General features: G+C 48.6%; 3 protein-coding genes across 4 annotated transcripts; 2 read left to right on the forward strand and 1 right to left on the reverse strand.

Moving 5' to 3' along the window:
* Nucleotides 1-3,811: 3,811 nt before the first annotated feature.
* On the forward strand, nt 3,812-11,239 carry OVOL2 (ovo like zinc finger 2). The gene is made up of 4 exons (XM_054630490.2): nt 3,812-3,911; nt 4,622-4,815; nt 6,922-7,111; nt 10,821-11,239. Exons 1-4 carry the CDS (start codon nt 3,812-3,814, stop codon nt 11,129-11,131), a joined length of 795 nt encoding a protein of 264 aa, XP_054486465.2. The 3' UTR covers nt 11,132-11,239.
* An 800-nt stretch (nt 11,240-12,039) lies between these two features.
* On the reverse strand, nt 12,040-21,430 carry MGME1 (mitochondrial genome maintenance exonuclease 1). The gene is made up of 5 exons (XM_054629914.2): nt 21,109-21,430; nt 17,851-18,455; nt 16,534-16,756; nt 16,010-16,142; nt 12,040-14,740 (listed from the first exon to the last, which is right to left on the reverse strand). The coding sequence occupies exons 2-5, from the start codon at nt 18,371-18,373 to the stop codon at nt 14,606-14,608; spliced, it is 1,014 nt and encodes a 337-aa protein (XP_054485889.2). The 5' UTR covers nt 18,374-18,455; nt 21,109-21,430; the 3' UTR covers nt 12,040-14,605.
* Nucleotides 21,431-21,457: 27 nt separating this feature from the next.
* On the forward strand, nt 21,458-36,380 carry SNX5 (sorting nexin 5). 2 transcript variants are annotated; one of them, XM_054630679.2, is made up of 13 exons: nt 21,458-21,574; nt 28,392-28,496; nt 28,979-29,089; nt 29,622-29,743; nt 30,054-30,177; nt 30,779-30,874; nt 31,741-31,846; nt 31,926-32,001; nt 32,843-32,882; nt 32,990-33,076; nt 34,152-34,311; nt 35,014-35,099; nt 35,821-36,380. In XM_054630679.2, the coding sequence occupies exons 1-13, from the start codon at nt 21,542-21,544 to the stop codon at nt 35,866-35,868; spliced, it is 1,194 nt and encodes a 397-aa protein (XP_054486654.1). In that variant the 5' UTR covers nt 21,458-21,541; the 3' UTR covers nt 35,869-36,380. The 2 variants fall into 2 exon arrangements, 1 of the variants encoding a protein (XP_054486654.1); XR_008534043.2 differs by lacking the exons at nt 35,014-35,099; nt 35,821-36,380 and adding an exon at nt 33,158-33,316 and having other exon boundaries at nt 34,152-34,287.
* Nucleotides 36,381-64,241: the final 27,861 nt, after the last annotated feature.

The raw sequence follows: 64,241 nt of genomic DNA on the forward strand, positions 1-64,241 counted from the left end.
CACCCCTGGGTGCTGCTCCGGGCTTTGTGCTCCCCGTCCCCCCTCGGGGCGTTTCAGGGAACTGATGTCACACCAGGGTGTGTCCCACAGAGGTCTGGGCAGTGCTTTGACACTCAGACTCTTCCCCATCTCACCCAAAATGCATCTTGAGAGCAGCGTGAGGGCTCACCAGCCAAGGGGGTGTCAGCTGGGTTTTTGGGTGACTTGCAGCAGTCCAGGTGTGTCAAGAACACTACAGACCCTGAAGATGAAGGTTTGTTTTCCCAAGGGTATGAAGCTGTGGCCTCTCCTGCATGGTCAGTAAACTTGTATAAACCTCCTCACCCGAACTCTGCTGGGAGCCAGAAACCAAAGGTTGCCTGGCCAAGCTGCTGCACCAGCCAGATTCTCACCTCTGTCTGGCCTGGTGGGGCTCAGAATAATGAGAAATGGCCAGAAAAGTGGGTCCTGCAGGGCAGAGCACCCCCAGGTGGACCTGCTGGGCTCCGTCCATTCCCATGCCAGAGGAGTGATGGCTGGGGACAGGATGCCACTGGGGGCTGAGCAGGAAGGTCCCTTTGCTGGATCCCATGCTGAAGGCATTGCCCTGGCACTGCTGAGGGACTGTGCCTTTCAGCAACACTGAGCTCTGATGGGCTGGGCAATCAAACCCTCATCCCTGCCCAGGCCGTGTCCCTTTGCAGCCTCATGTGCTGATCGTGGTGAAAAGTGGCCCAGGCAAGAAGAAAACAGGCAGGGCTCCCTGGGATCACAGCTGAAACATTCCCTGTTCACAGACCAAACTGAGCTGTTGTCCCCTGAGCAGGGCCTTCCTCTCCTGGGCTCCTCCTCTCATGCCCAGCTCCTTCCCTGGCTCCCTACAGCCAGCTCCTTGCCCCCAGGCACGCTGTCCCCACTCCCTCCTGGGTGCCACATCAGCAGGGTGATGCTGGCAGTGACATGGGGGCCTCCAGTCCCCCTGCCCCTTGCACGTGGCCACCAATCCAACCCCACACAGGGTTCGTTTGGGAAGTGACTGAGACAGCAGCAGGGCTGGTTCTTTCTTTGATTCCATCTCTCCCTCCTCACTCCCAAGTGATCTGAGTGAAATGAAACACATTTTAGCATTTAGTAGTCAAATCCATGAGGGTGGGTCCCACTGTGCTTTGACCCTACGGGGCATTTTGTACATTTAATTTGATTTACACCCGAAATATTAATTTAACGTGCTAGATTTTCTCCCACACCCAAGTAATGCTGAAAATTACACAAGATCCTACAGAAATGTTTGTGCCATTACCTCGTTAGCATCATTATTTATCGAGTTTAATTACAGTGCTGAAGCTGTAGATGCAGCATTGCTCCAGTGGGAGCATGGAGAAGGACGTGGCCATACAGGGATATGTCTGTGGGCTGCCTTGCTCACGACCAGGATCCCCAAAGGTCCCCAAAAATCCCATTTCATGGTGCTGCAGTGCCTCCCTGCAGTGCTGTTGGTGGGGTCATGCTGTGAGCACTCCCCTCAGGCTCCTCCAGGTTAGCAAATACCAAGGGATGGCATTTGTAGGAAAGGCAGGATGGATTTCCCATGGGCTCTGGCCAAGCAGCACCAACCATCCACAGTCTGCATTTCCAGCTGGTGGCTCAGCACATAGGCAGCCCACTATCTCTGGAATGCTCTCCTTCATGGAGCTGGTGCCTCTGCACCCAGCTCCTCTTGCCTTGCCAGAGGCTGCAGGACTTTCTCTCCACTCTGTGTCTCCTGTGGTGCTGGGCACACCTCAGCCCTGACCACTCGTGTCAAGGCTCCAGAGCTGATGATGATATTATTATTATTATTATTGTTGTTGTTGTTGTTATTGTTACTGTTATTATTCCTGATTCAGCCATGCTTGTAACTGCACGTCTGACTTAGAGCACCCAGTGGAAGTGAAGTGTGTGCTCCAGGACCTCATTAAGTGAGAACCTCAAAGCAGGATTTGAGAAAGCCCAGATGACAGTGAAGTCGTCTCAGCAAGCTCTTGGCTTGGGAGCGCTCTGATTAATGTCATTTGCTACCTCTTTTGGCTTAAAAAACAAGGAGTCCTTAAAATAAAAGAAACCTCAAGTTGAAAGCACTGCAAAAAAAAAAAAAAAATCAATTAAGCCCCACATAGCTGTATTTTGTCCTGGAGCAAAATCTCAGACATAACAGAAAAATTACATAGCCTGAAAGAGAAAAAGAGAAAGGGAAGGTTTTATGTGCGGTCTGGCTGAGGTATTGCCCGAAGCCATGCTGAGGTGGCTTCCCACCTGGTACCTGGGGAAAATGTAAACTCCCCACAGGAGCAGGGGGAGCAAGTAGGTGCTGGGATACCCTGGTGGAGGTACAGACTGCTGGAGGAGCTCTCTGACAGTGCATCACCTGATGTGGGGCTGGAGCGTCGCCCCTGGGGCTCCAGAACACTAACGGGGACATGGGCATCCAGCAGAGCTCTTTCATCTGGCCCTGATCTTTGAAGGCTGCTCCTTCCAGAGGCTCCATGTCCAGCCCCTGAAGTTAAATCTTGGTCTCAGTGAAACGGACAATGGAACTCCCATCAATTCCCGTGGTCTGTGCTCTGCCCTGTGGGAGGAAAGCGCTCCCCCAGAAGGAGTGATTGCAAGGCCTCTTCCTCCTTGGCGTGGGGACACCGGGACGCAGCTCCTGGTGCTCATTCCCGCCGCTGCCCCAGCCCGCTGCCGCCTCTGCCGCAGGGATGAGCCTGGGCACCGAGGCACCGAGTGCGTTTCCACGGCTTTCCGTAGAAAAGCAGATTGAGCAGGAGACGGGAGAAGGGATCCCTGAGTGCTGTTAAACACCCAAGGCCACGGCAGGCCCGGGCTCTGCTCTGCTCGCAGACTTCTTGTGGGTTTTCTTCTGTTTCTTTTGCTTCCTTCCCCAATACCCTAACCTCTTGTGTCTTTGTTTCATTTCCACTTTGGGAAGAGGGGGAAGACGACAAGAGGCAAATAAAAGAAAAAAGAAAAAAAAAAGGAGGGGGGGGGAGAGAAAAGGCTGTGACACGCTTTGAATTTTAAATCAATGACTGAAAAAGAATAAATTTATTTTGTCTTTTTTTTTTCTTTCTGAACAGAAGAAAGGCTAGTCATTAAGAAAAGTAATAAGAACTTTCTCTTCCTGCTGCTGCCCCCAGGACAGCTCGGCCTCTTCCCGGCGCCTCGGCAAATCTTCCCCTCGACAGGAATCCCGGGGGGCGAACGGGGAGCAGCCCCGGCCCCCATTCCCGGCAGGGCATCCCGGTGCGGCGGCCGAGAGAGGCAGAGAGGGGCAGCGGGTCCGGCCCGGCGGGGGCTCCTCCGGCGGGCAGGCGGCAGCGGCGGGGCACCCTCCCTCCCTCCCCGCTTGGGTTTTTGGTTTGGTTTAGGTTTTTGTCGTTCTTTTTTTCCTATTTTTTTTCTTTTTTTTTTTTTTAATTTTCAGACGTTAAATTCTTTTGCAAACATTCATGCCTTAGGAAGGGCTGGAACAAAGCTCAGCTGCTCCAACCGGTCGGACAGGTAAGCAGACTTGTTGACACCGTTATGTTTGCAGCACGCATGCTCCTTCCCAAGTTTCCTGGTGCATTTTTCTATTCCACCTTATGAAACTTTCCTCCCCCCCCACCCCCCCCACCCTCTCCTCTCCCCTCTCCTCCCCTCCCCTTCCCCTCCCCGCGCCTCAGCGGCTCTGCCCGGTGCGTGCGGTCCCGCTCCCCCGGACGGCAGCGCAGCCCCGTCGGGGCGGCCGGGCGGGCGGCGGGGCTGAAGCGGCCGCTCCGCTCCGTGCCCAGCCGTGCCCCCTGCCCTCGCCATGCCCAGAGCCTTCCTGGTGAAGCGCCGGAGCCCGCAGCCGGCCGTGCGCAGCTGGGATGGGCTGCCCGACGAGGAGAGAGCCGACACCTACATCCCAGGTACGGCCCGGCGGCCGCCGCCCCGGCGGGCAGGGACGGAGCCAGCGGGGTCCCGGCGCTCCGCGGAGGGGGCGACTCGGGGAGGGGGATTTGCCGGGCCGGGGGAGCCCCGAGGGGGCGGGCAGCGGCTTTAGGGAGAGCTGTGCGAAACGCGGCGGAGGGGACAGGGACAGCGCTCCGGGGAAAAGTGCCCGGGCAGCGGTGCCAGCCCCGCCGGGCAGCGGTGCCAGCCCCGCCGGGCAGCGGTGCCAGCCCCGCCGGGCAGCGTGTCCCGTGTCCCACCCCGGGGATGGCGGGGCGGGGAGCGGATCTGGGGGGGAATGTGTGTGTGTGTGTGCGTGTGTGTGTGTGTGTGTGTGTGTGTGTGTCCAGGAAGGTGGGAAACCTCGTTTGCATGAGAAAGGTGGCTGGGGGAGGAGGAGGAAGGACCCAGGGCGGCGGGGTGGGGGTGATGTACTCCTGGCCTCCCCCTCTCCTCCTCCTCCTCCTCCCGCTCCTCCTGCCCTTGCCCGGGGTATAACGGGAAGGCGGCGGAGCTGGCTTGTTTGAACTTTGGGACCGTTCGTGTTTGAGTTTCCGATTGCAGCGTGAGCCGGGGATCCTCCCCTGCCGCCAGCGGCCCGCCCGCAGGTTAAACACCGGGGCCCGCCGGCTCCTGCCCTGCCCTGCCCGCGGTCCCCCCGCTTTATCGCATCCCCACCCCTCTGCAGGCGGCATCGGCTGCGTGCTGCTGGGCTATGAGGACAGCTGCAGCCTGGAGAGCAGCGGCAGCAGCAGCGGGACCCGGGACGCCGAGCCCAGCGACCCCCCGACGCCCCAGGATGCCCCCGGCGAGCTGGGCACGGGCGGGGCCGTGCTGCTGGACCTGGCCGGCAAGCGGCCCGTGGTCAGGTCAAAAATCAAGGTAATACCCACACCCCAGCCATCTCTCCTCTGGCAACGAATGGGGTGACCCCTGTTCAAGGTCAAGGCCTGGCTGCTGCCCGGGGACACCGGGTGACAGCAGCAGTCCCCCGGGCTCTCTGTGCTGCTGGTGACAGCACCTGTCCCGCACACCGAGGTGGAGGCCAGCCCGCTGTAGGGCGGCAGGGAAAGCCTCGTAAGCGATGTGCCACAATTTTCCAGTGCCCTTTGCCTTCTCTTATCCTTGCCTGGGATGTGCTGCCCCTGACCTGCTTGGCTCGGGTCCCACGGGAGCTCTGAACCCAGGCAGGAAGGAGCAGCCCTGGCAGCAAGGAGTCGTGCCCCACGGTGCGTGGGTGGATCGTGTTCCTTAGCGTGGGGCCTCCTTAAAAGCTGCCTGCGAGGCTGTGCTCAAGCCTTCAGCAAGGAGCGCTGGGGTGACCCTTCACGCTGCCCCCCTCCCACCATCACCTATCCAGAAGGCAGCTAAAGGTTCTCCTCCATGGCTGTGAAGGCCCATTGCCACCTTGCGGGCTTGGGTGAAATGGAGCAATCATCTGTCCACTGATTTTGCTGAGGGGCAGGAGCTCTGGCTGCTCCCTGGGCAGAGCCAGCAGAGCAGCGCAGTGATTTCCCTCCCTCCCAAGGCTGGGAGAAGGCAAATGGTGCCCCAGGTCCTCGTGGTACCTGAGAATTCAACAGCGAGCGAGCTCCCGATCTCTCCGTGAGCATCCAGGGTCCCCCCAGCAGAGTCAGAGCCAGGCCACCCCAGCGCTAGGCAGGAGCAGATGTGTTTACCACTGCTAGTTAACACCTCGTTAAACCCTGGCTGCTGCTGTGCGGGATGGAGCTGTAGAGATTGCCATTGTCTGTGCCGGGCTGACAGCTTTTCAGTCGCCGTGTGCTGAAGTCCCATGATTAGGTTTCACCCCGATTATACGCAGCTGCTTGAGGTGGAGTCATAGCCCTGTTGCCCAACAGATTCTTCCCAGATGGCTCCCCCTCCAGTTTCACACCTCGTGGTTTCACAGCTGCCGGGTTTGTTTTAAACTTTCTTTACAATTTCGAGTTGCTTCAGTAGTAAGCAGAGGAGGAGGACCGGGAAAAATAACTGGCTCTTCAGGAAAAATAAACCCCAGACGTATTCCTGTCCCTGTGAAATGCCCGCCCTGCTGCTGTTTGACTTTAACCCACTTTGTATAATTTAACCTGGGCTGTTTGTGACTGTCACAGCAAAACCTCTCAGCACAGCTGGACTTTTCAGCCGATGGATGTGGTCCTGTCTGCTCTGCTGGCTTTCCCTCATCCCTGGCATCTAACAGGGGGCATGTCCGTGTGTTCCACCAGGATTAATTTAACCAGCAGCACAGTATCTACATTTTCCAGGCATTCCAGATCTTCCCAGGAGCTGAATCATCAGTGTCTTCTTTAGTCATGTTATGTCATGGTGTTGGCACAATGCTTTTGGTGCCAGGAGTGGGAATGAGATTACCCCCTAATGTCACTTTGCTGTTAATTAACGAGGCTGAGACACCAACGGGGGCGAGATTAGGGCAATTGTTTCAGTCTTTGCTGAGTCAGCACAACGTGCCTTGGGTTTATCTCTCCAAAACCACCTTTTTTATCACTGCTGACTGGTTTTTGAGGGATCTGGAGCAGTTGGAGGTGTGACTAGTGAAGGCAGCACATAAAACAGCTCTCTGGCACCAGAGAGGACTTCCCTTCTCCATCCAGGGTATCAGCTGAGTGCAGGAGCAAGAAAGGTGCTCAAAGCCTGAGCCCTTGTGTTCACAGATGTAGCCAGATAAAGGTTGCTACCCCTGGAAGGAAACCACTACACAGAATTTGTTTTAACCCCTGAATCCAAGCTGGCCAGAGTTGCCTCAGTCCCAAACTGTGCACATTAAATCCCCCACTTGATCGCAAGGAAAGCGTGAATGTTTCACCCAGCGGGAAAATCCTGAATGCTTTCACTTTTCATTTTGAATATATCCCCCCTTTTTTTTTTTTTTTTTAGTTTTTAATGCCACAATAAGCCCTGCTTGTTTTGCTTTATTCCTCCTGCTGGCTCCTCCCAATGCTCACACAGTCCTCTCCCACTCCCCAGTTCACCACGGGCACCTGCACCGATGCTGCCCTGCATAGCTGTGAGCTGTGTGGCAAAGGCTTCCGCCTGCAGAGGATGCTCAACCGGCACATCAAGTGCCACAGCCAGGTGAAGAGACACTTGTGCACCTTCTGTGGAAAAGGCTTCAACGACACCTTTGATCTGAAGAGGCATGTCCGGACCCATACTGGTGAGAATGCGACCCCTGGGACCGGCGGGAGGCCATGGGAGAAGGGGTGGGATGGGACAAGGGCAGGGAGAGGGTGAGGGTAACCTGGTGAGATCATAACACGAAGACCTGGTTAACAACATTTGCCAAAAATAGTGGGGATGCAGTGGAGGAAAGGGGAAGACAGAGTGTGTGTGGTGTGGAAAGAGAAAAGTCCTGGGAATGATGAAATCTGAGGAGGATTATTGCAATCCCTGTGAAGCAGTGAGGGTGCAGGACCCTCCGTCCACACCTGGTGTAGACACAGCCCCGTGCTGCTATGCCTGGGGCAGCAAGGCTGGGATAACCCCCCCAGGATAGCCTGCCTGGGATAACCCCCCCAATAACCTGCTTGGGATAACCTCCTTGGATAACCTGCCTGGGATAACCCCCCCAGGATAGCCTGCCTGGGATAACCACCCCAATAACCTGCCTGGGATAACCACCCCGGGACAGCAAATCACTGCAGTTATCCGTGCAGGAGCTCGATGAAAACGCTTTGCCCTCTAGAGGCAATAAGCAGCAGTTTCCTGGGGATTTTGCTGTTGGGAGCCTTCCCAGCTGATTGCTGTGCAGGATGGTTTTTGAGGGACCTGGAGCAGCTGGAGGTGTGACTAGTGAAGGCAGCACATAAAACAGCTCTCTGGCACCAGAGAGGACTTCCCTTCTCCACCCAGGGTGTCAGCTGAGTGCAGGAGCAAGAAAGGTGCTCAAAGCCTGAGCCCTCGTGTTCACAGATGCAGCCAGATAAGGGTTGCTACCCCTGGAAGGAAACCACTACACAGAATTTGTTTTAACCCCTGAATCCAAGCTGGCCAGAGATGCCTCAGCCCCAAAGTGTGCGCATGAAGTCCTCCACTTGATCGCAAAGAGATTGTGAAGGTTTCACCCACCAGGAAAATCTTGAATGCTTTCATTCTTGAATGCTTTCATTCTTGAATGCTTTCATCCCATCAGGATGGGATTCTGGCTTGATTTTGGAAATGTCTGGAGGAGCCAGAGTGTGGTTCATGCTGTGCCTCCCCCAGGCTGCAGGATGTGCTGTCTGTGGCCACACTGCTGTGGGGTCAGTTCCTGAGTTCATCCCAAATCTCAGTGGTTGTGTTTCTGTTGCCCCAAATCCAGTTCAGTTTTCCCAGAACTTCTTACCCCAGCCTGGAGCAGGGACAAGGCTGCCAGTTTGACTGGCTTTATTTTTTTTTTCCTTGGTGGAAGCAATGGCTTAAATAAACATCAACCCCATCCTCTCCAAGGGCAATGCTTCCTGGTTGGCCAGGCTGGCTGTGCTCAGCAGGCTTTGACTTTGCACTGTTGGGCACCCAGGAGGTGCATGCACCACATCTCACAGGCACATCCCATCTTCCCAGCTGTGTGGTCACCCAGTGGGAGCTGGAGATTATTTGGGCTTGCTCTGCAGAGCCCCATTAACCAGGTGAACTGCTAGAAGTGACACAAGGATGTTGGTAGGCAGGAGCTGTTTCTTAGTAGTAGAGCCCCCAAGACCAATGGCACCTGTGTTGGATGGGAAGGCATTGCCTGGAGCCAATGTTTTGGGCTGTTTGGGTTTGTTTGCAAAGCTTTCATGTGGGAAGGAAAGCTGCCACTGGGGTCTGGCTGGAGTGTGGAGTCAGTGCTTCCAAAAGAAGTGATTTTTCAAGCTGTTCCCTCATCAGAGAGTCAAAAAATAAACCCAAGAGGGTCTCTGGTCAGAATAATTTAAAATGATTGCTAAATGATTTTAAATGGTTCCTAAGTGATGAAGAGGTTCTCACAGCCCTAATGGGCTGTGCCAGCCTGGCACTGCCCTTTCTGTGCCTGTGGAGTGCTGGAGCAGGCACCAAGGATGGTGGAGGTTTAAATTGCCTTAAAATGAGCACAACACTGCTTTTTGTGTGTGAATTCTAATGAAGGTTTGGGCTTTCTCTCCAACTGCAGTTTAATGAAATGAAGCAATTTCACATCAGCAGGCATTAGGAAACTTCTGTCTTGATAGTTTAATCTGGTGCACTGGGATAACCTCTTTTAGCTAAACAAAAATGCAGTTGACATGCTGCTTATTGGAACTTCTAATTAGCTAGGATTTCTGGTGGATAGATCAGGTCCTGACTGGTAACTTAATGCAATCACAAAGTTACAACTGTCTGAGCAATCTGGTTTACCCATTTCTGCCTGGCTCACCATAGGATCTTCCAGACCCTGGCATTCCACCTTCCCTGGGGAAAAGAGGGGTTTAGGTGACTCCTTTTATCAGTTTTAAGGGTGGTCTTTGCTTGCAAACTTACTGATCTAGTCTAGTAAGCAGAATTCCTGCTGGTTTAGGTTCTTTCAAGTGTTGCTAAATCCTCAGCTCTTTAAGCACTGGGGGAGTTGTTGTTAAATCAGTGTTGGTTGGTGGTAAAATTGATTTTTGTGGTGTTGGTTGTCTTTCAAATCACAAGCCAGTTTCTTCTCCCTCCTCTGGAAACACACAGAGTTATTATTTCTTTCATCTTGCTGCACTTCTCTAGAATTTGTAATCTCAGTCATCAAAACTGTATGGTATGAAAGTACTTGGGATTGCTGCTGTTCACTGAAGCCTCGTTAATCCAAAAGAGAAAAATTAAAATCTTACCAAGACAGAAGTTTTCATTCATTATAAAAGCTGAAACAGATAGTTTTACCTAATCACAGGATTTCAAACAGGATAAAAATAAAAAGTTTTAAATATATATATATATATATATAATATATAAAATAAAATAAGTTTTGCAGGAGTTGATGGTTGCTGCCTTAGGACCAAACCACTGATGGGCATCTGTTATCCTCAGCATCTGCTGGGGATAACATTCCTAGGTTTTCTATGCCTAAATATATAAACCCATAGCCTGAAAGGATGATGTTTTGTTTAGAGGGGCAGCTCCTTGGGCTGCTGGATATCTCAGCAGCTGATGTGCCAGGGCCTTGCTCTTGGCTGGCTGTAGGAAACAAGACACAGGTGATGCAACAGGTGACACAACCTATTGCATTTGCAAGGACCCTTGTTGGCAGGGAGGAATGATGTGTCTGACTCCATGTTCTCAGAAGGCTAAAAATAATTAATATAATATAATATAATATAATATAATATAATATAATATAATATAATATAATATAATATAATATAATATAATATAATATAATATAATATAATATAATAATGTAGTATAGTATAGAATAGTATAGTATAGAATAGTATATAACATAATATAAAAGTATATAATATAATAGTATATTATAGTATCGTATATAATATCATAGTATATAATTTTATATCATATTATTGTATATTATAGTTTATGACATTATATTAATATCATACCACATCATACTATATTATATCATACTATATTATACTATATTACATTACATTACATTATACAGAAAGGATACTTACTGAATGTTAAAGATAATAATGAAAACTCGTGACTCTTTCCAAAATCCTGACATATCTTGGCCCTGATTGGCCAATGAGTGAAAACAACTCACACCAGAATCCAATGAAACAATCACCTGTGTGTAAACAATCTCCATGTGAGCACAACGCAAGAAAAGCAAATGAGACAATCATTGTTCTCCTTTTTCTCTGAGGCTTCTCAGCTTCCTAGGAGGAAAATCCCGAGCGAAGGGGGTTTTTCGGGAATGCCACAGTAACCTCTGTCTTTCCCTGCTGCAGGCATTCGTCCCTACAAGTGCGAGGTTTGCAACAAGGCCTTCACGCAGCGCTGCTCGCTGGAGTCTCACCTGAGGAAGATCCACGGCGTGCAGCAGCACTACGCCTACAAGCAGAGGAGGGACAAGCTCTACGTGTGCGAGGACTGCGGCTACACGGGCCCCACGCAGGAGGAGCTGTACCTGCACGTCAGCGGCGTCCACCCCGGCAGCGCCTTCCTGAAGAAAACCTCCAAAAAACTCGCAGCTGTTCTGCAAACCAAACTCAGCCCCGTGCTGCAGAGGAACTCCAAAGAGGAGGGCAAGGACGAGTGACGCTCGCCCATGCTCGGCAGGAATGAAGTTTGAAGTTTACATGCAGGACTACGGATCTTATTTTTTTAAGAACTATTTTGAAAGGAACGCCTGAAATTAAAGGGATGCTTTTGTTAACGGGACTCTTGATGTTGGTAAAACCTCAGTTTGACAGAAATATTCCCATTCAGACTTTTTTTTTTTTTTTTTTTTTTTTTTAAATCTGGCCAATAAAAACGGAATGCTTGCAAAGGCTGTCGCCTCTCGGATGGAGTATTTACTGAACTGACATTTGGGCAACCTGTTTTCTGTCAGGTCTGAACACCCCTGACAAATGAGTTCACCTTTCCCCAGGTGTATTTGTATTTTGTAAAGTGAATAACTGCTACCTCCCATGCAAATTACTTATGAGAGGTTTGGGTGAAAAGTGTTGGGTAAGAGTGCTGCTGGTACGGGGTTCTATGCAATTGAATTAATTGAAGTGCCTTAAGAACAGGAGTGTGTTGTATCATCCAGTGAGTTACAAAGTGCAAATACCCTCAGCTCTGTGCCCTGTGCAGCCTGCTAACAATTGATGGAAGTGTGATCCAAGGTGAGTTGAAACTCTTCCCAAAGGGTGCAGAATGTTTTCTTCTCAAAATTTCTCCACTATTATTCTAGGGCAGACTTTTGGTTGTGTCGTCTTAAGTACTTGAAGCCATGAACTTACTTTTATCATGTTGATATACAAGTGAAATCTTAGCTCTGGTGTTCCTGGACTTGCTGTGCTCACTTGGAGGATTATTACCACATCTCTTTAACATACACCAACAGCAACCCAGAAACCCAAAGAAAGCACTGTAATGACTTGAAATTAAGTATTTTCTGTCATGATGAAATGCAATTTTGTGCATATTTTATGGTGTGTGTGTTTGGTTTTTTTTTTGGTTTTTTTGTGTTTTTTTTTTTTTTTCTTTTATATTCAAGTGCCTGTTCATTAATACAACAATGCAGTGGGAAGGGGGACTGAGCCTGTGTCTGCTTTGGGAGATCTGTGCAAAACTGCAGGCACCAATCTGGCTCCTCCTCTGTGACCACTCAGACTGTAGAAGGCTCCTCCCACCTAAGTCAGGCTTAGCCAGGCCTTTCACAGTCATTGCTGCTAAAACAAGACATTTTGAGCAACTTTGCAAGAATTGTGAAAAAAATCTTTTCAACTTGCTTCAGGTTTTGTACAGGCACCCCCTTGGGTTTTTGTGGGGAAAAGATTCTAGGGGGTCTTAAAGCATTCCTAAGGATGTTAATGGTTAGTTCAGCACAACTGTTGGTGCTTGAGACCTTGAAAATGAGGATAATAAAGTGATGCTACTGTGTTAAAACAAACTTATCCAATGTAGCAGGAAAGTTTGTAGAATACTTTAATAAATGGGAAGTTGCTGGGAAAAAAAAACCAAAAACATCTGAGGTAAATTAGAAGATCCTGACTTTGCAGAAAGCTAAAACTCTTACACTGACCCCCAGGTCTTGTAACTGAGCAGTGTAAAGGGAAGGTTGCTCACTCTGCAGTGGGATTCATGTTCACCTGACTGCATGGGATTTGTGTGCTCAGCTCTGCTGAAACCTCAGCCCTTCCCTGGCACAGCAGAGCTGGGGCTGAACCCTTCCTCTCCAGCCAGAGCCATGTTTTGGGTGTATACCTGTGTGCCTGCTTGTTTTTTTATCCCTCCTGCACCACGTGTTGCTTTGGCTCTCCCTCCAGTGTCAGTGCCACAGCAGATCCCTGCTGACAGAACCACAGGCACAGAAAGGATTCACAACAAAAGAGAAAGGGAGCAGGCAGCAGGCTGCCACAGGGAAAAAGCCATCCTGTATGGAGAGTGAAGCTCTGGCTGTCAGAGCTGGAGTAGCTGCCCTGGCTGCTCAGCAAGTTTTTCTGCAAGAGGACAGACAGTGCCTGTAGCAGTGCCCTGGGTGCATCACTTCAACAGTCTGGCAGCTTCATTGAAACTGCTCACAAAGTGTCTCTGGCTGTGTGTGACACTGGTGACAGGCACCTGCCAGTCCTGTTACAGGACAAGCCAGCTTGTGCTGCCCCAGCACTGCTCCACAGCTCAGCCAGGGGTGCCCAAGGCAGCAGCCAGGCTCTCAGAAGGGCCAGACACAGTGACTCCCAGCACTGCTGTCTTTTGAAGGCTGTCTGCCTCCTCCTGGCTCCATGAGGTACAGACTCAGCTGGGACTGAGTTTGCAAACTGCCTTTGCTGGCAGCCTTCCTCAGGCAAGGGGTTCTGGCTGATTTTCTTGAAGCTCAAGGGTTGGTCATAATTCTATTTGTAAGCTGCAGTGTTATTGTGAAAACTCACACATACAATTCAAAGAAGACAAAGAGAATGAGGAAAGAAATTTTCCAGAACAATACTGCCTGACATGATCAAGGCTTATTCTCTGCTTTATAGACTTGATTTTATGTGCTTCAAAAGTAAAAATTCTGTTTCAAAACATTTATTCACAAACTTACTTGGAAAAAAAGAAAAACCCCAAACCAAAAAACAAAGAGAAACCCATAAAAAACAGCCCCCAAAACCCAACCAGCAGCTCCTCACCCCTCAGAAGGCTCTGCTTCACAGCCACAGGCCTGCTTTGATCCAGAAATTCACTCATGTGGCACTGGGGATGGTTCCACAGGGTGGGCTCCTTTGGCCCACAGCAGAGTCAGGAGAGCTCGAGGCAGTGGCAGCACGGAGCCCCCAAGCCAAGGCACACAGCCCATCTCACAGTGCTTTTCTGTGGGCTGGCTGTAAAACACCTGCAGGAGGAGCCACCAGCAGCAGCCAACATTCCCACCTCTCAGAACACTCGCTGGAAATTTCTGGGAGTGTTGGCTCCAATTCTGCTCCTTTCTTGCTGAGCCACTTCTGCTAAGTGGCCACTTTGCTGTACTATTCTAAATAAGAACTAATGAAGACTTTCCTTGTAACTCTCAGTTCAGGTTTTCCAGTTGTAGCTGTAAGAAAAACCACAAATAATAACAAGCCTGATGATGGTATGAGCAAGAACTGACTGAAACCCAGTCCACTATATCACTTTCTTAATCATTTGCATTTCTCTCACTCAGCTCATACATCACAGATATTGTTTTGCTTTAGTTCACCAACTTAATTTTTAAAGACTCTCAGTTCTGCAACTTTCATTTGTGATTTTTGAGGAAAAGAAAAGAAAATTATTTGATCAAGCAGTTTTACTTGATAGTAGAAACTTTTCTATCAACCCCAGGCTGTATAAACTGTGTGGGATAAAAAAGAGAGGCCAAATAAGTTGGCTTTTTTCTGCCTGGACCACTGAGGTCACCTACAATATAAGGAAATAAATATTCCCCATTTGAAAGTTACTTTTTGGGAGGGGAGAGAGGGAAACCTAGCTAGTAAGAAATTAGCCAAAGTTACTCAAAAAAGAACACAAAAGTGGTACATTTAAAGAAAAGGTTCTTCCTTTGTCTCTTGCTTGTGCTCATTCTGGGTCAGTTTTTGTCCATGTACTCCTCCAGGCGCAAGAGCCACTTGTCCCAGTACTGAGAGCACAGGTCAGGATCCATGAAATGTGGATGTGCAGGGGAGCCGTCCTTGTAGGCAACCACCACGAGCCCACAGCGAACCTGCAGCACAAACAGGGGCTGTCACAAACCCCACGGCTCTGTGCAAGCCCAGGAGCTAAACCTCACTGCAAAACAGCTTCCCAACATGCACATCTCACATAAGGAATGGGGAATAAAAAGGGGCCAGAGCTCACCTTTACTGAGAGACTTAACATTCCAATGCTCCAAAAAACCCCGAGCCCAAAGCTCTGGGTAACTCCAGTGAAAACCAGGGGATGAACTCTGAGGATGAGTGATATTTAAACCCTGCAGATGCCAGGAAAATTGCCAGAGACTGAGGAGTTTTTGTAAACCAGGGGATGAACTCTGAGGATGAGTGATATTTAAACCCTGCAGATGCCAGGAAAATTGCCAGAGACTGAGGAGTTTTTGCCTGAGGCCATACAACTGGGCTGATGCCACCCTCCAGCTTCAGTCTGGGTGGAAATGGTTACTTAGGTATGTTCTGACATCTTTCATACCTAGAAAATCCCAAATCCCAAACAGCCACTGGCAGTGGGGGGCAGGAAGCTACTAGCAGAATTCCAGCCCATATTTCACTCTGTCAGGATCATGTCTGTGGAGTGCTTGTGCTCACTGACCTCTACAGTATTCTAGAAAGTCCTTTGCACAACATACAAACTACCCTGCTCTCTTCTGCTTCGTATTTTCACCCTTTAATATCTGTACTGAGGTAAAAATCCTTCAGGCCAAGCAGGCAGGCTAGAATTGCTTTTGGGGCCTTTAAAAGCATTATTCCACAGTCTTCTGATGAAGAGATTCCCAACACACTGCTTTTCCCTGAGGAAACACAGTACAGCTCCCAGACACCAAGTGCATCACTCAGTCCCTCATTTGCTACTGGGACACAGCAAGACAGGATGCAGGCAAGACCCTCCCACACCATTTTCTTGTTTGCAGGTTCTTTTGCTTTATTTCCTCTCCTGCCCCTTCCTACTCTTGACACAAGCAAAAACCACACAGGACAGAGCCCAGGGGGTTGCCCACATGCCAAGTACCTGGGAGTTCATCTGAGCATCCCCTGGTCCCACTGAACAATTCCTTAAAACCACTGAAAATTCACTACTGACAGCCAAGGGCAGCAGGATCAGCAGAAGCAGTGGAATTATTTCACAGTATGACACCTTAACCTCAGTTGATCTCAGACTGGGCTCCTTTGTTACAAATCCTACCAACACTTCCACAATGGGCAGAAGGTGCTAAAGGCAGGAAGAAATGAAGATCACACAGGCATTGCTGCTTGTCTTGGCATGCAGCAGGCCTACTGACCTGGAAGTCATAATTGGCATCATGATTTATGGCTCCAATATATGCTGCAACCTGTAATGGGTTGTCATAAGTATTCTGCAGAGATGGCTTTGGCTTCTCTGAAGTTTTCCAGTCGATCACACACAGCTGGCCCCTGCACAGGAGAACAAGACAGGACAATGGTTTAAACTTAAGTTTAGTCTCAAGTAAGAGAGACAGCACATACAGACTTTTCACTCTCAGCCTGTTTCCCCCTGCTGTCATTATTATGACTAAACAAGTCTCTTTCACACTAGCAGTTTACATCCTAAAAACCAAACTAGAACTAACTTACTAAAACCTGCTGCAGCTCCTGGAAAATGCTGACAATTGCTTAAACCTGTCCCTTCTCCAGTAGGGAGCTCCCCACCAGGAAAACCAGCACTTGTGGCCTGAGGATCATCCAGGGGAGTTCCTCCAGCCTGCCAGTCCTGGAGATGTCTCCACTCCATCACAGCCTGGCCCCCACAGCATCACATGACAGGGATTTTAGGAAGGGCACTCACCGATACTTGGCCACGCAGTCGACCAGGCCCAGGTACTGCAGGGTCGGGTGGTGAACTCCACTCTCCAGAGCCTTCACCTCGCTGATGTCCTCCAAGACACCTTCCACACTGGATAAGTAGCCAGCCACAACATCAGCTTCACCCTGGTCCCTGGCTGCTGTCTCTTCAGACAGGAATATCGATTCCAAAGCTGAATGGAAGAGCTCTCCTTGGAGAAAAAGATCTAAGAAAAATGGGAAAAGCCCCTTATTGTATTTGCAGGGAATGCCCCGATGAAGGCAGGAATGATGCATCTGACTCCATGTTCTCAGAAAGCTAATTTATTACTTTATAATACTATATTGTATTAAAAAATACTATACTAAACTATACTCAAGAATATAGAAAAGATATTTACACAATGCTAAAAAGATAATAATGAAAACTCATGACTCTTTCCAGAGCCCTGACACAGCTTGGCCCCGATTGGCCAATGAGTGAAAACAACTCACACCAGAATCCAATGGAACAATCACCTGTGGGTAAACAATCTCCAAACACTTTCCACATGAGCACAACACAGGAGAAGCAAATGAGATAAGAATTGTTTTCCTTTTCTCTGAGGCTTCTCAGCTTCTTAGAAAAATCCTGGGCAAAGGGTTTTTTTTCAGGAATGTGAATGCCACGCCCCCTCATATTTTAGACACTACTTTGGATTTGTATCCTACATATTCCACAATATAGCTCTTAAACCAGTCCCAATTTTCATACTGAAAGTCTGAGGGTGTAGGGAGAAGGGAAAGAACCAGAAATAAATTGTCAATAGTGAAATTAGTATCCCTTATATTAATGCTTCCTTTACTTTTTTAGTCTCATTGATTACTGATACATTGGATAAACCAAACAGTTACTGAAAAACCTCACCATAAACAGCAGGACACATTGATTTGTAAAGGCTTAGGACTATATGAGTTCAAAATGCCTATTTCCATCTTGTTACAAAGTAGCTTTGTAACTGCAAAGAGGCTCAGTAACATCCCCTGGAAAATACCTATTTCTAATTAGATACTGGCAAATCGAGAACTAAAGGAAAGTCAGACAGGATTGAGCAAAGTAAGCCTACAGTCTGACTCTCACTTTCTACAGATTTCCAAACCCATTTTAGTGGTCCCAGAACAAAGACAGAGCTTAGGCTCGCTGGTAACAGGTACACTCACAACATGCTCTCATGAAATGGAAACAGCTTCATGCATTCCCAAACCACTTGTCCCATTGTACCTGCCAGCAATAATCCAAACTACTGCTTCTACTCCACAATCCCACTGTGGCTAGACTTACTTTTGGTATACTCTTCAAATCCCTCTTTTCCAAGCTCCTCTATCATTTTCTGCTTCCATCTTTCCAGATAGAAGACTTGCTGAGGAGAGAGGGTTTGTTGAAGGATGCGGGTAACGCTGGGCATCTTCGCTCTTTGCAGCCTGATTTTCATGGGCACGTTTGAGTCACTGCTGACAGGAAGAATTCTCTTGCTGGGGTTTATTAAAGGAACCCAATTCTTGGGAGTTCTTGTCCCAGCTTTAATTGGAGGTGTGTGTTTAGCTGGTGGCCCATATAACAAATTGTCTTCCTCAAGTATTGTCTCTGGAGTTTGGGCACTGGTTTTGTAAGATATAACAGAGTGGACCAAGTTCTTGTATTTTTCTTGGTCAACTTGGTCATAACTGTTTCCTTTTTTCTTTTTGCTGTAAACACATGCAGACGTAGACAGACAGGTGTATGGGAATTGCTTTTGGCAAAATGGTATTTGAAAAAGCACTTCCAGGCTCCCTGGTTTCCTGGACAGGATCTGTAGGAATTGCATCCTGACAAGAAGTGTTTGTGAGCAGTTAGAGTTCTCTTCCTTCTGTCAGCAACAGTCTGTGGGTTACCATATTTTTTTCCTCCTGTGGAAAAAGAAATTTGTGATTTACAGAGTCATAAAACTCTGCCAACCATCCCATTCTTGCCCTTTGCCAAACAAAGAACTGCTATGACCAAAGTGTCTTCATTTACCTTGTACCACCTTTATTCTTCAGATCAATAAGATAAAAAAACAATGAGCAAGGAAGAGAGGAAATGCTCCTGAAAAGAACAGCCTGCCAAATCTGAAATCTGAATCACTTGAAGATTTGTTGCAAGTAGCTAAAGCTGTATCACAGGACATACCTACAGCAACAGTATCAGAACTGCCATGGAAGTAGGCACAAAAACCAGATCTGCCAAGAACAACCCCAAAAGAGGGAGGGGGAAATTAAAGCACATTGAAGCCAATCCACTGCTGTGAGGTATTAAAACTCTTAAGTTTATAGAGAATGACCAACTTAAGGGGTTGTGGGGTACCTTACAGGGTATAAACCCACGATTTTCTTCTGTATCACTAGAGGAAAACAGACAGCAGCAGTACATACAATTGTGAGACTTGAAGCTAGAAAAGGGAAACCAGATGCACTGCAAATATTTTCAGATTCAAAGAAAATTTTTTAAAGTTCAGAATAAAATATAAACACATTTTCCCACACCAAGTTTCAAGCATAGTTGTGCTCAAAGCCACTTAGGAAATTTAAAAGCAAGAACAGCATCCAAGCAATACCATGCTCAGCACCCATTCCAGAGCTGCACTGGAAGCCCTAGGAAGTTTTTTTTGCACACATTTTTGGGTAAAATGCAACACTTCCATAGTAGCAATTCCTTCATCAGTGCAGAAAAATGGATTCCTTCCCTCTTGGAGCTTACCTGTAACTAGAGGTGCCAGAGCTGGGATTGAAAATGAAATAGGAAAAATACATTCTTATTCCTGTGTGACAGAATCCATGTGGATTGCCAGGCTGCTGCTTGATGATTATTGTGAACAGGCTCATTAATGGTCACTGTGGACATGCACTGATCAGAATAGAGCAAATGCTGGGCCAGTGGCTGTGGCTTTGTCACATAAAGCCACAGCACAAAAGGAAAAGTTTATTCTGGCTTTGTGCCACTGGAGGAAGCGAGAGGATGCCTGATTCAGCATAAATTCACTTGTACTAAGCTGCTCCCTCAACACCTCCCAAGGAATAACTTTTTACCAGATCAGTGCTTGGAATCATGGGGCTATTGAGATGTGGAATATTACAAGCTCCAGAGTTAAATTTAGTGCAACACAGTGCTTCAGTGACTAGCAGGAATTCTGATTTAACAGCCTTTGTTGTGCTGGGGAATACACCTGTAGAATTTCCAGTACTTGTGGAAATGTTTGTGCAGTGCATGAACACAACCAGCAGGAAAGGAAGAGTTTGCCAGCTGCTGTCCTGTTTTACAAAAGGAAAGAGGTTCTAGGATTGCTAAGAAATAAGGAACCCTTGTGCCCTGCTGAATGAAGAATCATGTGTTTTTCAACAAATCACCAAAGTGGCATTTTCTGTGGAGATAGCTTACAAGAAGGAAATGGAGTGGTTGGGATCTATTCTTGTACACAAAGAACAGAATTTAATTGAGATTTCCCCCTGGGGAAGTGTCTCCCTTCTCTCTGGAAGCATTTGTGGTTGAAGACTGGCAGAATTGCTTCAAGTGTTGCATGATGAGCCACAATGGAGAACTGAAAAAAAATTAAAATAACTTGGAGCTAAAAAAAAATACCCCAAGAGGACTTTACTGTCCCAAGCAAGCTGACTTTGCAGCTCCAACAATAACTGAGCTAACACAACTTAGGACATTTTTTTCCAGTATAGGAATGAGTGGCTTAACTGAAGGAAATAGAAAGGAGTACTTAACGAAAAGTTCACATCTATAAAAACCTACCTCCAGCTGTGGTTTTGCATAATAACTAGTATGCCTTTTTCTCCACAGAAACCTATCCAGCTTAAAAAAAAACCAACCAAACAACAAAAACAACAAAAAAAAACACTGGCTTATTTCAGAGATAACAAAAAAGAGTACTCCTAAACACACCTACAGACCTGTTGCCCCTTGTCCCTAATTTGAGCAGAACAAATCCAATGAGGAAGGTATAACTGAGTTGCCTGCAGTTTTCAAAATACATTATTGAACTATCCAGGTTAAAAATACACCTCCCTCTTTTGGGATGTTTAGAGCACAAAGAGAGATAACTCACAACACCGTTTACAGCACAAGCCCACAGCTGTGAGCTTTAGCTCAGGGTAGCTGTAACATGCACCAGTTCCCAGCTCAGGCTCCATTCCCAGATCAGCAGTGGGAAGGGAATTAGTGGGGAATAGGGCTGCAACACGAAATCAACGCTTTTTGCGATCTGTGAAAGACCTGGGCCAACACCAGTGACCACCAAGTGCCCTCGGCCAAATAAACTTGCTGCATGTGCCTGAAAATCCCAGGGCCGGACAGCCCGCCCTTGTGCCGAGGGGGAAAACCCGCTCTGGCCAAGGAGCCCCTTGGGCATGCCCAGCCACGGCAGCCCCGCCATGCAGCCCGCTCGCTGCCGGACCCAAGGGCAGTCTGGTTCAGAGGAACACCAGCTCCTTTCCTCTTTCCCGTCTCTTTCCCGTCCTTTGTCCTTCCCTCGCCCTCAGGCCCGCCCGGCCCTCACGACCCGAGGCTCCGCGTTACCTCAGCCGCGCTTCCCGCCACCGCCGCGGGCACCACCACGCAGGCGCGCCCCGCCCGCCGCCTCTGCCGCGCTCGCTGCACATGCACCGCCCGCTGCCTCATGGGACTTGTAGTTCCCCCGCACTGCCAGCCCCCAGCCCTTTCCTCCTCTCTGGAGCGCCCCGAAAGGTGCGCGGCCGCTCCATCTCGCTCTCTTTTAGTATTTTTTGAAAGGCTGTAAAAGAAAACAACCCAAATCTTTAAATGCAAGCCGAAAAATAAAGCGTTGTGGCGCCGTCTTGGATGAAGGCAAGCAGCGCCCTGCCCTCACCAAAGATGGCGAGTGCCCCTCAGGGGGTGTGGCGGCGGCGGCTCCGCCCGGGTTATATGAGGAGGAGGTGGCGGGGAGGAGCGGAGAGGGAAAGGTGCGGGGTGGTTGTCTGCGCCCGGAGATATGGCTCTGCTCCGTGGGGACTCGCAGGACAAGGTGAGGGTGGCGGCCCGAGTCCGGCTGGGGCGGGCGGGGAGGGCGCAACCGAGCTGGCTCCGCGGCGCTAGGGAGCTCCCTGCTCCCTCTGCCCCCGGCAGCGCTGGGACAGTGACAGGGGTTTGGCTTTTGCTCCGTTTAGGACTTTTTTAAAGAAGATACTTCCCCTTAGCCCTCGTGCCTTTGGCGCGCCGAGGTCCCCTGGAGGCAGGGGGTCGGAGCGACCGCGGTGAGCGTGGGGAGCAGCCCGGAGGGGAGCGGTGCCCGGGGAAAGGTGAGCGGGCGGGAGGATTAAAGCCGGAGCGGGAAGGAGGAAGAGGAGGGAAGGGCAGGGCTGTGCAGGCGGTGCGGGCTGCGCTCTGTGCCGAGGCGGAGCAGGTGATACCCGCGGCCCTGGAGCTGCGGGAGCCGGGCCTGGCAGGTGATGGATGCAGGAGCAGGACCTGGCCCCGGGCATAAGTGGTACAGGGGGTTAAACTTGCCGTTCCCCGGTGGCCAGCTGCCCTGCTGGGTCTGTGACCGGCCTTCCTGGCTGTGCTCCGCCTTAACTGGGCTGCCAGCTGTCACTTCACCTGTGCTGCCCCTTTGCCTTGGTTGTCACATCAGCAGCTCGCTTGGTTTTCCTTTCTCCGGAGAGGTGTTGAAGCTGTAAGTGCCAAGGAGCTTAATGTCTTCCCTTTAAAGCAGCACAGGGGATTTCCTAGTGTTAAGACTCTCAGCTTCTCAGAGGAAATGCAAGTGAAAGGTTGAAGCAGGAACTTTGTGAATTAATGTTTATGTAGTGTAGACAGTGATTGGAATTCTCTCTTCTACTGGACGAGCTGCTTGGGTTAACTTACCTAAACTCCCTGGTTTAATAACTACCCTCAGAACACCTTGAGAAGAAGACAAGGCAGCCCTGTAAGAGTCAGCAAGTTGCCTATTTGCCTTTCATATTGTCACATCTGCATGTGGTTTTGCATTGTGACTAAGCTTCACTGGCAGGAAGATGACTTTGCTTTAAGCTGTTGGGTGTGCTGAAAGTCTCTCCAGCCTGTCTTTTCTCCAGCTCTTTGGAGCACGTATATTAACTAACTTGGGGGGCTAGAAATACACCAGCCTTTATTGACTTCTGCATAATTTCCTTTTCTCTGATTCTTTCCCCTATGAATCTTGTTTTGAAACAATCCTGAGTCAGTAAGACAGGCAAGAGTTTGTAGAAGAAACATTTTCTAGTAGCTTGCTTTGAGCTGTGAGCTGGCCAGTGCTTTCTTTTCTGCTGCATGTGAAACTCTTTGTATTTAAGTGCTTGCCCTTGGAGAATACTGGAGGGGAAGGTCAAATATCAACTCTCTTGCAACATTTGGTAACTTTTGAGTGTTTAGGTGCCTTTCTAACTCAGACAGGAATATTGGGGGGAGGGGAAAATATTCTCGTAGTGGGGGCTGGAGTAGCTTTAAACTCTGATGCTCAATGGACAAAGATTAGCTTGTTTTAGGTTGTAGGGCTGCCTCGGGAGTCCAGGAGCACGGGGGAGGATAGAAATGCTCCTATCTTGTCTGCTCCTGTTTAGGCAGAGAAACAACAACATGTGACCAGTAGATAAAACTCATGCCTGTAAAGGAAGCTTCATTAGGAATTAACTTAAATAGGAGCCACTGTTAAGTATAAACTAAAGACTGACCCTGAGGTGGCAAAGCAGGAGAGGATCAGGGTATGTAGGAAGAGGAAGGGAGGGTAGGATAAAGGTGATTGGAAGTGCAGTGGAAAATAAGGTGTGATCTGTCATGGGGGAGGAAAAGGCACTTCAGAATTTGAAGTGAGTAGTGGGCCTTCCAAGCTAAGCTTGAGTAAATACCTTGGTATTTCCTAATGTCAGTGGCTCCATGGTGTTTAAAGGCTTCAGTCTGCAGCTGAAATGTTCTGGATCAAAATGCTAAGAGCCTGTATTGTAGCACCTCTTTCCCAAAGCAATCAGTGGAAGACAAAATGTTGTGTCATGGCCTGGGACTTGCTGTTATCACTCACAAGTGGTGGCTCTGCTGGACAAATTCTGCTGCACATTCTTGAAGGGATGAGACCATACTGGATCTTGTGCTTAGCAATAAACCCTGCTTCTGCGTGCTGCTGGGCCTGGAATCAGCAGGGAGGTGAGCTGCTACAAGGTGCCAGCTCCTGGACAGGGATGATGCCCTCTCAAGGACATGCAGCCTCCACGAAGCAGTTTGGGCTAGCAGAAGGTGAAGCCAGCTCAGTGAGGCTGCCCTGCTCCTGACGTCCCTGCCAGCAGCTCTGGCCTCACTGTAGGAGGTCAGCAGAGCATTCCTGGGGAATGCTGACTGTGCCTTGGGGTTTGCTGCTGTTGCACGATTCCCATTTGAGCTGGGCCAGGAGTGCTCAGCCCCAGGCCAAAGTGCTTGCCCTGCATGGCCAAAGCTGTGCTTGACCCCTCCAGCTGAGGAAGCCGTGGCTTGGGTGGAGGTGTCCTGTGTGCTGCTGGTGGAACAGGGTGAGCCAGCAAGGCTTCTGCTCGGATTGTGGCATCCTTGGATGTTTATGGAGCCCTTCCCTCTGTCAGGAGGTGTGTGACCTGCAAGTTCCTGCAGAGAGTGATGCAGAGATCCCTCTGGCAGGAGAGGGACTTGATTGCACAGCCCGAGGCAACAAGTGCTCTGGGCCTTCTGCTTCCTTGGCAAGCACTGCACCTGCTGAGGAATGCCATTTCAGTGTGACTACATTGAGCTGCTGTTCCCTCTTTATCGGTGTTTTAAGCAAAATAATTAAACCTTTGCATCACTGGAGTTCTTCAGTTTGAAGTCCCGAATTTGGGGAAGCATTTTCCATAGCATAAGTAAGCAGTGCTTCAGTTTTTGTGGTTGTGTGTAACCAGACCACTTCAGGGCTGTTCAGCTCAGTGTCAGAGTGGTGACAGCAAACTGCCACAAAGGCTGCAAAATCCAAGCTTCACACGTGCTCTGCAGTGCTGCATGCTTGCAGTGCACTTTAAGATGTCCTTTTAGAATCCTGATTAAAAGGAAACTTAAGCTGCTTGTGCTGAATATGACTAAAAAGTAGTTCCAGCAGCTAATGCTGCTGATAGCTGCTGGCCAGATCCTCTGGTGGCTAATTCCTGGGTGTCAAAACAAGGCCCTCTGGAACTGAGGGCTCTGCATAAACACCATGATCTTTTAGTGCTCTCTGGAGAGCACCTAAGCAGCTTTAATTAGAAAGCCTGCTCTGTAAAAAGTAATGGGTCTTGGGTAGTGGCAGATGTAATTACTTCTGAAGCCTTGTTTGCGGGCTGTTGCTTGAATGACAGTAAGGGGAGAAGGTTTTTAAAAGGCAGCTGACAATAAGCAAAAAACTCTGACATGTGAGCCCTTGTGGAAGGGCTCCTTGCTCCTTCCAAGAGCCTGGCTGTGTGGAAAACCCCTGGATTTATCTCTCTTTGAGAACAAATACATATTTCACTGGCAGTCAGAAGTTGTGCACAGTTGCTTGCACTGGCAGATTCTTTTGTTAGAATGCAGAAGTGACACCGAGTCATCCGGGGCTGATGCTAAAACTGCCAAGGGTGGAACTGTAAAAGCAGCAGCTCAGGCCTCTCACCAGAACTAAGAGACCTCGGTGGCTGAGGGCATTTCCTCCCTCTGGGTGTCTGCAAGCATCAAGATGTGTTTGCACATCAGAAATGTAATGTCTGTCAGGCAGAAGTCTGGTAGCTGATGGTCATCACTGCCTTGTATTTAAGTGATCCAACTGTTTTTTTTTTCCTTAGCATCTCTAACAAATAGAAAAAAAAGCAAATGTTCTAAAATTCTATCTGAATTGGGCACAGTAATGATCTCTGCTGTTTCCTGGGCTTCTAGATCAGGTGTTTATCATGGTGTCCTAATTAGTACCATAATATCTATTTATAGTCTTTTGGTTCTGAAACCTAGAAATGTTAACCAGTATGATGTCTATGTTATTGTCAAGGGCTCTGCTTTGTTCTGATTTACCAGCTGGACAGGTAAACTGTACTGAACAGGGAGCAGTTTTGCTTGAATCCTCAAGAAACCCTAGGAATCCTGAAACAGGTCTCTGACGAGTCCTGAGTTTAGACGTGGGAGGTGTCAGAGAAGCTGTAACAGTTTCTGGAGTCACTGCAAACCAGAAGCTGCTTCTGGGGAAGAGAAAATGAGAGTTGAAAGTGAGAGTATTGTGCTGGCTCTGGGTGAGTGTTTCAGTTTGCAGCCCAACCCAGCTGTTTCCATTCTGTGTGTCCTCTGTACCTATTTGGGCATCTGCTACCAGTGAGGAATAATCCCTTCCCAGCTGCTGAGCTTGGATTGTATCCCTTGAGGGTGTGGAGTGACAGACTGGTTTCTGGGAACTGAATGGGGAACCTTCAGTTCTCTTGCCCCACTGCTTGGAGTCTGGGGAGGAAGCAGTGATGTCCTAGCAGAGAAATGCCTCTGGGTATGAAGGAGCTGCCAGAGAGTGAAGATGGAGGGATGACCTGGGAAAGCCTTGGGCTGGATGCCTTGCTGTGGTAAAAGGACAAGCCTGGGGCCTGGAGGTGGATATTTAATTCCTTTGCTCTGCACAGCCTTCATGTGCCCATGAGGAGGTTGGTCCCCATTCCTGCTTGTGGGATGGGTGCAGGAGAGATGGTGGCACGAAAGGTCCTGCGTGCAGAGCGGTGCCTGTGTGGGTCAGGGGCTGGTGTGAGACATTTGCTGTGGGTGCTCCCTGAGTTAGTGCTTGACAGATCTGTGCTGACAGGAGTGGGGCTTCCTGCTTCCCCCATGCAGGGGACAAATGCTGCTCCAGCACTTCTTGTCAGGAAACAAAGCTCTGCTCCTGAAGTCTCAGACAGTGGGAATGTTCCCCTTGTAGTCTGAGCCATGATTCTGTAATCCTAAAGGTCTCTGACCTGGAGTTAGGAGCCCACAGTGACCTTCACAGGACTAGAGCAGCCTGGGGTCTTACAATCCTTGGTTTCATATAGCTCCAGATCCCATCTGCAGTTTGTGCAGGGTGCCAGGACATGCTTGTGACATGTTAACTGCTTTAATCTGACCAAGCAGGACCACCTAATGTTTGTGCTTGTTTGTCTCCTGTGTAGTGACTACTAGGCATGGAGGGGCCTAGACAGCATCTAATCACAGGTTACTTTCTCCACATGAAAGAAAGAAAGCAAGCTCACAAATTCAGGACTGTCTGATTTGTGTAATCCTTTCCTTAGTTTAGCTGAGAGGAAATGGTTTCCTTTGGCTTATCATACTTTCCAGATTCAGCAGTTCATATTGTTAGCACTGCTGATCCTGTTTGGACAGCAAATACAAGTAAGCAGGATGTAAAACCCTGGGGTCTGCATCTTGCTGCTTTGGCTGGTGGTGTTATCTGGCTGGGAAATGGAAACCACCAACCAACTTGCCTTTCATTGGGCAACAGTGAGCTGTGCTCCCAGTGAAACTGGTGCCTGACTGGTGCTCTTCTACCTGCTCTTCCTGCAATGCCTGGTGGGGAGAGCAGCTTCTGCCCAAGTCTGTGTCAGTGACCTCTGGACCATGCACCTCTGTCTGGCCTGTGCCTTCCTAGCAGGGACCAGAATTGCCTGCCTGTATGGGAACATGATAGTCTGTCCTAAGTGGTGACTGCAGGGAAGTGATTGCTGTTGGAGTCCCTGTAGAGTTTGGAGTCCCACCATGTCCTGTGGGATGTGAACAGGGCCTGGGACTGCTGGGAACTGTGCTCTGTAAGTGTGCTCACTTCCAAGGCAATGCCCAGGATGGGCTAAAAGTTGTCTGTCCATCCTCTGGGAATGTGCTTGTTGCAAGACCATCCCATAGCTGTAAGGCTGAAAAAGTTTTATCTATTACTTGTCTCCTTTTAATTCTAGCTAGCAGTGAGGGTGCAGCAGACAGAAGTGTTTTCAGCATGGCTGGAGGGTGCAGTGGCTGGGGTATCCCTCACTTATTCACAGCAGTCTGATCATAGGGGAGAGCAGTGGCAGGGGCAAATGCTCCCTGTCCTGGCAGCTGTGTCCTCTGCAGGCAGCCAGAGACACTTGTCACATACCAGATCTGGGCTGCAGATGGCCAGCCTGGGGGGGACATCTTCCAGAGCCTTTGGGAAGCAAAGCTTCACCTTATAACAGGCAGCCTATCAATGGTTCTTAGGCAGCTTTGCAGAGGCTTGAGGCAGGATTTAGCCATCTGTGATATGATAGGATTGCTCAGATCCTGGCACCATTTGGGTGCTGAAGCTTCGTGTACAGTGCAGAGGTAGGAGCAGGCTCCGGGCTGGTGTGGTCTGTGCTGCAGGCTGCTGAGATAGCAGTCCTGGTGCAGTTCTCCAGCCTGCTTTTCTGAGGAGGCCTTCAGAATTATCTCCAGAGGGTAACTGCAGCATTCCTCCTGGCTCTGATAGTTGCTCCTCAGCAAACTTCCTGTGCTGTGACCTTGATCTCTGGTGGTTTCTCCCTTATGCAGAAAACAGCAATGATTTGTCAGGCTGCAGCAAGGGAGGGCCTCTTAGAAGACAGTCTTCACATGTAAGCTGGAGGATCTTCTACTGAGAAAGCTATTCCACTGATCTTTAAAAGTTTCAGTGGTCTTGAAATTATGTTCTGGGTCTAGGCTGATGGAATGAATGAAGAAATAAGCCCCCAAAGGAATGCTGGCTCAGTTTATGGCTCTTTGAAGCACTGGGAAAGGAATTCTGGTCATAAGTGTGTACCTGAAGGCAGGTGTGTAGTTCAGTGTGGTTCTTGTTCATGGCTGATGGTCAGTCAGCTTCACTAAACCTGCCTGATGCTTGATCAAGGATTATTCTGTGAATTCTCTTGCAGCTGAGGTCTGTATCTGTAGACCTGAATGTCGATCCTTCTCTCCAAATTGACATCCCTGATGCCCTAAGTGAAAAGGACAGAGTGAAGTTCACTGTGCACACTAAGGTAAGGTCACGGGCAAAAAGAGGTTGTGCAAGTAACAGATGTATTTGCAGTACACATACTTGCAACAATGGGCTTGGCAGTGAAGAAAATCTAATTAGATGGAGATTTTCCACTTAAAGGTGGCCTGTGAGGATGTGTATATATATGCAGAAACTTCAGATTTCCTAGGATCTGAACTCTTTAAACAGAGGCAAGTAGCTGATGGCTTTGCTAAGGAATCCTAGCTAGACACCAGAAGGATGGGGGGTAGGAAGGGAGATACTGTGAAATGTCACAAAACAAACTGCATTAATGCTGTTCTACAACAGTACTTTTTTTTTCTAACAGTCTCCTTAGTGGTGCTGTTGAATAAGTGCCAGCTCAGCTAAGAGGGAGTGGGCAAGGCTCTTAGTAAGCAGAATAGCTTCCTTTGGAAATGGACAGAACTGTTTCTAAAAGCACTGATTTACAAAACAGTAGGGCTTCTATATATTCTCTTCCAGACTACACTGCCAGCTTTTCAAAGCCCTGAGTTTTCAGTTACAAGGCAGCACGAAGACTTTGTGTGGTTACATGATACACTCACTGAAACTGAGGAGTATGCAGGACTCATTGTAAGTACTTCCTAAAGAATGTGATCCTAAGTGAAAAACTGTAGCAATCTAAATTGCCTACTAATAAGGGCATGAAGTATGTTTTACCAGTGTTACTGGTGTTCTGTGATTTGGGTGTTCTCCATGCTTCCTGTTGCCTTAATTCCTAAACAACTTGAGTGGTATGGCATTTGTGTTAACTTTGCACATAGCTTGGAGCAGCAAAAGATGCTGTGAGAGTCCTCGACTTGTGGTGGTATTAATATCTGCCTGAAGGTGGCACACTGAAATAATCTATTAAATGTGGGCTTTCCTTCCTATCATGATTCTTTAGGAGATGGTTGGCAATGGGGTGGATTACAGAAGCTGTTGCTCTGAGTTGGTTTCCCTCCTGGGGAGGGATAACACAAACCAAGGACCTAGAATTCCTGGATCATGCACTCTTTACCATTTTCCTATGACCAGGCAAAAGAGCCTCCTTCTAGAGAAGGCTAGAAGTAATCTTGGACAACTTTATTTGCTAAAATCCATGATTAACCAATTCCCTGCCTAGATACCTCCAGCACCTTCAAAGCCTGACTTTGATGGTCCCAGAGAGAAGATGCAGAAGCTGGGGGAAGGAGAGGTGTCCATGACAAAAGAAGAGTTTGCTAAAATGAAGCAAGAGCTGGAAGCGTAAGTAAAATGAGTGTACTGCCAAAAGCTGCATTTAGAGAAGCCTCCTGGGAGAGTAATTCATTTGATGATAACTGATCTTGAGTGTCTCTGTTTTGAAGGGAGTCTTGAAAATCCTAGAGCTGGGGAGTGGCCCAGCTTTTAAGCTGGAAAACTTCCTAGGTAAAGAGTTTGAAAGTAGCTTCGCTGTCACAAGCTGGCTATTTCAGAAATCTGCAGTTGAATATTTTCATGGGCTGAAGTTAAAGCAATTCTTTGTGTACTGAAGGGGGTAGTACAAAGGGGATCTCAGTCTGTTGTTTCCTTGCAGTGAATACCTCGCTGTCTTCAAGAAGACTGTCTCATCACATGAGATCTTCCTGCAGCGGATTGCTTCTCATCCTGTGCTCAGCAAGGATCGCAATTTCCATGTTTTCCTGGAGTATGACCAGGACGTGAGACGTTTTTTCCTTGTTTCCCTTTCCAAGCGAGGCAAACTGTTGGGAGTGCTGTTGTTTTTGCTGGGCAGAGTCAGAATGTTCTGTGGATTTATGTGCAGCATCAGCAAGTAGATATTGCCAGTATTTCTGTGAGATGGCTGAAGGGTGAAGGCCTGACCTTTACACCTTTCTCTGTTATAAATCCCACTGTGTTTCTAAATCCTTGTCAAGTTGGTTAGGAAGCCACCTTTGCATGTCTTTACCTTGGGAACATGTATGGCTCAGGTGTACCTGTGCTGTGGAGGAATGGAGGTGCATTAAAGTCACTCCTGCATACGTTTCATCACACCTAATTAGGAGTGATAGATGCTGAGCCAAGATATGCAGGGAGAAACAGAGCTGTTTATGGGAATTGGAAAAATCCATTGAACTACTTGTAGCCAAGCCACGTGTTACATGTTACATTTTTATATAGTATTCTGGAGGGCTTGGAAATCAGCTTGTTCTGACATATGCTACTGTAAAGGATGTTACTAACATTGCAAGTATCAAAACAGTCACTTTTTTTCCCCTCCCTGGGTATAACTTTAAAGCTGCTTTGGCCTCTCTGTTACAGCTGAGTGTGCGGAGGAAAAACACTAAAGAGATGTTTGGTGGCTTTTTAAAAAGCGTAGTAAAGAGTGCTGATGAGGTCCTCTTCTCTGGAGTCAAGGTAAGGTTGTTTGTTTGTCTCTTACCCTAATCTTGATTGTTTCTTGCTTCCTGCTCTGGGGAAGTTACTCCTGTCTGCTTCAGGCTTGCTGTGCATGAGGCTCAGCTACTGACATACCTCCCTTGTTACTGCTCTCCTAGTTGAGGGGAGTAGCCTGTATTAATTCTGATTTCTATAGAAATCAGACATTGTAGCTTTAGGCTGTTCAATTTCAGTGTATAATTCAAGTTTCTGGATGCAGAAAACCTGCCTTAATGCCTGATACTGGAGAGGAAGGAATTATACCTTCAGGAAATATCCTTGTGGCTTTTGTCTACTTTGGAGCTCTGAACAGACATAATTTATGGGTTTCTGCTTATACTAGACAAGATCAAATACCAAAGACTCCTGTAACTGGTCTTGCTCCAGCTTTTGTGTTGTGTTGCCATGACAGCACTTCCCAAAAAGCTTCTTGTCCTATGTGCAGTGTCATGAAACATTACAATATGTATCATGTTTGGTGTGGATGAGAAACAAGCTTGTAAACTGCTTAGTCCTTAGTCCTACAGTGTTGCAGCACACCTAGGAAATAAAATTCCAGCAGTTGGGAGTCCTGAGGGCTGTCCCATAACTTACTGGCTGCTTCAGGCAACCTGCATCAGTATTTGAGTGCCAACTTCATCTTCACTGCATAGTGAGGAAGAAGTTTGCCAGGTGGTTTGGGATGTCAAACCCTTGGCTCACATCTTGTCTTGAACAGTTTTTCCATAGGGATTGATGGGCCTCAAGCTCAGGCCCAGGCTATGGTTGCTTCCTTGGCCCTTCCTAAAATAGGGAAGAGCTTGTATTCTGCAGTTACTGACTTAACAGGTCATATTCTTTTTCAGGAAGTAGAAGATTTTTTTGAGCAAGAGAAGACTTTTCTTGTGAACTACTACAACAGAATCAAGGATGCATGTGCAAAAGCAGATAAGATGACAAGATCTCATAAAAGTGAATCTTTTCAAAGCCCTTTCAAGGGATCATGCAGTTTTGATGATTTCAGCCTGAAAACCTTGTCTTGTTCTTGCAGATGTTGCAGATGACTATATTTATACTTCAGCTTGTTTGAACAGCCTGGCATTAGAAGAGCCTACAGTTATCAAAAAGTAAGCAATTCCATTTGTTCATAAACGTATCCTGAGTCCGGGGAAACCAAATTTCTTCTGTAAAATCCAGAGGACTGGGTCTTAGGTGGTTTGAGGTTCTTGAATTGCATGCAAGTGGCATTAAAATTTTCTTCTGGCACCCCTGCTGTGGCAGACCTAATGTCATCAATTGCTCCTAACTCTGAACTAGTTGATCACTTGCCAGTTGTGACCTAGAGGTTACTTGTGCTGGTCATCAAAATCCTTCTAAACAGAAATCACCTTGATTCTCTTCAGGTCACAAACTGCTGGAGACCCCTGAAGAAAGGGTTTGTGGGTGTGTTCTAATGTGCTGTTAAGTATAAATGCACTAGGTCAGCTTGCACTAGGTCTGTACTATCTTCTGGACCTTTGCACTTCCAGAATAGTAGGGGATTTTTGAGCTGGGGGAACTCAGTTGCCTTTTTTGAGGTCACTTCTTCCACCTTTTGACTTTGCTATCAATTTACCAAGACCTTGTTAAAACAGAGTGTAAAGCTGAATAAACAAGTCAGCTAATCCCTCTTGGATAGCAGCAGGGAAATTCTTCACAACACCTTTATGCTCCTGAGATCAGCATTGTTACATTAAATGGTGTTGAGCTGCTCAGCTGTACTATTCTGGCAGGCTGGAATCCAACACATTGAACCTTTTCTCCAGGTCTTTGCCTAAATGAGTTTTTTTCAAGCCCTTGTTTGGATCTGTATACAGGAGTAAACTCCAGCCTTCAGCTTTCTCGTTTCCTGCCAATTGATCCTGGCATTTATCAGACTAAGAAGTATCCAAACTTATTTATACCTTTTTTTTTTTTTCCCCTCACTAGGTACTTGTTGAAAGTTGCAGAGCTCTTTGAGAAACTCAGGGTAAGAAGCTTTGCTGGGGGCAGGTGTGGGGGAGAAGAATCTCTGACTCTGCATGTGGGTGTTCTGTTACACACCAACTAACTGTTTTTTTTTTTTCCCTTCTGCAGAAGGTAGAGAGTAGAGTTTCATCTGATGAGGACTTAAAACTGTCTGAACTGTTGAGATACTACATGCTCAATATAGAAGCTGCTAAGGTGAGAAGAGTTTTCTTTTTGAAGCTTAGTTTTGTTATGGGCAACACAACTCACTGATGGTATTCTTTGTGCTTTAAGAAGACAGGAAAGTGGACCCTTGTTTTGCCTAAGAAACCTGAGACTCTTAAACCACAGCAGAATATAGAAGCTATATATTAGCTAGCTGGAGCCCAGCCACTTACAGAAGACTTGGACCAATTTTTCTTTGGCATGTAAAGTGGAAGAACTCTTTAAATTTCTGTAAGTTAGAACAAACTGAATTTAAGTCTGCAGCAGTTTCTTTCCTGTTCCCTGCCTGAGTAGTCATGGACCTGCCAATAAAATCAATGATGACTAATTAGTAGTTGGGATTGATTTCAGGATTTTTAGAGTACCCTAGCACAAATAAGTGGTAACTTGTGAAGGCTTTTGGAGTCTGAGCTTCCAAGAGGGCTTTGGTAGATTGATGTGACTGCAAAAGCCTTGCTGGCAACCCTTTTTCTAATAAAAACTTGACTTGACAGGGGATGACTATGCTGCAAAAAGGTATCTAGGTACAACCTACTGGGCCTCTTCATCTTGTGTCTTACCTGTAATGTCAGGTACCCCAGAACATCCACTACAGCCTCCCTCAGTGGGGTGTACTGTTATTTAGACATCACAACTGTACTCCTGCTGCATTAGGAAGGGATTGGCTCAAAGACCTCTATAATTATTCTGTCTAGGTTAGTGCAGTGCTTCAGTCAAGCTGTCAGATCTCCAACAAATTAAATGGCTGCTGGAAGTAGACTGAGGGAATTCAGAAAGTGCTTTTTGCTCTTAGTGGAGACATCCACCTTACAGCATGAGAAACTACTTTAAGGGAAGAAATGATGCCCATAGTAGCCCTTAGACTTCCTTCACGAAGGCATAACTGGCTGTCCTGAAAATGTAGTGCTGCACTGTGAAAGGCTGCCAAGAGCAGGTCTAATAGCTTGTTTGAAAAAGCAGAATCTGGTGCTGAAAGAAGTGAAACCTCCTGCTGCTAAGGTGGCTGTAACCTCAGTTTGGGAAGTAGTCCTGCTAAGGCTCTGGTGTGCTTTTTCTGTCTCTTCAGGATCTTCTGTACAGGCGAACCCGGGCTCTTGTTGACTATGAGAACTCGAACAAAGCTCTAGACAAAGCCAGACTAAAGAGCAAGGATGTCAGGCTGGCTGAGGCCCATCAACAGGATTGCTGTCAGAAGTTTGAAAAGATTTCAGAATCTGCTAAACAAGGTAAAACAGGCTTTGCTGTACTTGTGCTTAAAGGAGAGCTTAATGCAGTCGAGGTCTCCATCTGACCTTCAGCTACTGAAGGCTCCTGAACAAACAGTCTGAACATCCCAAGGACAATAGAGATAGAACTAATGCAGCTAAACATTTTTAAAGCAATTTTCTGTAGCAGAGCAGTGTCAGTACTACACCAACCTTATTTATAAGCCCCTAGTATTTGTTTTTGGACTGAACTCAGCCTCCATGTGAACCTAACTACTAGAGGGTAACTAATTATCTCAGTCAAAACTGTGCAAACAGGCTTTTGCTCCCTCCCAATACAGCTGAGTGCCTTATACAGAGTTTCAAACAGTGGTTCTCAGTAGAAGAGTGTATGTGTATATATATATGTTTATAATATGCTTTCATGGTATACATGCTGCTCCTTTCGTGTATCTGGCTTTTAAATGATCCAGGTTCTCACAGAGCTTGTGTGGCTTATTTCTGCTTTGTTCCAGCTGTCTTCCTACAAAACTTTTCTGTCTTAAGCTGTCTGTGTATCATGTGATGACTGCATCTCTGTCTAAAAACAGCATGACTAACTCTTGAACCTTTTTTTGATCAAATACTGTAATCTGAGCTGCACAACAGAACTCCTGCAACATGGGGGGCATTGCTTGTCACACTTTGTCTATCTCTTACCTTTGTTTACTTCCTTCTCTACAGAACTGATGAGCTTCAAGCAGAAGAGAATAGCAGCATTCCGTAAAAACTTAATTGAAATGGCAGAACTGGAAATAAAGCACGCAAAGGTGTGTTCTCTTTGGAATTTAACAGGCATGGCTTGAGAGAAATGAGTGGTGTGTAACTGGGAGGATTTGCTGGGTCACCTGATTTCCCATCAGGCAGCCTCATCTGAGGGTTTTGACCCCTGCTGTGTCTAGAGGCAGCTGCTGCTTCCAGTGCTCTGAGTGCTGGCACAGGAGCTCATCCTGCAGCTTGTGATCAGGCTGTCAATCCTTGTCAGTGGAGGGCATGTTGGCTTTACAGCAGCCTCTGCCAAGCTTTGCTAGGCAGGCTTGAAGGGTCTGCTAACTTAGTGTAGAGAGCAAAGCAGTAACTGTGCATCCTCAGCTTCCTTTGAAGAAGGAAAGCCTAATGTCCCACTCCCTGAGAGTACTGGACTTTAGCACAGGCAGCCACTTCAGTGCTGAACTGGAATGTGACACAAAGCCTTGATGACACTGCTCAGTTTGGCCTACTTTAAAGGCTTCCTGTTGGCTTTTGCCCCTCTCCTTAGCACAAACTGATTAATGGTTGCAGGCCTACAGGAAGAGGCAGATTGCAGAATGTGTGATCTGGCTTTGGTTCTTTACTGCTTGAGTGCTTGTCTTTGCAGTAGGAGATCTTTAGCATTGTCACAGGCTACAAAATCCTGTGACAGACACACTATTTGGGAAGCTACTTCATTGTGAAAGGCAGGATTGGAATTATCAGTCACCCCCATCTGAAACTAATTTTCTTTCTTTGCAGAACAATGTGTCTCTCCTGCAGAGCTGTATTGACTTGTTCAAGAACTGAGAAGTCTTACTCTGAAAATGTGACAAAAGCATCAATTGCACTCAATAGCCAGGGGCAACTTATTGGCTTGACTTCATTAGCTTAAAATAATAATGTCACTGAGATTGTTTCACTAATACTTAGGTATGTTGATAGTGATACATTGACTTTATTGGTATAAATGGGAGCTGAATTGTGTATGAATTGTCTGGATGTAGCTAACATCCTGTTGGCTGATAACTCAAAATGAGTCAAATGTAAGAAATTAATTTGCTGTTGACTGACTTCATCTAGCAGAAAAAGTTTACTGAGAACTCCTTTTTTGCAGGATCCTAATCTGTCTCTTCATGGCCCTGATGTATTTAAAACTTGCCAAGTGAGAGTGACTTAAGGGTAATAATTTTATAAAGTGAATATCTTAGCATTCCACTTCCCAGACAGATTTCTACTACAATATATTTTGAATTTCTATAACTGCATTCACTATTTGTACACTTGGGCAACACAGCAAATAAAGATGTCTGACACAACAAGCTGTTGTATGGCAAGAATTTGTGTGGGATGCAAAGTGACAAAGAGGCTTCAGACACAGAACTATCACAAATTACTCATCACCTGGAGCTCTTCAGAGCACTGGAGAAAAACATTTGACTCAAGAGGATTGTTCTTGGAATGGGTGTTGAAATGAAATGTGTGTGGACTTCAAGTGACATTGCTGTTTGAGTGGCTGGCTGCAACTTTTACTTCCCCTGTGCTGCACATACAGCATTGTAAAGTAATTTTATACTTCCTACTAGCAGCAAGAGGCTGTTTAAATCTTCAGGGCTTCAGTAAGGTACAAAGCTCTTGAAACAGCTGGGCTCACAGTGCCACAGCTGAGGTGGCTCAGCCCATGAGCCCCAGAGCCATCACTGGACAGTTTGCTATCAGTTGGCATCCATGGATATAGGTCAGTGAGTCAGACCTTCCTTGAAGGCAGCTTTTGGGTGAGATGAGTGTCTCAGCCTTGCTGAATTTCATGTGACTAAACTCCTAATCATGCTCAAAGTGGGCTCTGTGGCTGTGCTCTGGGCAGACTGCCTGAAGCAGCTTCAACCAGAGAAGCTCTGAGAATGGGCAGCTCTGTGGCAGTTTCTAAGGGTTTATTTTTCTGGGACCTACTGCTTTTTCTTCTTGATACTCCATGAAAACTGAGCAGCTTGTGCCAGCCACACCATGCTGCAGCAGAATAGCTGAAGAATGTGTGAACTCCTTTTTCCTTTGTTTGGCAGGAATAGTTTCAACCTGGGGTTGTTTGCCATAAGCACATTGTTTGTGCATATGTGGCCTCTATGTAGCTGACAGGTGACAGTGATGCTTCCTATGTCAGATAAGCTCCTAGCACTTGCCCTGGGGCCATCAGTGGTCCCAAACTGGATGGTTCGTGCTGCCAAAGCTTTGGTTTTTCCTAAAAAAGCCTACTGTTTATCCTAAACTAGTTCTACCTGGCTCAAAGGCTCTTCTCATTTTCTCCAGAGAAAGGGTGCAGTTGTTTTTGCTATGGTAAGCAACACTTTATGTCCCAACCCCAGAAGTGGCCCAGGCTATGGTGGATTTCATGCAGTGTTGGAAGGTAAGTGAGAGACCCTTTTTCTGTTTCAAATGCTCTTTTGGAGCTTTTTCATGAGATGTTTGTTCTTGTGTTGGCACTCTAAATTCTTGACATACCTTAATCCAAGTCAAGATATGAATGTGAACAGATTAAAAATATGTTAAACACTTCAAATGGCTGTAATTATGGCTTTATAGTGATGTTGCAGTTATTGTAGTTGCAGTTAATTTGCAATAACTGCAAGAAAGCTGTACAGCAGTCTCTGCCAATGCCACTGCTGCTCTGGATGCAGCTGCTGCGAGTCAGCTGCTGCCAGCAGAGTGCATTGCAGTCAGCTTCAGCGCCGTGACTTGGAAAACAAGCCCCAGCACAGCTCACACCTCTGGAGGCCAGTGGGTGGCAGGCTGCAACAGCCTCTGCTTACCTGCTCCCAGGTTTCCCCTCAGGCTGAGTTGCCATGAAGTCCTGCAAAGGCTCCTGCATCCCCCAGTTTCTTATCTGGTAGCTGGACAGATGTTGATACATAAGAGAAATTAGCTGTGTATGTAGGCAGCCTGCTCATAAGGAAGCACAGAAATATTCCTTTGAGGCATGCAATATCACTGGACCTGCCTTTTCTTATAGCAGAGCCTTGAATAAAGCCTTAGCAGAATGAAGGTCAGCTTGGACAAATCAGTATGATAAGGCAGGTTATCATCAATATGAAAATAAGTTTTTTAGAGATATTGCTGAGACTTAATTTAAAAGGCTGGTTGGGGTGGATGAGAGCAGAGTCTCATAGATGTGCCAAACAAGGATCGACTGATGTATATTTACTGATCCCATCTGTAAAGCAGGTTAACTTTAACTTTTCAAGCTTGTTCCTCTAGTTTATGAGTTAAAAATTGGCTTTTGAGAACAGGCACAGGCCTTATCACTGTCATGGTAACTGCTGTGGAAAGCCACATGCTGCAGATGTCAGTTCTTCTCCCCCTGTTTGAATGAGGGCAGAGGAAAATCTACTGCTTGGTCAAATTTACTAAGGTGTGTTAAACATTCAGCTGTAGAAAAACTGCAGATGGGAGCCAAGCTGGTCCCATAAGAGAGGCTCAAAAACATGTCCTCTTGCACCAGGCTGTGATTCCAGGTGCTGCAAAAAAATGGGTTTGTAGCCAAAGAAAGGGAATGATTAAGGATCAAATGTACTTCAGGAAGGAACTGGTTTGCCCTGACGTGTACAAGTAGTCATGATTCTAGGAAGACACATCACTGATGCTGAGGCTGGTAAAAAAAACAGAGAACATTTTGTGTGCATTTGGGATACATAAAGCCTGGAAGAGCCGTGGGCATGTTCTCTTTGTGCTCTTTATCCCAATTTATTCTGATTTTTTCCATTCCATCCTCTTTCTTCTGGATTGCACACTCTGTAGAGGAGATCTGATCTGAGGCCCTCGTGCTACACTTCTGATAGCAAATGTGAATTTCTCAAAACATGGACTTGGGAAGGTTTTCTCAGCAAAGTTTGAAAGAGATTTGCCATCTCTTTCAACGGACTTGGAGAAGCTGTTTGTTTGTGCTGTGAAGCAGAGAGCTCTGCAGAGTTCCTGCTCTTGGATGGGGTTTTCAGTTCTTCCCTCTCTCCCAGCACTTGCTGCTATGGTTGAGAGCACAGTCAAGAGTGATTTCAGTTTGTCCTCCCAAACACCTGCATCACTGCTTGCTGGGAGTGGAATATCTGAAATGGGTTTGAAGCTGGTCCATGGGCAGATCACTGCTCACCAGTGAATGAGTGCAGCCACTGGTGATCCACGCAATCCCTCAGACTGTTGGCTATCTGCAGCTCACTGTTTGCCAAAAGTTGTGTTTCATCTGCTATCAAAATGCTGCCCTGTGGCTGAGCTCTGGTGTGGGCTCAGCTTTGCTTTTTGTTTACTTTTAATATTACAAAGCCAATGAGAAGGCCCAGCTGAGATCAGAGTCCAGCTCAGCTGGGTTGTCATGCTTGCATGCTAAAAATAATCCCTGCTAGGAGTGCTTCATGACTTAAACAGAGCAGCAGGAATGGTGCCTGTTTTACAGGACAAGGGGACTTGCCTGTGGTTCCATGGGGAGTTTTTGTCAGATCCAGGAAATTAACCTGAATCTGAAATTCCACTCCTGGGCTCCTGCTGTCTTGATCAGCTGCTCTTGGAAGCAGTCAAATGAGTGCTGGTGGTTTTGAGTTTGGCTGTCCCTTGGCTGTGGTTTGCTGCTCTTCTGTGCAGAGGTGGCAGCTGCCAATGTCACTGTTCTGCCTCCACTCCAATGCAGTGAAGCATTTCAGTCAGTTTGAGTGACTTTTAGTGCTCTCTTCTGTGGGTCTGTTTTACTTGGCAGTAGAATTACAAGGTCACTTTCTGCAAGAGAGGCTGCTGGGGTCCAGGGCAGGTGTAGAGAGGTGTTGTGAGAGCTCCTGTGCTGGTGCTTTGGCTTCTTGTCAGCACTCCAAGCTAGAGAGCAGTGAACTGTGTGCACTCACTGCTTGCAGCACCTTAACCTCTCTTAGGTAGGACTGTAGAAGTCTTCCCTATCAGTTCAGGGGTTCTCATTCCCTTTTTGTTCCTTGTATTTAATGTTGCTTTGCTGTTACCCAAAAACTTTCCTGTTTTGTTTGAGGAAAAGGCCCCTGAAAGTCTGACTCACTGACATAAAACAGGAGTGAAAAAGAACTTTAAGGTTCCTGTTTAATGCTAGTCTACTGCCTGCTTTGAAAACAATGTCCTGCTTTATTATGTCTGGTTTAGTTAGGATCAAGTTTGTTCTGCTCCCTTGCCAAGGGATTTTAAAAGAAAAAAGCAGAAAGAAGAGAGATGACTATGGAACAGGAGAGGGAGTTTAGATTGCACCTGTGACTCAGCCCAAAAATGTACCTCAGGTTTAGTACAATTTAATCAGGAGCTTCCAGCTCTTTCTTGAACTGGTCCTCCTTGAAGGCCTTGCTAAACAAAACCTCTCTAAGTGTAAGAGGTTAATGAGAGATGTTCTAGTACAGTAAAGCTTGAGACAGCGATGGATGCAGTTTCATCATGAGCTCACAGTCACTGAAAGGGGATGGCCTCACTTCCCTCCCTATTTTGTTCTTATTGCATGCCTTGGGCTGGTCCTGATGTTCGTGTGGCCTCAGGCCAAGCTGATGTAGCTCGCTAAAATGGTGTGAGATGGGCCAAAACAAAGGCTTCTTGCCAAGTCACTGCACTGAATCTGTGTCCCTGGAGCTGAGAAGCACACAGACCTAAGCAAGGGCAGCACAGAGGTGGTGGAGAAGGACACCTTGCTGGAGAGGCTTAGTTTGGCTCAGCTCTGTTTTGGGACTGTTGGACCAGCACTGGTCCAGCGAGTGCTTCCCTTCCAGGAAAGAGTGGCAAGATTACTTCTAAACCCGTAACAGGAGGACCTGGGCCATCAAAGTCCAGGGTTGTCTTCATGACAGGCACTGTCTTCAAACTGGGAGCTGTACCTTGCTGGAAAAAGCAAAAACCTTGTCCTTTGGAAGGTGCACAGACAACTCTTGCTGGAAGGTGCTGGTGGTTGGTGACTTCTTCAGAAAGCCTTGTGTCACCAGTGCTTGAGAAACTCCCTCTGCATGGGCAGTGAAGCACTGGAGATTTGCCCCCACTGGCAACACTTTTAAGGAGGGTAGAAGAATGGATGGGAACCATGGGCGTGGAAAACATCAGCAAGTTAAATCCAGGAGCTAACAGGCAGTGGCACTTTAAAAATTTTCATTCTGCTCTGGAGATTATTGGCACAGCCTCCTTCAGTAAATGCAAAGTGGTTGCCATGGAGGACAGGAAATCCCTCGTCTGCACAGAGAAAGAAAACATTGGAAACTGTCCTACTGTAAAGCACAGCTGCCTCTGTGCTGGGAGAGGGGTGCTTGCTTCTACGGAGTGTTTTCCAAAGGTCTCTGGTTTTGTCTGCAAATCTTTGCACATATTTGCTCTGTTTCTTAGTGGGCTGCTGGTGCGTTTAAGAAGAGCTGGACAAAGGAAGTGGGAGCAGCTGGTTAGGACTAGTTTTAAGAGCTCTGATTAATGTGAGAAGCAGGAGGGATTTTCACTTGGAAGTTAGATACTTAGCAAACTTTCAGTGTATGCCTCTCCATTTAACTCTGCAGCTCCTCTCACTCCTGTTTCCCTCTGCCTTCCCTCTCTGCCTTTTCTTGCCTCGGACCTCTTGGAGCTCAGGCCTCTGTGCTGGCTCTGTGTTCTCTCCCTGGAATCTCTCACATATCCTGGCTGCTGCTGGGAGTGGGAACACCAGTTTGGGCCACGTGTGCAGATCGAGCAGCTGGCCATCTGTCCCTGCAAATACCCAGATGTTCAGAGCTGCCCTGTCCTTATGAGATGGGTAAGAGGTGAGACTCAAGGCAGATCTTTCAGGACATGTTGGTGCCACCTTTCCACTGCAGGCTCTGTGTGAGGATCCAGTTCCCTCAGGAGCTGAGCCAGACAAGCCTGTGGTGGGTTAACTAAATTAGTCAGGCCATCACTGTTAATTAACATCATGAATTTGTAGAAAGGCTGAGCTGCCTGGATGCTGCCAACACATGAATACCTCACCTATCACCAGGGTTGTCATTCTTGCCTATGGGCTGCTTCAGAAGGCAGATAATCAGGTTACCACTGATGTACACCAGTGATTATTGATCACCTGTAGATACTGATCACCACTGGATCAGGAATTTCCCTTTTTCCAGAGACGGGTTTGGCAGTTGTTTAGTTCAGGTCTGGTTCTGTCCCACTGCTGTCCACACCATTGAAACCCCAAGCTGTGTTTGGAACAGAAAAAGAGAAGGCCATGTCTGACTTGGTGAGCTTTAGCCTTTGCTCACAGTGTTTTCTGGGGCAAGTTTTTGAGCTGATGCTCATGAAACTGGACTTGTTTCAAGGCTCCAGAGAATATTCCTGCAAGTAGACTGTGGTGTTCTGGGAGGTGTTCTGGCTGGAAAGGGAGCTGTGCTCATCAGCTTCTCTTTGTACACCAGTTTTCAACATGATGTCTTAAATCAGCAGCAAGGTCTCTGGGGACCCCTCTTGGAATTGCTCACAGGGACAGTGTGGGTGAATTTAAGGTACCTTTGGCACCCAGTGTGATGGGAATGGTGTCAAAACCCCAGAACTCCTGTATCCTTCCTGAAGCTGCTCCAGGATTTCCCTTGCAGCTGTTCCCAGCCTTGCCACAGCCCAGCTTTGATGCAGTGCAGAATGTTCAAAGGACCCTCTTGCTCTGCTTCTTCTCCTGATGGCAGGGAGCCTTTTGGCGTCACCTGGCATGGCTGTGTTGACTCGAGTCAAGGCAAGACTGACTGACACCAGCAGGGCTCCCTGGCAGTGTTTGCCCAGCCCTGAATAAGGCAGGTTGTGACGTTTGTCTGGACTCACCACAAGGCCACCTGATCCATGGCTTCCTTTTATGAGTGACCACAAAGTGCCACCTCCTCCTTTCCACCACCAGCCCTCCCTAGGTATATTTGCACAAGTCTCACCTTCTGTGCTACTTTATTTTCCCACCAATAGCTGGGAATCCTCTGTGTTTTAGGTGTCTTCACCTTGCTGGGATGGGGTTCTCCTTCCCTGATGGGAGGCTGGGCTTTTTAAGCCTCACATCCATCTGTTGCAGAATGCCTGCTTAACCCTTAATTCTGGGGCTGAACTGGCACTGTTTGGCCCATTGGTGTAGGGCCTGGCTGGGTTTCTTTAGGGCCACCTGATTCTCAGAGTCTTTCTAGTCCTTTGGCCTGTAAAATGTGCCAGGTGACACAGAAATTACTCTCTGATGTCAACAACACCATGTGAAAAAGAAACCCCCTGCCTGTCCCTTAGGTGTGTGCCAAAGGAGAAATAAAAGGCAGAAAATGAAAACAGAGATGGTCTTGCTCATCTTCAATTTGGTTGTCAATGACAACCATTCTGGAAATTGTGTGTTGCATGAATTTTCTAGAGGACCAGGACATCCTTTTGTTAAAGGAAGGGGCTAAAGAACTTTCTCAGGAGTAAAAAAATCTCTTGCAATAGACCTTGTGACAGCATCTTCCTCCTTTGTGGCAAAAAGGACATGAAGAGCTTGGTGTTCTGCAGCAGAAAGGCAGGAGGCAATGCTAATGGAACCAGTGCTGGGTGGTTGTGTGTCTGTCCATCCTTTACACACACACACACCATCTCTTTATGTCAGACATTTCAAGGGGCTCTGGAGAGGATGACCTAGAAAATCCTTTGGGCTGCAAAAAGCCAAGTGCAAAACGTAATGTGGCACCTGGGTGCTGTGCATGGCTCAGCCTTCACTCGAGTAGAAGAGGGGAAAATGAAAGATTTATTTGCTCTCCTTGGGACTGTGCACATGGTATTTGTGTGCTTCAGTGAAATGGCAAGCTGGAGGATGTGCTCTGGAGGGAGAAACATGATGCTTGGCTGAAAAGCTTTTCTCAGGCAGCATAATTTGCTCTATAGAAACTGGTTAATCATAAAAGCTGTGTGGTGTGTGAGGACACAGGGCTTAAAGTGCCAGAGCCTCCTTGGTGCACACAACAAGCAGGGAAACAGGGAGTTCTTGTGGGAGACAGGCATCCCTGTGTCCTAGTGGAGAAACCTCTGTAAATAAATAAACCACCTGGCTCTGTTTGCTTTCTGAGCAGCTAAAAAAGGAGCAAGGACACCAGGAGGACACTGCTGCCTGATGGCTGGTGAGAGATGGGTTGCTCTGGGGGAAGATGGAGGTGGTGACAGCTTCCTGCCCTCTTTCCTGCCCCAGCCCCAGCCCCAGCAGGAAGGATGTAGGAATGGTGTTATTGCCTGCTGGCACTGTGCTGTTGAATATCCCTGCTTGCTGCTCTGTAACCCGCTCCAGAGTGGGTGGAGCAGATAAGAAGGGGCCTGCAAGAGTGGCCTGGGGTGCAGGCTCAGCAGACAGCCCCAGATCCATTCCTTGCTCCTGGAACAATGGATCTGGCATCTTCTGTGGGCTGGACAGGTAGAGCACTTCTGGGGACACTGCTGGAGGTATAGAAAGGGAGCATTTCTTTTTAAAGCACAACAGAGAGAAGGAAATGGGAGCTCTGAGTGCACCTCCTGTCCTCTGCCTGCCCCTCTCTGCCAATGTGTGCATATCCTATGCCTACCAAAGCCACAAGATAAGGCAGCCCTGGAAGGAGACTTGTTTTCTGGGCGAGTGGCTGAGCTCTGGGCTGAAGTTACACAATCCTTGTTTGGGTGGCTGTCCTGCAGCTCTGCAAAGGCCTGACAAAGCAGGCAGGGCAGAGGTGGGGAGGTGTCTGTCCCCCAGGGGGGTGCAAAGGGAGGTCCAGCACCCTCAGAATCACAGTCCTGAGACTTTGCAGTGCTCAGAGATGGTTTCCCTTGCTCTCCCAGGGAGGTGAGAAGGATGCTGTGCTGGATGGACATGTGTTGGAGCTGCTTTGCCCAGGGCATGCCATGGGAGATTGGTCAGTGAGTCAGTCAACACCCTGGGCTGCACAGTGGGTTTGGGAGCAGGTCAGATCCTGCTGAGCTCTATGGAAGAGGCATTTTCTGTCCCTGTAATGTCAGGATGCACTGCACAGCATGGATACATCATGGGTACACTGGCTCTACAGAAAGCTGTTTCTCAGCATGCTGCAGAGCTGCAAAGCTGCTCGAGGCAGGACCTGTGGTAGTGTTTGTGTACAGGAGTCCCAGTGATCAGCCCAGCAGCAGGTGCTCCCCGAGTCCTCTGAACCTTTGGGGCTCTTTGCTCTGCAGAGCTGGACCCAAGAAAAACCCAAGGCTCCATCCCCTTGGCCTGGAATTGTAGGAATGCTTACAGGGAAGAGTTGTAATGCTGCAGTGAACAAATACAGAGCAAAGGGGAAAATGGAGGGGAGAGACAGTGTCACCCACAATGCTGGGATAAATCAAGGATGCCCTGGCTGCAGGAATAATGTGTCCTCAGTGTTCTCATGCATGCCCAGAGAGGTGGATCCCTCCACATCCGTGCCTGCCGTGTTTGCTGATGAGGAGTGTCCCTGTGCCAGCCAGCCGCTTCCCAGATGGAGCACAAGCTGTTTGCCTGTGGAAGGAGGGGGTAAAGAAGACCTTTGCTCTGCCCTGAACCTCCCTTTGGGCTCCACCTTTCCTTGTATCCCTGCCTGGCCACTCCATTGGGCCCCCTGTGCCTCCTGGATGTGTTCCTGCCATTTGGGTGTTGTTGCGGTGAAGGATGGAGCCCAGAGATCTGATCCATGAAAGCAATGTCACAGCTGATTTCCTGGAGCCAGTAAGGGCAGGGACTGGAAAAATAACCTGGCATGTTTCAGTCAGGTGCTTCTTGTAGTGTAGCACTAGGCTGGGGAATGAGCAGCAGAAAGTGGAGGGTGATGAGCTGTGACAAGGACACCACAGCAGGTTTCTTAATGGGTGTGTTTCCATGCTACAGCAGGGTCCTGCTGAAAATTTGGGAGCAATATGCTCTTCCACTGAGGCAATGCTGAGTGGAAATTCTCCCTGCTAAGCATCAAAGGCAGGCTGTGCTTCCCTGGCAAGTGCAACTTGCTTCCAGCCCCAGGAAAAGGAGAAACCCCAGGAAAACGGCCTTGGATGGCTGCAAAGGTCAGGTCAAAGAGGAATCCATAAATGTCCCTGCAAAAACTGCAATGAGAGAGATCCCACCCACCCCAGGGTGCTTGTACTTAGGTCTCCTAATGGGGAAAGGAATGTGCAGGGGGGTGCACTGCTGTGAAGAAGTTAAAGGTGTTTTGTGGTCAGGTCTGGCCAAGTCTGTGTGCCATTAAATTATCTCCTGCTGCTGCTGCTGGAAGTGTTGTCTGATCCATGCTGTCTCCCAAATCTTGGATACCTGCAGAATGAAGCTCCTTGGCATGGGCTGAAATCACACCAGGTACCATCCTAACAGTCATGGTTCCAGCTGCCAGCCAATCCAGAATCTGCCTCCTCCTCACCTGGATCCAGTTTGTCCCAGCTGATCTGTGTGAGGGCAGGGGAATACTCAAACTCCAGGGCTACCTGGACAAGAAAAAGACTGAACTAAAGTTGGGTCTTTTGGGGCATTTGTTGGGAAGTAGTGGTGGCATTCCTGTGGCTGCTCATCTTTCTTGCAATGGTGCCAGCCTTTCCTGCTGGGCAGTAGGCTCCTTGAGGCCCCAGTGCCTGATGTGGGGTATTGTGGTGAGGTTCCTGTGCTGGAGAACCTCGTGTATCACTGGGACCTGCCATTGTTGGGCACCTTAGTGGGATTGTTTTCCCACTTCAGCTGTATTCAGATCAGCTTTAAACCAAATGCTCTGAAATCAACCCAAGAAAAGAATATTTGTTGCTGAATTTGGGGTGTGCCAGGTCTGGCTGTGCAGCAGGCCCAGGCTACAGGTACCTGGCAGCTCTGCCCAGCTGCAGCCACAAGCACAATGCATGGCAGAGCTCCCACCCTCACCTTGTCTGTAAATATTTGGATCCTTCCCTGGGCAATCAGCAGCCTGGTATTTGCACAGGGAGAAGGCAACAGACATTTGAAGAATTCATTTGCTGTGCAGCCCATTCACAGGACCTGTGCAGGAAGGAGCCTTGGTGGGACTGAGGGATAACAAAGCAGAGGGAGCAGCAATGCTTCCTTCTGCTGTGTCATGATGCCAAGGGGCACAGTCTCAGCAATGCTCCTTTGGGGATTTATGGAGCACTGAGCTTCTCACCTGCCTGCAAAGCAGGAGCTGCTTTAGGCTCCAAGTACCAGGGTTTGTAGGCAGCTGCAAGGAACAGGGCTCCTGCTAATGACGTGTCTAATCTCCCATCTCCTGGTGCTTTCCCGAGGCAGCCAGCCCCGCTGGTTGCAGATTTACAGCTGCTTTCTCTGAGCCTCACCGTGGGGCTGTGGTAGCCCAGCTGCCCAGGGGCAGGATGAGGTGGGCAGGCAGCCCTTGCCAGCATTCCTGCAGAGCCATGGCCCCTCTGGGATCAGCAACACCCCCGGTGCTGCAGGCAGCCTTCTGCTGCCATGTGGAGCAGAGGAAGATGGTGGGGCTCTGATTTGAGGCTCAGCAGCCTTAACTTTGTGGGGACCTTGCTTGGCAGTTCCTGCCTGGATACCAGCCTGCCTTCCACGTGTGTGGATAAATCAGCACTACTTTGGATCCACAGCATGAGGGTTCTCACCCATGTGATTTTCTGCCCAGCCTTGCCCCATCAGTGGCTGTATGGTGGATTGGATCAGGGATCTGCTCCAGTTTAAAACCCTCTTCCCTCCTGATGGATCCTTCACCACCCTCACAAAACCCAGACTTGCTTCGTTCCATCGCACCAAAAAAGTGTCTGATAGTTTCCAAACTGTCACGGTGTCTTCATCCCACTCAGAGATGGAAGGAGGGAGAGGGATGAGGGGACAAGCCAGGCACAATGAAAATCATTACCCTAATTTCTTCATCTCTAAACTGCTGCCAGCACTGCAGGAGGTGTAACATGCACCTTCAGGGCACATCTCCATTGCAGCCTGTGGTGTGGGGACTGCTAATGCCACCCTTGCAGCAGCCTGGAGCATTGTCAGGCACCCCAAGCAGGATGGCAGCTCCCATCAGGAAGCAAAGGGAAGCATCCCTGGGTGTTCATGCACTGCTCACCTCTGCTGGGATCAAGGTTTAATTTCCAGCCTTTTTCCTGGTGCTGTTCAGGAATGCCCACCCTCTCCCTGCTCAAACAAAAGAAGTTTTTGGGAAAGATTTGCCAAATGTTTCCCTTTGCAGCAACACAATCTTAACTCCTTCTTGCCTCACTTTTTATTCACAACATTCGATTGTGAGGCCAGGAGTGAAACAGGGGAATGATCCAGGCTAAAATTAACCTGGTGAAATGGATGTCAGTCCATTGAGAGATTGTGGCCATGGCCAGAGACATCAGGTGGACTTCCTAAGAACTTCTCTAGGCTTTTGGGTACAGGCATATTTTGCCTAAAAAGCCACAAACATGGTTTCAGAAAAGGGTTTGGAGAAATATGCAGCTGCCTCTATTTGTATGTCAGCTTTTGAAAGTAGTGACAGCATATCTCAGGGCAGAAAAGCTCCAATCCCTAAACTGGAGAATTGGCCAGGTTCTCACACCCACAATTGGCCAAGATGAGTGGGAATGATGCACCAGGTGGAGTCTGACACTGTTCCATTTTCTGATTGTCCTGTTGGGAAGCTGTTTGCCCTGGTTAGGGGGATATAACACCGTCACAGAGTCAAAAACTCTATTTTGACCTAGAGAAGGGGAAGGCAGCAGCAGAAGGGGCAGGTCTGTGTGAGGAGGCAAGGAGCAGTCAGTGGTTTTGCTGGGAAGTCTCTGCCTCCTCCACTTGCATGTTTTCACACAGTGTATTCCCACTTCCTCAGGAAGTGCTCATTCTTTTAGTGTAGAAGAGGTTTTATTAATGGCTTTTCTGGCTTGGAAGGAGGGATGCTGCCCTTTCAGAAATGGCTGGTCACCTTTTTCTGCTCACTGCAGAACAGCTGATGGCCCTGCCTTGGCAAGTCCAGCCACACTCTGCCCATAAGTTTTGCCTGTCTCAGGGCACTGGGAGGAAGAGTTTTTAGGGTATTTTTTCCTTTAGTTCTCCCCTTTTGTCACCTTCCTGGCGGGTTCACCTTGGGATGACCCAGGTGAGGAACTGGCTTTCTTTGCCTGAGTGTGAGCAGGGACAGCCTGGCCTGTGGGAGAAAGGTCAGGTCTGCATGTCCAGCTAAAGAAGGGAAGGCCAGCCCTTCTCCAGCCTGGCTGCCCATCTGGCTTTGGGTTTGTAGCCCAGTGAAGCCCAGCAGAGCTCTGCCAGTCACAGCTGGGGTGAGGCTGGAGGTGCTGGCACCCAGCCGGGGAGTGGCACACGTGTGTGACAGCCACAGGGTGACAGCCACCCCACACCAGGGCAAGCAAACCTGCTGGCAAGGAGGGCTGCAGCCCTCACATGGTTTGAGGAGTGGGAAATCAGGGCCACAGCAGCACAGTGGGGGGCTCAGGGCAATTCCTGCCTGCTGGAACATGGCACAGCTGCAGCCACGTCTTTGCATCTCCAGCCTCTCTTTATTTAGAGCCTAAGGAAGTGTGGGAACTCCTGAGAAGAGCTGGAAGTGCTGTTGCTGTTCTCTAGCAGGCTTTCCTCTTCCAGAGGAGATTCCAGAGTATGCTGGAGGTCACATTTCCTCTGGGTGCCCATCCCTGACAAATGGTGGCTACTGGGGAGGTACAAACCTGTTGGGTCCTTGCATCTCCCATCACTGGCTCAGTGTTTATAGGACACCTGTTTTACTCCTGAAAGGGCAAGTGCTGGGAAAGCCCCTTCCCTCAGCACACCACACCTGAGTGTCCCTTCAGAGGAGCAGCCCTGGCCTTGGCCTGGTGAAGCTGGTAAGGGACACAGACTGTTCTTGTCCTTTGGCCACCTGCAGAAACCATCACAGCTGCAGAGGTCTGGTCAGCTTAGAAATGTTTTACTGTCCTGCTATCTTGGGGATCTCTAAGCTTGTGGGTGTTTTTTCCTGCTGGTGTTTTTACTGTTTTAAGTTTCTCAGGCTCTTCTGGAAGCACATTGGTGGAGCTGAAATTTGGTTGTTCATCTGTGTGGTCCTCCCCTGACTGTATCCCAAGGCTCTGCCTCCAGAATGAAGTGAGGACAGCTGTGGTGTTTTGTCACACGGTGAATCCTGTGTCACCTCCTGCCCTTTGCCACGCTCCTTCCCCAAGGCTCCTGAGAACCACATCAGGAAATACCCCAGCCCTGTGATGCAAGGCACTAAGGACCCATGCAAACTCACTTTTTTCTGGTTCAGATTTGTTGAAGATTCTTGGCTGCCTGGAAGGCTCTGTGCCACATCAGGAGCTGCCTGTCTCCTTGTCCCACTGACTGCACCATGGCTTGCCTGCTTTCCTGCACCATAAACTCCACGAACCACAGCTAATTGGGTAGAAATTGGGTGTTCTGCTTGTGCAAAACTGAGATGGAATGTATGCTGTGGGGTGGACTGGTGCACAGGTGCTGTGTTCCTGATGGAGGACAGTCAGCCCTGGCACTGCCTGCTGGGATGGCACCCTGGTTGTGACTGTGTCTCACTGCTGCTCCATCCCTGGGTCTTCCCCACTGCTGGGAGTGCAGGTGCAGATGCTGATGTGGCACAGCTGAGATGTGAGAATTCTTTAAGTCCCTACAGCTTGCAGCATGTGGCATCAATTGTTTCTTTCACTGTAAAACTGTTGCTCCACAATTTTCCTTTGCAAGCCTTTCAAACAGGCACATCTGTCAGATTTTCATGTTGTCAGTGCTTTGTCATGTGGGATTTTCTATTTATTGAGAGCAGGGCTTTTACCAAACAAGCATCTCAGTCACCATCTCAGTTACAAAAGCAAGCTGACCTGAAGTCATCTTGGGGAATGCTTTAACTTAAGGATGGTGTACAACCCCCCCATAATCTATGATTATAGAATGTGGCCAGCTTTTGTCACTCTTCAGAACCCAGCAGAGAGATGTGATCTGCTTCATTTCACCCTTAATTTTGCTTGTATGGATAATTTAACATCTACTCGAACACTAGGAAAAAAATTATATATATTTATATATTATATATAATAAAAAAATATATTACAATTATATATTATATACATAAAATGGGAGCCCCACAGCTCGTGCTCTGCCCTTCCCTGTGCTCTCCAGCCCAGAATTCTGGCATGGCACTCCATCCCATGGGAGTGTGAGGAGGAGAGGAGGGTGAGGGAATCTCTTAGTAATGCTATGGTCATCACAAAGTCGGTCCCTGCAGCCAAACTTAAACTCAGGAGCTGTGCCAGCCATGTGGGCAGGCTTAAAGCCTGGGTCATGTGGTGTGGATGCAAATTTAGTGCTCTTGAAAACCGAGCTAAGCCTGAGGGCTCTACAGTAAGCCCGTGGAGAGCAGCTGTTGTGGCAGAGCATGAACGAGTGGGAAGGGAAAAACACTCTTCCCTTGTTCCAGAGAGAGAAGAATCTCTCTTGCCTGGGGCCCTGCTGTGCAAGGAACTGCGGGGCTGCGTGTCAGGCTGTGGCTGGAGTGGCAGGATCAAGATGGGGACAAGTGTCTTGGCTCCAGACCTGAAAGGATGGAGAGCCCCCACACCTTTGTGTGCCAGGGGGGCTGAGCTGGGTGCCAGGCTTTCAGAGCAGGAGGCAAAGAAAGGGACAGCCAGGGGCTCCAGAGCCTCTCCAGTCCAGAGCAGCAGCTGAGGACTGCTAGGATGTGGGAAGAGTTAAGCAGTCTGGACACAAGGAATGAGCTGTGGTGTTCCTTCTGTGATTTAAAGAGGGAAAAATGCACCCTCCCTCTCAGAGGCTTCCTTCTGTCCAAAAAAGGCTAAATAGGCTCAGTGAAAAACCAGCAGAGGCATTCCTCATATTCTCTGGAGTAACTGGATGTAAAAGCCTGGATTTAAAGGGGTAGCTTGCAGCAGATTAAATGTATTTCTGACAGGAATTCACCTCCTGCAGGAAAGCTGGGTGCTGGAAGGAGAAAGATGAGTCTGTGTACGAGATGGGTCTTAACAAACACAGATGATTCATAAGTCAGCTCAGATTATGAAACACAGGTGGCCAGTTTGTCTTCTTTATTTTATTAGGGACAGCTTACATGCACAGTAATAACCCCAGGACTCAGCTGGGCTCAGCAGCTACCAAACAGCCTGGTTAATGGAATTAACCCTGATCCAAACCCTGCTCATGTCAACGGGGGACTCTCTCCTGACTTCCAACACGCTTTGGAGCGTGACCAAAGTGAGTTTAATGAGCTCTTTCAGTATATTCTGTCATCCTTCTGTGCTGTCCTCTCTGGGCCAGGACTGCAGGCACCCACTGCACTCTTTGCTGGTGCCTGTTGGCCACTTGCAAAAACACATGGGAGGGCTGGTTGGCAACATTACCTCCACAAAGAAACAGCCACCTCTGGCACCCAGCAGTGAGTCACAGAGGCAATCTGGGGCTTGAAGGAAGGGCAGGGAGAGGGGTGAGAAAAATCTTTAAAAGTGAAAGGAAAATGAAGGTAAGGAGGTGGGGAAAATGAAGGTAAGGAGGTGGGGAAAATGAAGGTAAGAAGGTAGGGAAAATTAGAGTAATGAAGGGAGGAGGAAAGGGGCTGAGGATGATTGCCAGTGTCAGTGTGATGGAGAGGGAAGGATCCCTGGCAGACAGACACTGTGGTCCTGCCTTTCCATCCCCAGGCAGCAATGAGAGCAGCATTGGGGGGCACACAGAAGGGTCACACCTTCATGGTGGGTGGAGCACTGCTACCAGCTACTCTGAAAAACACTGAGCTCTTGCACCCCTGTGGGGGGCTTGTGGCTTCTTTTCTGCTCCTGTTTGAGGTGGAGTTTCCCCCTCCCATGGGAGTGGTTAGCCAGAGCATCCCTAGTGAGCATGGTTGAGACTGTGTGAAAAGTGAAGGTTAGGGGATAAAGTGTGGGAAGAAGGAAAACAATTGATATGGGGGTGGAGGAGGGGGATCTGGAAGAATGTTTCTGTCACTTTGGGTGGCAGTTTCTTATCTCCCTTGGGCAGAATTTCTGGTCACAGAATTTCTGTGACTCTCTGAGTGAGTGAGATGCAGAAGACCAAGTTTCTTCATCCATCAAGTCAGGGCTGCTTTTGCTTGGACCTTTATATTAGGGAAAGGGATTCAGGAAAGTCTCTTGAAGAGAAACTGAGGAGGCAGGGGGTGAAGCAGTGTCACTCCTTAGCTGCCTTTCTAGGGTAGGGATTAAGCTCTCCACCTCAGCACCTTCTGCAAATGCCAATTCTCTTGTACCTTCTGCAAAGGCCTCGTTCTCTTGCAGTGCCTCAACAGGAATTTTGCAGTTCCTCCAAATCAGACCTGTGCCTGTTGGTGGCTCTTGCCCTGCAAAACTCACTCACACGTGGGGAGCCAAAGCTGCAAGTCCTTGCTCACTGCCTGCTGGCAAAGTTCAGCTCTTAGGGGGTGTGACAGGACAGGGCCTTCTTGCAGAAGGGCCCTGCTGGAGCCCCTCCCAAGGGTCACAGAGCCTTGGTCCCTTGGCAGGAGCCTTGGGAGCAGAGATACTCCCAGTGCTCTGTGCCCTGGCTGCTGCACTCTCACTAATTGGTCCTGACACCCTGAGGAGCAGCTCCTGATGCTTGGAAGGGCTTCCCTGCAGCTCCTGGATGGAGGCTGCAGGTCAGGCCCTCACAAGGGGGCTCAGCCAGGCCACGACTTTGTGCACACCAGTGCCTGGAGGTTTCCTGAGCAGGTTCCTGTCTGATTTGTGTGTTTATTGTGTGCCTGGAATGGAATACATCCTCAAGCTTTTTTCTGAGGAAAGGTGTTCAAAGTTACTGCCATGAGCAGCAGGGCTGGCTTCCCTTTTAATGGCTGGGGAAAGGAAAGGATTGCCACCAAAATCAAGTAGCTTTTAATGTCAACTTGATGGCCAAGTGCTGACTTGCAGCAAGCTGGAACCAAGTGAGAAACCACCCTCTGCCCCTCTCTCTCTCTCTTTTTCTCTTCCCTCCCAAGTGTCTGGCTCCAAGTAGCACAGACCACCCCAGAAAACCTCACACATCTCCTGCTGGGTGAAGCATTGCCCAGAGGGATATCAGGAAGCCCATGTGGGAATACCCACATGGATTTTCTGTGGAGCACAGGCAGCCCCAACAAGGTGATGAAGTTAAAGAGGAGTGTGTTTAAGGGAAGGGAGAGGATGTGGCTTGCCTGGGCTTTTCCTTGAAAGGAAATGCCCTTTGAGAGGAGGCCTGGCAGAGGTGGATGCCAGGGCTCAGGGAGCAGGATGCAGTGACTTCCAGGAGCTGCAGAGGGGGGAAGGACTGCAGGGAGGTTGATTTGGACCTGTGGCACATTGAGGGTGGCAGGGAGTGACTCAGCTGGTTGCTCTGCTCTTGACTGTCTGCAGCACCGTGCAGTGCTGTCAAAGGAGCTCAATCAATGGCAAATCCAAGCTTTGGTCCACCTGAAAGGATCCAGCTTGGATTCACCAGATGTGTTTCAGGGGAGACCAGTCCTGGCTGGCTGTGATGGAAGGGCTGAGGGAGCTTCAGGCAGGCTTGAGATTCCCAGGCAGGGCCAGCACCCCCAGGGCTCTGAGCAGAGAGTGGAGCTGGGGGCTGAGCCAAGAGCTGCTGGGAGTCCTGGATGCTCCAGTGGCTTCCCAGCCCTCCCTCCCCACTGTGCCTCAGTGCTCCAGGGCATTGTGGGCTGCGTGGGCAGAGCATCCTCCTGGGAGGAGGGAATTGCTGACCACTGGGAAGCAGAGGAAAGCCTGGTTTAAAATAGCTTTGGTAGTGAGTCCTATTCCAGCCTGACTCCCTGCAAAATCGCTTAAAAATCAGTTAATTCAGTTAAGAATACAAGAAGGGGTGTGTGTGAAGGCTTATCTACTGTGACCATGTTCACAGGGCTCTTAGGATGAGGGAAGAGACCAGGATCTGACTCCATGTTTCAGAAGGCTGATTTATTATTTTATGGTATATATTACATTAAAACTATACTAAAAGAATAGAAGAAAGGATTTCATCAGAAGGCTGGCTAAGAATAGAAAAAGAAAGAATGATAACAAAGGCTTGTGGCTCAGAGGGCCCGAGCCAGCTGGGCTGTGATTGGCCATTAATCAGAAACATCCACATGAGGCCAATCACAGACGCACCTGTTGCATTCCACAGCAGCAGATAATCAATGTTTGCATTTTGTTCCTGAGGCCTCTCAGCTTCTCAGGAGGAAAAATCCTAAGGAAAGGATTTTTCAGAAAAGATGTCTGTGACAATCTACCTCTTGTGACCAGGGAGGTCAACACTAAAATCTGTGAGAAGATCCCTGTAAGAAGAGCAGGACCTGTGTTTGGGTCCTGTCAGGATCATGGCATCAGACAAACCCCCATTTCTTTGTCAGAGAGCACCCATGATACCTGTGAACCCAGAAATGGGGTGGGTTTGGATGCAAGGCAGGGCAGAGTGTGGGAAGCCTTCATCAGCTCATGCAGCACTAATGCCAATTTATAAATTGGTGTCCTTGGGGCTTGCCTTGCCTTGTGATTCTCAGAAGGACATTGAGGTGATGCTGGCAGAGGCTCTCCTGTCTTCAATAACTTGGAAGAGAGAGGAAAAGCAGAACCAGGAAGACAAACATGAATGGAGAGGATGAATCTCCTGCCTGGCATGGATCTCCCTTTTTGCTGTGCTCAAGTTAGTTCCTCTCAGCTTGCAGAGTCTGAGCTGCTTGGCTTGTCTCCCCCCTCACCTCCTGCTTTCAATTCTTTGATCTGAAAGGGCAATTGCTCAGTGGAACCAGGCAGTTGGGGCTTTCTCAGGAGTGTGACTCAGCCCTTGCCACACTGAGTGCCCAAGGCTCCCAGCTGCTGAGCTTGCACAGCTGGGCACAGGTGTGAGGTGCTCAAGGAGTTGTTTTTGGGTTTTTTTTCTCTCCAAGTCTCTTATTTCCCTCTAATTTAAATTGGCTGCTGCACTTTCCTGCTGTTTCTAACTGGCCTTTAAGGGAGTGAGTACCAGGATTGCAGGCATGGGAGGGTAAAGGAGTCAGGAGTGCGTTTCTCCAACACATCTCGAATTGCTGGCCCTGAGCAGGACCCTTTCCCCAGCCTCATCCTGCCTTTTATTTATTTTTTGGATTTCTGTGATTTAACAGCAGATTGAAGTGACAATGTGTATCTCTAGCTCTGCTTCCTGTCTGCTCATGGTAGGCATCACATCTCTACAGAGGTCTCCATCTACCCTTAAGGAACCAGACTTTACTTTTTGAGAGAGCTGAAGAACCAGCACCTCAGTTCCTTGGGCACCAGTAAAATCCCTGACCTGTGAGATTTCCTGCCAGCTCAGAGTGTCATAAAAATGACAGAGCCAAGAAAGTGCTTTAAAAACTTGGAAGAGTGCTGAGCTCCACCTTTTAACCATTTTATTTTTCTCTGTGGGCAGAAGATTGTGTGTCTCTTGTGCTGCCTCAGACAACATCAGGGATGTTTTGCAATCCTGGCTCTGGTCTTTGAGGAAGAAGCCCACACCACAAGAGCCATGAGTCTTGCAAGCTGGAAAATATCTCCAAATTTCCCTCTCTTGCCTTGTGAAAGGATACAGGTAGAAACCTAAGTGTCCTTCCTTGTGTCACAAAGAGCATGGAGAGCCATTTGTGGTGGAAAACACAAACCCCAGGAAACACAAACCCCCCTTCCATGTCACTGCCCCTTTCCCCAGGTCTCTTCCATCCTATTCCCCACTTGCAGCTCTGGGAAGAAGCAGTGTTTTGAGGCCCAGGTTCTGGCTGTGGCAGCTTTGCCACCAGCCCTGTCCCTGTCTGCAGCGCTGGGCTGGCAGCCCCATGGCAGGGCAGTGACTCAGTGCCTGGCAGAGGCAGGGAGGGGAGGCAGCAGCCCCCAACCTGCAGCTGAACAGGCTCAGCTTTGTGCTGGACATCTTAAAAGGAGCTTTATGACTCCTCTCAGCACAGCATGAGCCCCAGCTCCTGCACAGGCCCGCCTTTGTGGCTGGTGCCGCGGAGGAGAAGCCGGGCAGGAGGTGGGGAGCAGCCCTGCTGGCAGGGTCCCTCGAAAGGATTGGGACTGCTAAGAGCCAGGACAGGGAAGCAAGACCCCAGGGTGGCTGATTCTGATCAATCCAGAGGGGAGGGAGGTGCCCTGAGGGTGTGCCAGGGATCTGACTGAGCCCTGAGCTGATGGTGGTCCCTGGATGTCACTTAGAGTCACCACAGGCATTGTTGGCTGCTGAAGGCTCTTGCAAGCTAGTGTCAGAGGTCCCAGGAAAGGTGGGGGAATACTTGGAGAGGCACACCTTGTGTGTACTGCAATTCTGTGTAAATATGCAAAATCTGGGCCCTGCAAGGTTTTCATTCACACTTCCTCCGCTTGGTTTCACGGTAAAAAAAACCCCACCAAACCCTCTGCAGCTGCCTCCTCCTCTCTCCCTCACAGGGACAACTGCAGGACAACCCTTGCTTTTACCATTTGTCACTCAAAATATCAGTTTTCACTTTGCTCGAGCTAAATGGCTTCTCACCCTTTTCTCACACGTTTCCATCAGTGCTAACGAGAGCAGGGGACGTTCTCAGCTCTCTGCTGCTGTCACAGGGTGCACATGTTCATGCAAGGCATGTTGCTGGGAAACCCAGTGGCCAGAGTCCCCCTTGCTGCCTTCCCCTGGCCCTGAGCACGTTAATCTCTGCCTCAGCTCAGCAGACAGACATCTGCTGCTGTTTTTCCAGGGTGATCAAACACAGAGACAGCTTCTGCAGCTCAGCTGCCTCTGGAGGCCACCTGAGACCTAAGCCCAGCACCAGAGTGGGGCCACAGAGGCACAGGCTGAGACCCACCTTGCCAGGGGGTCTCCAGGAGGGGAACTACCCCACATTCCTGCTGCACCATGCTGGGGTGATTCCCACCTTTTTGGTGGGGTTTATTGCAGAGTAGGGCTGAGAAATGTCCCTTCTGCAGCTCTTGTCTAATTTTGCTTGAATCCCTCTACAAGAATGTTAAAGCACTGTTTGCAGCCAGGCCAGTGCCCTTGATGCACAACTCCAATTTTGGTGCTCCATCAGCTCAGTAACTGCAGGGCATTCCCATGGCACAGGTCCTGGAGTAATCGGCTTGGCCTAAATGTGTAGAAACAACTGAGACTGAATAATCTGGCTTCCAGGCATGCCAGTGACCCTGGAGACAGGGCTGCCAAGTGCTGTGACAAGACTTGTGTGACAACAGCAGCTGAGCTGGTGCCCAGGTGGGTGTGGGAGGTGCTGGTGACCTGCAGGCTGGGATTCGCCTGCTCACAAATCCAGGTTTCACATCCTCCTTGTGCCCTGCAGCTGGGTGCACCAAGCCTTGGCTGGAGCAGGCAGCATTGGCAGGCTGTTTCATAGAGGGAAACCTGGGAATTAATTCTCAGCTCAGTCAGATGGTTTTGGGCTGGACAGGGTCCATAAGTGAAAGGCTTGCCCCAAACCCAGATGGGAGGCACCAGCCCCAGAGTGCTTGAGGCTGGCAGGTTGGGATCACACCCATTTACCAGCCTGGAAATCCTGGTGCTGAGCTGCCCATTGGCATTTTTGAGAAGCTTTAAATAAAAATATTTCTGATACACAGGCCTCTGCCCAGAAACCCATGCAGCTGCATGGCTTGGAGAAGCTGGATCACCTGAAACTGCTGCAGAAGAGCAAGATGATATTTTAAATGGCCCCTCCATCACAGATTGCAAACTAATACCAAAAGTGAAAAAAGATACAAGAGTACACCCCCTTCAGAATGGGAAATAGCTCCCTGAGATATATGGGGATGCTAAAGCCAGGCAGCAGGTGAATTAACACAACTACTAGCCACTTTTTTCATTTCTTGAAAGTGCCAAGGTGTATTTTTAGTACCAGAATTTTTGGTGGTTTATATCTAAAACCACCTCAAAGGCTGAAAGTCAAGCCTGCTTTACTGAGCCCCACAGCTGTGCTTGGGCAGCCAGGCATTAAAAAAGAAAAAGCCACGTAGCTGGAGAATTCAAACACAATCTGTTGCAAACCTGGTTTGCTGGGAAGATGAGGCAGGGCCAGGGGAAAAAATGGTCCAAGGGCATTTTGTTGCTTTTGCATCTCCATGCTGAGGAGGGTTTGGGGGGATATGGTGAGAATAAATGTCTAGGTGCTGCAGCAAGGGGTATTTCAGTGCTTCAACCAGCACTGGGGCTTGTTGCTGTCTGAGGTACAGATATCAGTTAAACTAATCCACTAAAAATGCTATAGCATCCTCTAAATTCCTTTAAACTGGGCTTTCCTCAGGATAGCAGAACCCTGGGTCTGTGCTGTGGTTGGATGAGCTGTGCTGGAGGAAGCTGGTGGGTCTCATTATCTCCACACTGTGAAGGGGCAGGAAATTTGGCTGGAGGGCCTGTGGGATGGCCAGGCTTATTTTTGTATATGAAAATTTACAAGGAACAGGGAGAAAAGCAACCATAAAACTTCCCTCTCCTAACTTTCCACAAAACTCCCAGCAGAGCAAGCAGTTGCTTGAGGCACATCCACACTTGGGTTCACCCAAGTTTTCAGAGTCAGGAAACAACATAAAAACTCCATCCCACCAAGCTTCTTCTTTCAGGAAAATGCTTTCTTCTTCTTCTTCATGTCACAAAGGAGGCTTCCCTCATGTGAGAACATTGTGACATACAATTTATAGGCTTCCCACAACAAAATTCAGGGGGGAGGAAACTTCCCCCTTTTGCAGGTAAAAGGCATGCCCAAAGTGAAGATATTCCTGCATCAGCATCCAAGACTGCTGCTTGTCCTTGGAGTTGGGCTGAAGGAAATGCCACTGGAAGGGGAAGGAGATAAGGGAGGGAAGAGGAAAAGCAAAGATGGAGAGAGGCAGAGAGCTGGGTACAAGGAGAGACTGAGGTTACAGGTTACTGAGCCAAAATCAGGTTTCCTGGCATCTTGCACGACTTTACAGGGACAAAATCCATGTTTTTCAGCAGCAGTGGTTCAAGTACAACCCTGACACTGCTCTGGGCCCTCGTGCATCTGTGAGCAGTCCCTTGCATGCTGAGAACAAAGTCACACGTGCAGCAGCACTGCAGATTCATCACAGTGGGGCTGATCCCCTTTTCTCCTCAGTGCCCTTCAGATTCTTTCAGGAGCTGGGCTGTGGCTGCCCAGGCTTGGAGGAAGGGCTGGAAAGAAGGTGGCCAGAGTGGGTGAAATGTGGGTCAGATGATCCCAGGGGAAGGTGAGCTGAGAAGGGAAAGGTCACCTAGACAAGGCCAGGAGGAACGTGGCTCCTGCACCGAGGGCAGAGAGACAACAGCAGCATTTGGGGACACTTTGTCTCCTGGTAATTCGTGTTGCTGATTGCTGCTCATTGAGCCCAGACAGGCCTTCTGGGGGAAGTCTAAACATTAACAAAGCAAGAGGTGTGCACACAGCAGGGCAGCTCAAACACAGCGTGGGTGGTTTGCTGGAGGGCATTCACACTCAGCCATGGCTCAGGGGGGTCCTCCTGATGCTGGGCATGCACTGGTCAAGGCTGCATTTTATCAACACATCAAATATTTGTTTGCATCTGTGACCTTCAGAATTTCCCATCATGGGCATGATTTTGGCTGCAGCTTTGCTGGCAGCCACTTGGACTTCCAGTATGGGCCAAGAGCCAAGGGCAGGATGGAAGAGCTCCTTGCCCACCCCTCTCCTGGGGACAAGGCTTTCACCAGCACTCCTTCCTTCCAGAAGATTTGTTTGGAGGCAAGGAGGTGCCAGGGAAACCTCTGGATGCTCCAGGCCTGGCCATCCCTGCTGCCAGCTGCAGAAGTGACTGTCACTCTGAGCACCTGTGGGGAGCAGAGGTTGATCCCTGCTGGGGACACCCCCTTTGTGCAAGCAAGCAGAGGCTGGGCTCTCCTTACTGAAGCCAAAGTCATCTTTGCCATCCCAATGAAAGAAAAGCACCAATGTCTTTGTGTGAACACCTCAGTTCCCTTCAGACATCTTGCTTGCCCCTCAGGGGGGATTTGGGGTGAGTGGGGTGGAACTGTCACAGTAAGGGTCCCTTTTTCTGAAAGGTGGCTGCCCTGCAGACAGATTTCTGTGCTTTAGAAGGGGAGTTTGAGGCTTCCACACCTCAGGGATGTGGCCCCACTCTGCACAGGCTGTGCTGAGGTACAGGACAGGCTTTTCTCAGCAGTGGCTTCTCAGTGGGTGTGTGTTTGTTTCCTTTGGAGTTCATCAAGTGTAACCTGCAGTTCCTATTCATTATGGCAACACTCCCAGCTTATGGCTATTTGGGCAGCACCATTTCTGTGCTTTTCACTGCCTAAATGCTGCACTGCTGACTGGACTATTTCCTGATAATATCTTTTTCTGTCTTTCTGAGGAAGCTTTCCCTTGTCCCAGAGCTCTCTTCTTCCTAGCTCAGGGCTCCCTTCCCCAGCCTGACGTGCTCTTGCTCCTGGGCAGGGTGCCACAGCTCCTCTGCAGGGTGGCCTTGCTGATTTGGTAACCTGCTTGCTCACAGGCTTATCTGAACTTGGTCTGGCTTTCTTGGCCACTCTGGGTGTGCATTTTCCTTTGAGGCACAGAAAGGGAATGGGCTCTGCAGCTGCTGATGGCTGCAGGTACCAGCAGTGATGCAGTTCTTGTGTCAGCTCCTGTTTCCTCTTTCCAGAAAGGCAAATTGCTGTCACTGAGTTGTCAGTGATATGGACAGAGGCCAGGATTTGGGCTGGCTGTGTGATTATGTGAAGGCTCTTGATTTTTTATGTGCCAGTTGGGAATTAGCAGCAACAGTGCTAACACATTACTGGTGGTCAAGGCTTTTGGCAGCGCTGAGGAGAATTCAGCTGGTTTTATGCTCTGCTGTTGAGGTGCTGCTTTCATACAAACACCCTTCCCAAGCCCAGGAGGTGCATCCTTTCCCCAGGATTTAATTTTAATATGGGAACTTGTCAGAGAAAGGGGCAGAAATGCTCTGCAGTGTTTCCTGGTGTATCTGCATGAACAGCTGGGCTCAGGCTGGACATGAGTGAGGAAAACCTGCAACAGGACCTTTGGATGTGATTGGTCTCAGACAACAGCTTAAATAATGTAATTTAACACAGCAAGGTGAAGCCCACAGATGACCAATTCTCCTTCTCCTTCTTCTTCTCCTTCTTCTCCTTCTCCTTCTCCTTCTTCTCCTTCTTCTTCCCCATCTTAAGCTCTGTGCTGCAGCCTGACCTCAGTCAGTCCCTCCCTTTTGTGTACTCTGGGTGGCCCCTGATATTTCTGTTTAAACTCTGAGCAGTGCCTGCTTGATGGGCTGTAAGCTCAGCCTTTCAAAATACATCTGTGCCCCCCAAAAGTCTCCTTCCACATGCTGGAAACACAAATGAAATGGAACACTGGGGAGCAGCCATAACTGCTCTTTATTGCCAACTCCTCTTGGTGAGCTGGCAAGGAGGAAAGGATGTTTCTCTCAGACCTTTTTTACATCCCTATCCTGATTTTTCCAGTAGGAAATTGTGAGCACATGAGTTCAGCAGAGAGCCCCAGGGAATGGGAATCTCCATAGGGACATATTAAGGACAATAATAATCCAGTATTATTAATAATATTGGGAAACTCTATCACTCTTTAAAAAATCAGTTTGAAAGGGCTCAGGGGGATAAAATGTTAAAAGATGGGAAATGCTGAGCAGATGCAGCTCTAGTTTTGGTTTTAATGGCCTTAAAAAATCAGAACAGACACCACATAATTTAACCCAAAAGACTTCTGAAAAGGGATTACTCTTAGGTGTTGAGCTGCCCAAGGATGGGGGAAAAGCAACAGGAAAAAAAACTCCTGATGCTTCAAAATCCTGTGGGAAAGAGGAAATAATTGTAAGGAAAAAAAAGCAGAGCAGGCCCTCCTCAGTGATCTGGTGGATGAGCAGAAGCACATCAGCTTACAGAGAGGCAGACATGCAGCTGCAGGTGGTCTGGCCCAGGATTTTAGCACTTTCTGGTGTGGCTCCCTGAGAGGCTGCAAGCAGCTGGAAACCTTTGTGTTCAGGCAGGAAAGTGCTCAAAAATCAAGAGTGAGCCCAGGACCTCCCCAAGGCAGCATCAAAGCTGAACATCTGTTAAATGTGAGCTGCCTCTGGGGGTGGTTACAATAGAAAATATGAGCCTGGAAAGCTGGAGGAGATGCCATGGTCAGCTCTGCTGGCAAGGGATTGTAATAATCTCCTTCAGGGATGGGACCCTTTGGTCTTGGCTTTCAGAGAAGCTCTGGCAGGCACAGGGTCTGAGCCAGTGCTGAGGTGGGTGACAAAGAGCAGCCTTGCTGATATCCACGTGTGCTGATGGAGAGCTTTGAGTGCAGAGAGACCAGGGAGCACTGACACATGGCCAGAGCAGGTAAGATCTGATCTGCTGCCTCTGGTTTGGTGAGGGCTGAACCGTGGTGGGGGAAAAACACTGGGAAGGAGGCAGGTGAGTCTGCAGCAGGGCTTGTCTCCTCAGATGAGCTGTAGCTCCCATCCTCTTCATTTCAGCAGCCAGGAGTGGCTGCCCCCAGCCAGGGCAGAGCATCTGCCAGGGCTTTCCTGCTGCCAGCAGGGAATGCTTTCCATGATGGGCAAATATGAGCAAGCAGGGTGAGACTGGCTCTGCTAGGAGGTGATGGGTGGGAAGCAGGTGGCTTGCAAACCACTGCCTGCCTCTTTCCCTGGGGACCTGAGCTCCAGAGAGCCTCTGGTGGCCATGGAAAACCTGAGGCACCTCTACCTTGAAGCAGGCTTCCCTTTTGTCCTTGATCCCACACTGGCCTTGCACTGGTTCTTGTGGAAGCCAAGCTGGATGCCCTCCCAGCCCAGCTGCCTCTCTGGTTGGAAGGGGAGGCTTTGTAGGAGCTCTTCTTCAGAGGCCTTTCCCCAGAAAACTCCATCACTCTTTGAAAAATCTGTTTGAAAGGGCTCAGGGGGATAAAATGTTAAAAGAGGGGAAATGCTGAGCAGATGCAGCTCTACCTTTAGTTTTAATGGCCTTAAGAAATCACACTAAAAAAAAAAAAAAAGGAGTTGTTTCCAGGAAAAGTTGTCCAAAGTCTCAGCTTGTTTTCCTTTCCAGTGTCATAAAAGCTGGTTTTGATAAAGACTGTAATTAAAACCCCAGCAGTCTTATCTTTTCTATGATTAATTTCAATGCTATAAATCCAGAGGAGGAAGGGGACGCTTAAAAAGCAAATGTCTGTATTTTCTCATATAAATATATTGTTCTCAGGAAGACACTTTCTTCTTTCTGTTGGAGAACCATTGCTTAGCTTTGCCCTGACAGCCCA

This window comes from Agelaius phoeniceus, chromosome 3, assembly GCF_051311805.1.
Source record: "Agelaius phoeniceus isolate bAgePho1 chromosome 3, bAgePho1.hap1, whole genome shotgun sequence".
In the NCBI taxonomy this organism is placed as follows: domain Eukaryota; kingdom Metazoa; phylum Chordata; class Aves; order Passeriformes; family Icteridae; genus Agelaius; species Agelaius phoeniceus.

What these genes read in the sequence shown, in the direction of transcription:
- OVOL2 (XM_054630490.2), top strand. Translation starts at nt 3,812, where the DNA reads ATGCCCAGAGCCTTCCTGGTGAAGCGCCGGAGCCCGCAGCCGGCCGTG. An exon ending in AGCCGACACCTACATCCCAG is followed by an intron (nt 3,912 to 4,621) that starts GTACGGCCCGGC and finishes ACCCCTCTGCAG; the next exon opens with GCGGCATCGGCTGCGTGCTG. An exon ending in GCATGTCCGGACCCATACTG is followed by an intron (nt 7,112 to 10,820) that starts GTGAGAATGCGA and finishes TCCCTGCTGCAG; the next exon opens with GCATTCGTCCCTACAAGTGC.
- MGME1 (XM_054629914.2), bottom strand. Translation starts at nt 18,373, where the DNA reads ATGCAATTCCTACAGATCCTGTCCAGGAAACCAGGGAGCCTGGAAGTG. An exon ending in GACTGCGTGGCCAAGTATCG is followed by an intron (nt 16,143 to 16,533) that starts GTGAGTGCCCTT and finishes TCTCCTGTGCAG; the next exon opens with GGGCCAGCTGTGTGTGATCG. An exon ending in ATGCCAATTATGACTTCCAG is followed by an intron (nt 14,741 to 16,009) that starts GTCAGTAGGCCT and finishes TTTGTGCTGCAG; the next exon opens with GTTCGCTGTGGGCTCGTGGT.
- SNX5 (XM_054630679.2), top strand. Translation starts at nt 21,542, where the DNA reads ATGGCTCTGCTCCGTGGGGACTCGCAGGACAAG. An exon ending in ATGAAGCAAGAGCTGGAAGC is followed by an intron (nt 29,744 to 30,053) that starts GTAAGTAAAATG and finishes GTTTCCTTGCAG; the next exon opens with TGAATACCTCGCTGTCTTCA. An exon ending in AGCTCTTTGAGAAACTCAGG is followed by an intron (nt 32,883 to 32,989) that starts GTAAGAAGCTTT and finishes TCCCTTCTGCAG; the next exon opens with AAGGTAGAGAGTAGAGTTTC.